Source organism: Nuphar pumila, chromosome 15, assembly GCF_984573655.1.
Source record: "Nuphar pumila chromosome 15, dmNupPumi1.hap1.1, whole genome shotgun sequence".
In the NCBI taxonomy this organism is placed as follows: Eukaryota; Viridiplantae; Streptophyta; class Magnoliopsida; order Nymphaeales; family Nymphaeaceae; genus Nuphar; species Nuphar pumila.
The window spans coordinates 75,149,228-75,210,241 of record NC_143263.1 but is presented as its reverse complement, the minus strand read 5'-3'; the positions used below and the strand labels follow the sequence as shown (position 1 = coordinate 75,210,241).

Genomic DNA, 61,014 nt, shown 5'->3' with positions numbered 1-61,014 from the left:
AACCAGAGATAATTTAACATTGTATCTTTGGGTACAAACATGCTTCATGGGCTGGTATACACATCTACTATTATACCTTAGGTGAATTTGGAACACAATGACCTACCTTTGGGGAGAATAATTTTTTCATAAAGTCACACACAATCATAATACTGAATCTTGACACGCTCCAAAGAATCCTCAATCAACACAACTAAAATCACTTTGATGAGTGTTGAGTCAATTAATCAAGATCTTTTACCATAAACATATTTGTATTATAAAGGATATCCAAGCACACATGATAATGCATGTATATTCATGACTTAGTATGTATTATATCATCAAAAAATATAATGTTCAAGACATTTATTCAATCTGAATTCAAATCCAAATCTGATCCAAATTCGAAATTTCAAATCAAAATTCGAATTGATAAAACTTAAGAAATTGAAATCAAAATTTAATAAGATTTCAAATTAAAATATACACTTAGTTTGAATCTTGGCTAATATTAAAACTCAAATTAAGTTTTTATTTAAGTTCAACTTAAATATAGATTAAATTTGATTAAAAATAAAACCTTTATTCAAGGTAAATTCTCAACTTGAAATTTATTTTGAATCCCCATTAATACTTGAATTATAAATAAATTTATAGCTTAATTTTGAATAATATTTTAGTCTCAATTTATTGTTATTTCCTGTAAAGTATAAAAAATTTATGGATTTTACAATTATTTTTCCGATTTTGAATTGGATATGAAGAGACCCATGATCATAATTATTTTAGATTTGACTTAGATTCAGATATATCATGTGCAGATTGATTCCAATATAATCTGGGTAGGAACTTTGACATATTAAATGATTGCTTCAAACAAAACCAAATTAACTACAATAAAAAGCTATATCACGAGATTTTTATAAATCTCGCGATATTTGTCAGAGAGCTTCTTCCTTCTAGAAATTTAAAAATTTTAATCCCTAGGGCCAGCCAGCTGCCCATCTTTACTTTAGCACCTGGATCTATTAATGTGAGAATGTCTGACCATCCACTATATTCTTTCTTTCCCAACTCTCCTTCCTTTGAGAAACAACCCGCGTGTTTGGAGCTACTAATGTGTTCATATGGTAAATCAAGGAACCAACGTTCCTGGTATACACTACAAGAAAAATGAGTATTAGTGACGGATGCTATCCATCGCAAACTCTGTCGCTAATGTGTTTAGCGACGGAAAGCGTCCGTCGCATAATCCTGGCCGCTAAAATGTGACAGAATTTATCTGTCGCCAATCCATCGCTAATTAGCGATGGATTATTTCTGTTGCTAAATACGAACTGATTTGGTTTGCGATGAAATTTAATCTATCGCTAATTTGTCGCTAAAATTTAACGACAAATATGTATCTGTCACTAATGTCTATCGCTAATTTAGCGACAGATTAATTTTCATCGCAAAATATCAACTGATTTAAATTGGCGACGGATATTAGTGATGTATATTATCCATCGCTAATCCATCACAAAATTTTTAAAAAAAAATTAAAAAAAAGAGCCCCGAGGCGTGCGCCTCATACGCCTTTAGGCGAGGCGTGCCTCAAGCCAAGGTGTACACGCCTTGAATTTTTTAGTCAAATGAGGGTCAAAGTCCGTATTTAACCAAAAATTAGGGTTTTTGTATGCAGTTTTAACTAAGCTACTAGTAAAAAATTGGGTCTGATCTATAAGACACCGGATCTCAAACATAAGCCTAAAAGCAAAATTCTTGCCCCCCCCCCCGAACCCCCGTCCGCTGAACGCGCAACGGGACCTGCGCCGGGGGGGGGAGCCCTCGGACCGCCCTTACTGCAAGGGAAAAAACTCTGAATCAGACTCCACAACTCATCAGTTGGACCTATGTTAAAATGAGTGGGTCCTCGTGAGGGATTCCAGCTCGGATCCTAAGTTGCAACTGAGAAGAGATCCAAGCTACAACATTAAAAGAGAAAATGCATACTGAAAAGATTTTTGTCACTTTTTTTCTTTTATTTTCTTAATGATTCTTTTCTCGTAGTGTTTTCTTGGGGTAATCAAATGTAGACAAGGTTCATAGATATCAAAATCAGTAAAGATGGTTCGTCATTGTATATAATATATTTGTTAAGAGCCTGGCAAATGAGATCTTTCATAACACTTGAAAAATCAATAATGGAAGAAGAGAGAGAGAGAGAGAACACATACATCGAATTAATACCAATATAAACCTAATGAATATGATGCTCAAATATCCAAATAGAAATAACAAGTGAAACATTGCGGGGGTGGGAGGAGCATACCTGCATGGCTCATAAGACGAACAAAAGATGCAATATCAATGCCAGCAAGGCTTTGTTGAGGTCATTTTATGAAACTTATCAACAGCACTAGCACTTTTTTGAGCAAAGGGTTAACATCAATTCTCAAATAAGCCTTCAAACCTATAATTGACAGAGTATTTGGAAAATATCATAACTCACAAAGCTCTCAACACAGTGAAAAAGAAAAAGTCAGCCTGAGAAAAGTATGAAGTGAACTAGTGAACATCAACAGTTGACGAGGATATCTTTTATGTTAAACTCAAGAGCAAAACAAGGCCCGATATCGATCTGCATAGATGTCAAACTTGTGCTATCAGAAAAACTATAACATATAGCCAAAACATAATCATCAAATGGGAAAACACTAGCTGAAAAAAATGTGTTCTAGCAGGCAAGCAATAGCAAGAAACCAGAAATACTCAGCAGAAAAAAGAGCCCATGCACTAGTATCATCTAAGGTAGAAGCATGCACTAGCAGGATGTAGCATAAAATTTCAATGTATATTAATCACTGAGAACTTCCCACACATATCGGCAATGCTATGCAGTTCTATGCATTTAGAATGATTATGCTAAGATGATGGTCTTTCTACATCGAGGAAGGAGTGAAGGAAAAACAATCAACAGAGCATAAATGATATCTCATGTTCAACTAAAGGTTGAAAGTATAAGACCATGAGATGTCACTCCCATGGCAACATAGACCCCCCTTGAAGATATCTACAAAGTGGCACACAGAATATGTGGAACTATAGAAAACAAGATTATTGAAAACAAGTTAAATATAGCAAAAACGAAATTAAGCACAAGAAAAATTCCACCTGTGAATTTTTTTTCACATAGTTCTCATTTTTATTTAATGATTGGAGATAACAGTCTCTAAATTCGCTAAAACATTCGATAGTTTGCAAATTGCAGTTTAAACCCTCAGACTGGTCATACAATGTGAAAATAAAATATCAGAAAGCAATAACATTAATGCCCTCCATTGGTCCAAGGGACATAAGTAGTAAAACTGATCAGAATGAAAGGACAATCTGGACCTAAAATCATGTTTATAGATATATAAAGGAAGATAGATAGCCATAGACATAACTCTTGGTGGGTACAAAAGACTTTCACATTTCCCATCCTTGGATTACTTTGTACAGAAATGATACATATGTATGTGGCCTCACTGGCAGAAACTGCACCACTATGTGCTTAACATAATCAAAGACAGTCTCGTGACTCTCATCCTTGTAGAACTGTAATTGAGCCTACATAGTACTTAAACAGCAGCTCAGATTGCACCAAGAAAGCAATTAGTTGTATTAGTGCTTCCTAAACATGGCATAAGAACAGTGATTCTGAAACAACATGCAAATCAGATGCAGCTGAACTGGGGTTCACTATAAAATTCAATGTTTTATATAGTGAGGCCAAAGTAGTTGGTCATTGAGATACAAGTTTCGGAATAATACTCAAGAGATGTACAAAAAGAAATATGTCTATCAATCAGATGCAATATATACTGCACTACTTTGAAATATTTTATTTACTTCTCATCTACAATGCAAGTTAATTGATTTCTTTTCCCACTTTAATTGCATTTATTTCTAGTTCCCATTTCAATCACCTTTTTTTAACCATTTCACCGATCATTGGACAAACAGTAATGAACCAGGTGCACTGGTTATAGGTCTGTGATATGTTTCCTTCGTGTGAAGCTCTGAGACAAGAATAACATTCATAAGAAATGAAATGACTTGACACTGAATAGATTGATAATCAGAAAATATTCAAATCAGATACAAATAATCTATATTTACAAAAAAACACATTTGAATTGGTTTTGGCAGAAAATGATTCCTTGAAAAATGACTTACCCCAGAAGTTGGAAACAATCAAATGCACAGATGAAATACAGAGTCAGACCCAATGTATGCATCCTTGAAGTGTTTGGGAAGCGGGTTTGCCAAAGCTTCCCTTACTTTCAGAGAAGGGGGAGTTTCTCACTTCCAAAGCGAGCTACTACATGTAGCAAGAAGGTTCCGATAACTATGCAATAAACACCCAAAAGGAATTTCTATCAGAGTAGTACAGGGGAATCATTGGTTTTAGTCCTTACATGTGCAGCAAGAGCGCAGAAGTCCCTACTGTTGTCACTCCAGCAACGCTGGAGAGGAAGCCCAGAATCGTTAGCGGGTTTCAACTGGACGTCGGGCTTCCCCACCGCCACCGGTACCGGCTTTCTCGGTGGACCAAGGAGTCCCACTCCCAGATTCTTTGCTCCCTAGCTCATCTTCATCCTCACCACCTGCCCCGTCGCGACGTACAACAACTCCCAAGCGTCGTCAGTCTGGTTCAGCGGCATCGATGGCGAGTCGGGAGGACACCTGAGACAGCCCATTCGAGCTCTCTCGACTGCCGTTCGAGTCCAGACTCCGGCCAGACCAGCTCCCCAATGTGTAGAGCGTCGATTGCAGCGACCCCACCTTCTCCAAACCCCCAAAAACCAATCAGCATCAAAATTCTGAAAACGCAGGAACTCAAATCACGGAATCCTGAAAACAAAGGTATCAATCACATAATCCTCAAGGGGGTAAAGTTAGAAAAGATTCGAAAACAACGAGTTTTACCTTCTGCACGACGTCCTTCTCGTCATCCTCCAGCGTCGAGCGAGCCACACGCTAGGTCAGTCCCGCCATGCATGTAGTCCTCCTCGTCACTCTCCGAGCTCACCACCGACTCGAGCATGTTGCTGAGGAGCAGCTTGGCGAGGTGGGTGAGGACGCCGCCCGGCTTGGTGCCGCCACCGGCGGAGGGGTCGTCATTGTCATCGTCGTCGCTAATGGAGGGGTCGTCGTTGTCGTCGTCATCGCCAGAGATGATGCAGTCGATGCGGATGATGACGGAGTTGACCTGGGGGAGGAGGGAGGCGAAGCGCCTAGAGACGGCGGAGCAGCGGCCGAGGGCCTTGAAGTTGCGTAGCTTGTTCAGGATAAGGAGCAGCACGGAGTCAGGAAGCCGATCGAAGTGGTCCACCACCACCATTGACATCCCAAGCCACCCACTCTGTAACGAGAGAGGGAGGGAGGGAGAATTTCTCACCCTAGTTTGACTGGTTTAAATAAAAAATTAGCTACGGCATTAGCGAGAAAAACTTTTTGTCTCAAAATCCGTCGCTAATTAGCGACAGATTCGAGCCAAAAAAAAAAATTTGCTTATCCGTCGCTAAGTTGCGATGGATCTTGAGACAAAAATTTTTCGTTGCGAATCCGTCACTAATTAGCGATGGATTTGCGACGGAATTTTTTTTGTCGCTAATTTTGTAAATATTTTGAATGTTAGCGACAGATAGTTTTAATTTTCTCGTTAATTGTATTGAGAATCCGGAGATAGTGACAATTCATGGTTTGGCTACTGTCAAGGCGATCTACTACTTTGGTGAATCTTAGGTCATGATACATGACTATATTTGGTATTATCGGAAAAAAAATTGATGAGAGGACCTTTAGAAGACCATGGGTCAAACCGAAACTCTACCCTTTCTCCCTCTGAAATTTCCCATCTCACCAAATCAATGATGCGTGCTGCACCCTATTTATTGCCTTAATTTCCAACCCAAAGGCCCTCTTATGTTATGAAGAGGGACCCAAATCGATACAAAGTATAGATATTCGATGTTAAGCTACCTTCCATGCTAGTTTAGCTAAACAAACTATGTTCATCTACTTCATGTTACGGATTCCCAGGCCTCCTTCTTCATGAACGATCGTGAAAATTGAATCTTGACTGCCCGTCTAGCGGGCCAAGGCCTCACCCCACTACAACACCCCTAGGGGTCTTTCTCTCTCTCTGTTCTCTCTTTTGGCAGTATCTTCAAAATATCATCAAAATTTGTGTACTTGACCATATACACCAACTTAGGTTTGTGTTAGATTGAGTCAACCAAATGAGTTCACGGGTCATGTTGGTTTTCTGTCAGCTCTCCCTGTAAACCTCACATAGAAGTTGGTGGATTGAATTGAATATGAAAGCAAAATATCAAGCAGCAATTTCTCCCTGACATCTGCACCAAAACTGTAAGAATTTATGAGAAAGGTACCCACCACAAGGAGACCCCTGACAGCTCCTACAAACCACGCGGCGCGCCCGTCGTTGGTCCATATTGACAACTTAACACGTTAGAAATCAAGCACCTATATTTTTTTTACATAAATCTTGGACTTCTGTTTGTCTGTTTGTGTTTTCTTTTTTAGCACGGTGGTGGCAATTGCGCATCATTCCCAAGGGATTCTTGCACTCATTGGTAGTTAACTAACGAGAACAAGAGTATTTAATATTTAAAACCCTAATCAACATCTGGGTATTTTTTATTTTAGTTAAGCCGCCTCATCAAGTAACTTGAGATAATTTCTTTTCAAAAGTTAGTAAAAGCAGAGAGAAATTATCAACTTATTAAGAAAAAAAAGGTTAGAATCTCCTTGACTCGAACCTTTATCCATTTTTTCCCCACGCATTAAACACGTCTTAGTTGAGAACTATGGGTGTGTACCGTGTTTGAAATTCAGGGGCAAAGTAATGTGGGGACAACTTTGTCCCGTGCCTTTGGTTTTAAAGGGACATGCCAGTCGCACCTAGGGCTGGTAAACGAGCTGAACGAGCCAAGCTTGAGCACATTTTTGTGGCGACCCCAGCCGAGTTCGACCTCATAATTAATGAACCTGAGAAGTTTGAGCTGACTTGTTTATTGAAAAAAATACAATGGTTTAGAGCTGGAAGAAATAGGATTATAAAAAAAATACATGTAAAAAACATATTACAGTAATACCTAACAAACTTATACCAGTCGGGCCGAGCCGAGCCAGAACCTATTGTTTGTATTCAGCTTGTTGAGCCTATTTTATGTGTTCCAACGAGCTGTTTGTGAGCCCAACATGAACCGAGCTGTTTCCCTGGCCTAGTGGCAACCCCTGGCGCGTTTCTGGAGGTTCAAGCAGCGTTTGTCAAGCGTGTCAAACGTCCCCATATGGACACAATAAAAATTTTAAAAAAAACATCGTGAGAAAACCCTATGGTTTCAATAGGTAAAATTTTCAAGTTTTAGACTTGAGTTCCAACAGAACTTACATTGGTCTAAGGTGACGACACCATCAAAGATTTGGTGATGTCAGCTTTGGAAAAAACTTCATGCTAGGTACGGTAATCTTTTATTGGTCTGCTGGTTAGGTTTTCATCTGGATAGACCAGGTTCTATCACCAGTGGAATACGACGTGTGTCGAAGTAAAGCAGCCATCCAAGCATTGACTAGGGGCGTCAACTGTTCGGGTTTACCCTAACCCGACCCGTCCAATTATGGGTCCGGACCCAAGTTTCCATTAAGACCCATAATTTATCAATGTAAAAATGATACAAATATTATTGGTCTGCTTCATGTAGTTCTTATGGGGTTCGGTTATTGTTTCTCTTATGGAGGGACCAATTATTCTCAGGTTCGGACCCCACACCATACCTCAAAATCAAGGCCTGGTCTGGTTCTACCTGGGTTCGAACCAAACCTGACCTATTGACACCCCTACTGATGACCCCCATTTTGCGAGGTTTCAAGAGGGGCGACTTTTTAAATCTTCTTTTTTTTATTGGCAAGCTGGGGTGAGGCAGAACCCGACATGTTACATCTTATCAATCTTACGGTCTCCTCAACCATCTTCAACCTGGCAAGTAGGGGGTGTCAATGAGTGGGGTTTAATTACCTGGACATGACCCGAACCAAACCTTATATGGTCCGGGTATTGTGATAAATAAGAAGACCTGAATAAGACCTGGGTATGGACCCCCATTAATACATGGACCCGGGTATAGTTTAAGAAATTTTATACCAGACTAGAGCCCAACCCGAGTTTCGATTAAGACCTGCAAATTTTTAATGTAAAAATGATAAAAAAATGTGGTTTTACCGGGTCTGGTTCATGTAGTTCTTATCAGGTTCGGGTATTGTTTTTTTTATAGTAGACCCAATTAGATTCGGGTCCAGACTCAATACCATACCCAAAAATCTGGTTTCGCCTGGGTCCGAACCAAACCTAACCGGTTGACACGCAAGGACCATAATTACGAGTATTTGGAAAATCTCACTATCACACAAAATCCACGTGCTAGTTAGATGCTTGTTCAGTCAACAGAAAATTTTAGAAATGGCAAAATCGTACATTCCGAGAAGGAGGCTGCCTGGAAGGAAAGGCTGTGAATAACGCTATAAATTGATGGAATTAGACACAAAGGAACCCAACTTGGTGATAGAAGATGGAAGCCATTACCAAGTTCAGCTATGGAGCTTTCCGCCCCTTCAACCCTTCCATTACCACAATGCCTGCATGCTCAGACTCAACCACTCTGCTTAGGGTTCCATCAACAACCAAGTTGCCATCTCAAAGAATGCTTAGTCTGACACCTCCTCGCAGCTTACTCCTTAACAAGGATCCTCTCACCCTCCTCCAAGACCAAGATGTGCAAAATGGATCATGGTACGTCCCTCTCACTACAACTATATATGACCCTGTAACAGGAGGATCAAAGAGTACTAATTTGGGATTTGACTTTTTCAGTGTGCAGGGCTGTCATGATGTTGAGCTTCAAGTTCGTGATTATGAATTGGACCAATATGGAGTTGTTAATAATGCCATATATTCCCATTACCTCGAACATGGTGAGACTGAAATGGTTTTGTTTTTGTTTCTAGTTTGGTTTTAGCCATTTTTCAGCTACAGTACTGATGGATTCACCAAAAATGTAACCCTGTATTTGGCTTCAGAAAAATGAGAATCAACGGAAGAATATAACCCAATCTTCATGATTTGATTTTATTCAGACGGCATTCATGGGTTTACATGTGACTGCACACAAACATCATGAATTTTGATTTTCAAGCGCATCACCGGCACTATTCTTCTTTAACATACTGTTTATCATTCTTTACCAGCTCTAATTATTTCATAATGCTGATGGAAATAAGAATTGCAGAATTAGTTCTTCTTGGCAGATTGCCTGCCAATTGTGAAACATGTGTTTCAAGATTGATTTCTCAAAATTTTGGTTTTTCTTTGATGGTTGAATGCATGCATTAGTTAATGGTTCCCTACATTCCCTATGTGTTTTAGGTTATACAGACGTGTTTGACAGAGTTGGTCTCGATATAAATGGATTGAAGTCTGAAGGCCATGCAGCTGCAACACACAAGCTGTCTCTCAAGTTTATCACTCCTTTACAGGTAAGTAGTTAGCCATTCAATTACTGTAGAAAGTAGACACAGTTTGTCGCCAAACAATTAACAAGGTGTTCAGCCCTATCGACTGGTACTAGGTAGCGGCTGCCCCTGAGGCGTGGTCCAGTGTTTTGGACGAACACTTATAAAGTGCTTGGCTCTTTTAAGAGAGAGAGCGGGGCAGAACACTCTGCTTCCCGCCTATCCTGCTAATAAAAAGGGACACACACTTATAAAGTGTTCTCCTGCATCACACCACAATTACTGTAGCATCTTCCGTGATTATCCATTTTATCATACGGAATTTTAGTGTGATTTGTACCATTACTATTTCAATATTTCCACTCAATGAAATAAGTAGGGGTCAATATCATTTTTGTTTATTTTTTTATGATGAACAATATATTACAAGTTTCAATTAATATAAGTAAGATAGATAGAGGGTTTCTCCAATGATGCTAAGAAGTTTGCACTTTGTAATTGTGGATGCAGCGTGGAGATAGGTTTGTCCTCAGACTGCAAATTTCAAAAATTTCTACCACACGTCTGTTTTTCGATTTCTTCATTTTCAAGCTTCCAAATCAAGAGGTAACTATCACAATTGACAGTAAGAAGAAATCATGTCAATTTGATGAAAGAAGAAGGAAAAACTGCTTAACTTTTTCTTGTTAATTTCTCAGCTAGTCTTGGAAGGAAGTTCAATAATTGCTTGGATTGACGGAAACAACCATCCTGCACGTATTCCATCGGAAGTAAAATTGAAGTTGCAATCCGTTTGATGCTACTCTTGTACACATTGTCGTGCATGGATACATGTTTCTGCTAGAGGTCATCAATACAACATCCACAATAGCAAAATTCCCTACAAAGAAAGGAGAAAAATGCTAGTGTTTGCTGCCTCCAAAAGGCTGCCCATAAATGTTGGTGTCGTTATGTAGTCATTCTAGTTCAAATAGATAAAAGAAATGGTGAGAGCTTTTAGTGTTGTTGGAATTCTAACATTAAATTGTCATACTATTGTCAATCATCAATGAATTAATTCTTGTGCACTCATTTTCATTCCTTATAATTCCTAGGGTAGTTCAATTAAACAGGGTATGTTTGTTTCATGTAATTTTCATTGGAAATTGCTAATCTGGCATCCATTTTCCTTCCTTTCCTATTATGAGTGAAACAAACATCAAATTATGTTGGTAGGAAAGCGGCGTGCTGACACAAGTGGGTCCTACCAGTTTTCTTGTGCAAATCCTTTTATACCTCTCCGCCGATGAAAGCATTCTCATGTGAAGGCTGCGCTAGCAGAATTTTTTTGAAATCTGTACCCATTTTTGTATAAGGTCTAAACGAAAGTGAGAAGAAGACGAAAAGGAAAGTAAACACACTCTATTTACGTTGTTTGAAAGGAGGGATAAGGCTTTTCTTATTTTACCATCCTTGGCTATTTACAATTGTATAGACTATTTCCCACATATCGGTGAGATCACTCGGTTACAATACAACAGTTGGTGGTTTTTTTCCTCCTCTTCGAGTTTCTTTCCCTTGTAGTTTGATTTGTTGAGATTAGAGAGTTGAAGACTTATCTTTTGATACTTCGTACTTATCCTTCAACCCTTCTAGAATACCAGTACCATTTTATCCTTCATTAGTTGGTATTTGGATCAATTTTGAGTCCAAACTAGTATCACTAATACTCCCCCACAAACCCAACATTGGAGATTTTCATAAGCCAAGTTTGAGACTTGAATTCTTGAACATGGATTTAGTTTTTTTTTTTTTTTAAAGAGTTTAAAATGACTTTTTGAAAGAGTGAAGGAGGGGTTTAGTTAATGGCTTGGTAAACACATTTGTAACTTTGAGGGGATGAACCATGTAACTAGTTGTTGTTGAGCCGTGTTCTCACCAACAAAATGATAATCGATCTCAAATGGAAAATGAGTTTCACTGTCATTTGAAGGACTCATAAATTGTCACAAAAAATAGTTGGAGCTTGGGAATATCGATGCCAAGATCCTAAAGAATTAAGTTAATCCATGTGATTTCTGCAGCCATTGATGAGAAAAAATGATACTCAGCTTCGGAACTTGAACGCTAACAGTTGGCTGTTTATTGGCACTCAAAGAAAGTAGTGAATATCTCATAAGTCCTTAAAGTGAATTCGCAATTTAATTTGGAAATGACATCAATGACAAATGTGTAATTACTTCCTGTAACTATAATGTCTTCAACATAGAGAAGCAACAGTCTACAACCTTGAGTATTTTGGCAAATTTAAAGAAAAATCTGCATCACTGCAATAGAAGCCCGCAACCAATAAGAAAATATTGAACCTATCAAACCATGTTCGAGACAACTGCTTAATTCCTTATAAAGCCCTTTTTAAATTCTAATCATAATTAGGTCTTTGAGAATCTTGGAATCCAAGCTATTGTTCCATTAATACAGGTTCAATTAAAAAAGCACACAAGAAAGTATTTGTTATATCCAATTGGCAAAATTTTCACCCATGAGCCAACACTACAAGAAATTATCTTTTTATTGGTGCTCCTCTTATGCGCGCCAATAATGAAGCATATTTACTGGCATAAAATATGATCGCGCCAATAAAGAAGTATTGGTACAACATACATTGTGCCATTATAACATCTTTGTTGGCATGATTATATTTAGCGCCAATGAAGTAAAAGTCATTACTGGCACGAAATGGTTACGATATTTTGTGTGGTGACAAGAGAAAATGTCTCAATAAAGTCAACTCTTGGCAATTGGGTGTACCCATTAGCAACTATGCAAGCTTTTAATCTATGAAAAGATCCATTTTCTTGGTAGTTGGTGGTCGGTGATGACAAGAGAAAATGTCTTAATAAAGTCAACTCTTGGTAGTTGGGTGTAACCATTATCAACTATGCAAGCTTTTAATCTATCAAGAGATCCATTTTCTTAGGGACAAGTTTCCAAGGGCTTCTGTTTCATCTGTCATAGCTTGATACCACCTAGGGTGGTTTAAAGCCAAAAATTTATGCGGGATTGGGATTCACATTCCCGTGTTTGGACAAAGTGATCATAATATGAGAATTTAAATCTGGAATGCTACTAATAACAATATCACCTTGATTTACATGTTGATGGTGTTGTTAATTGAGGTCATGTTTTTGTTGATTTCCATCTAATTGACCCATGATTTCATATATATCGGATCAGTGTGACTGCCATGATAGGATCCAGCTGTCTGGTAATCAGCAGTCGAGAGGTGCCTATGATCTAAGGTTGATGATGTCATAAAGTTGGTTTTCTGGTTTGATTCTTCCTCTTGCTCACAACTAGCAATCCACTCAAAAAATATAGAGATCTCATTCTGATTGTTAAAAGTGTTATGCCATTACCTCAAAAAAAGGTGTTTATTTTCATAAAAAATAACATGTATACCAATGTACACACGCTCTGGTTCAATGTGTTGACACCAACAACCCTGGTAGTTGTCTTTATAACCCACAAATACACGAGAAAGATATCTCAAATAATACTTGTACTTAACATAGTCTCAGATGAATGCTTTGTTTCAACATGTGATCTCGAAAATTTATCAAAAAAACATCTCATGCAGCAACTCCTTCGCTTCCTCTGTTACTCTTACGTACCACTGATGTGCTTGAAACTAGTAGAACCAATGAAAGTGGGATGATGGATCTTTTGAATCTTTTGGTTATTGAATCATAATTAATTTTTCTAGAATCAGTCAAATAAATCATTTTATGAAATATATATAGCAATTTACACATTGGACTACTAGAATCAAATTAGGTATCCGGACATGTTTCACATATACATGAATCAACGAGAAAATAATAGTTCATGATTTACACACACACATATATATATATATATATATGTGTGTGTGTAAATCATGAACTATTATTTTCTCGTTGATTCATGTATATGTGAAACATATATATCTATATCTATATATATATATATATATATTGACTTAATCGCATCTACCCTAAACGGATTCTTATTTTGACTCAGACTCGGAATAGGATGGTGCTATGCACTTGATGTACACAGCCCGGTACGGCTTGTCATCCAGGTAAATTGATTAGTGGGCCGGCTGGGCTGGGCTGGGCGGGCCCATTGCCAGGCCTAATAACAAACAACAGGAGGATCAAAGAGTACTAATCTGGGATTTGACTTCTTCAGTGTGCAGGGTTGTCATGATGTTGAGCTTCAAGTTCGTGATTATGAATTGGACCAATATGGAGTTGATAATAATGCCATATATTCCCATTACCTCGAACATGGTGAGACTGAAATGATTTTGTTTTTGTTTCTAGTTTGGTTTTAACCATTTTTGAGCTACAGTATTGATGGATTCACCAAAATGTAACCCTGTATTTGGCTTCAGAAAAATGAGAATCAATGGAAGAATATAACCCAATCATCATTATTTGATTTTTTTGAGACGGCATTCATAGGGTTATATGTGTCTACACACAAGCATCGTGATTTTGATTTTCAAGCGCACCACTGGCAATATTCTTCTTTAACATACCGTTTATCATTTTTGACCAGCTCTAATTATTTCATATTGCTGATGAAAATAAGAATTGCAAAATTAGTTCATTTGTGGTATTCCAAAACAAAGCTACAGTTTGTTCTGATGGTAGGGAGAAATTATTGCTTGATATTTTGCTTTGGAGGAGGTTTACATGGAGGGCTGGCAAAAAACAAAAAACCAACCCGACCCATCAACCCAATTGGTTGACTCAATTTAACACAACCTGAGTTGGTATATATATGGTCAAGTACAAGCTTAAAAGTTGGGTCATATTCATATCATCATATCATGGTGGCAAATTTTGAAGATACACCTGGGGGAGTTGTAGTTGGGTGAGGCCTTAGCCGCTAGACAGGCAGTCAAGATTCTATTTTCACGAGTGTTAAAAGAAAAAGTCTGCAAGCCACGAGAAGAAGGTGGCCTGGGAATCCTTAACATGAGTCAAACTTATCCAACCCAAATATTTAAACTTTGTATCAAATTGAGTTCCTCTTCAGAACGGCAGCAGCCATCATTGATTAGGTGAAATGGAAAATTTGAGAGGGGGAGAAAGGGTAGAGTTCGGGTTTAGCCCATGCTGTTCTCTCATCAATTTTTTTTTCAATAATACTAAGAAAGTCATGTATCATGACCTAAGATTCACCAAAGTATTAGATTATCAAGAAAGTCATGTATCATGATCTCGGGAAAACTTTAAGATTTTTATTTTTTTAATCTTAAATGTTTAACAACCAGAATTTGAAAATGAGGCATAACCAGCATTACTAAGTAACTAACTAACTAACTAACTAACTATATATATATATATATATATATATATATATATATATATATATATGAGAACTAAACATATGAGGCTCCTTTTTTGTTAGGGCTCATAGTTTAAAGTGTTTTATGATAAATCTAAATTGTTAGATGTGTTTTATCATGATTGATTTAGTAAGAATGGACTCTTAGATCATGTTATATATATATATATATATATATATATATATAATGAGCAAACCTAGCAAGACTGGACCTAGTTTAGGCCCATAGGCTAGGCAGTTCACAAAATTGAACATGCACTGATTGTTGCATTAGGGTCGAAAAAGAAAAAAAAAATCTCATTGCAACAGTAATAGATTTAATGGAACAATATAAACGAGTAGATGGTCTATCGTTAGAACAATTGTTTTGCTCAAAAAATGAGTTTAGGAAAGGTGGTGTCAGTTCTGCCAACTCCATTCCCAATGCAGTGTTTTGGCAACACCTTTGTTCTCAAACAGCAGAGCACTGGGAAAACCACACTACACCTCTGATTCACGACTCCCAAACAGAGCCTTGGTTTCTACTTAAATCATCAATAATAATAAGGAAGCCTGCTTAAACAACTAAACTAGTCAAAATCACAGACGAAGGTAAGATCAGTGTTGTCAGTATCGGTGGGTATCAACTGATATTTATAATCAATGTTGTCAGTATCGGTGGGTATTGGCCGATATTTATCTTATCGTCAAAAAATCGATATGACACTGACCTGAATCAGCTATATTTTTTTAAAAATGTAAAAATAGCTTAAAATTTAATATTATTTTAATAGTTTTAACACGTGTCATATTCTGATTGACACATACTACTTTTTAATTATTTTGGCCTATTCTAAACGATACATTTGTGTATCGGTATGGGCCACACCCGAATCATTGGCGAAACAATACATGTCTGATTTCCATAGTAAGATGCATACCTTGAAAACATGGACACCAACTACCATTTGTCAATTGTACTAAAAATTGGACAACTATATGCCTAAAAACCAGATGTTGGATGGTTGTTAAATGGGGGATCAAACCATGAACTTTAATTTTGACAATCATGAATAATATTAAAAGCATAAAACTTTCCAACTGTTGCTTGTTATAACTATAAAGATGCAAAACATTGGTCAATTATTAGGAACGACTCTAAGATTTTCTAGGCATACAAATCCACCGTAAAAAAAGGAAAGCTAAAATAAAGTAAACAAAGTCAAATAATTGTTTTTTTATGATGAGGAATCCGTGTAACCAAGATCGAGCCACATTGGACCCCACCCTGGGTGGCAAATCCTAAGAGGGAAATTGCCCCAATAATGCCCTCTGGTGGTTCGGCCTCAAGAGTCCTCGGGCCTTCAAACTCTCAACCTTTCACATAGCCTAGAGTACCTCAGCCAGAGGGCAGGTTGCACAAATCTAAGTCTGGTGAATACTAGGTTAACCAACACTACAAGAAAATACGTTGTTAGCGACGGACTTTAGCGACGAAAGTATTCTGCCGCTAGTTAGCGACAGATTAACGAGCGAAAACTATTGGTCGCTATAATGAATGAAATTTACGAAAATAGTGATGTAAGATATATCGTCGCAAAATCCGTCGCTACTTAGCGACGGATTTTGCGACATAGTGTTTTGTCATAACGGACACAACATTTGGCGACGGCCTTTGCGACAAAAGATTTTCCGTCGCTACTTAACGACGTAATTGGCGACGGAATATATTCTGTCGCTAGTTTCGTAAATTTGATTTACATCGGCTTAGCGACGAAATTAATCCATCACTAAGCCATGGCGAATTTTTGAATAACCCTAATCCCAGACAACTTTTCATTTTCTTCTTTCGCTGCTCCCGCTCCTGTCGTTCGCCCGTTCCCGTTGTTCGCCCGCTCCTGCCGTTCGCCCACTCCCGCCATTCGTCGGTCCCACCGTCCGCCGTCCGCAGGCCCCGTCATTCGCCGCCGCCCGAAGACAGGTAAACGAGGGGTCGACCCCCACGCATTTTCCGGGAGGGGGTCGACCCCCTGCTTTTTTCGACAGGGGGTCGACCCCCTGACCCCCTGCCTGTTCCGGCAGGGAGTTAACCCCTTGCCTGTTCTGGCAGGGGGTTAACCCTCTGCTTTTCCGGCAGGGAGAACAGGCAGGGGCATAACCCCTTGCCGAAACAGGCAGGGGGTTAACCCCCTGTCGGAACAGCAGGGGGTTAACCCCTTGCCTTTCAGGCAGGGGGTCGAGCCCCTGCCGGAATAGGGGGTCGGTTAACCCCCTATGTTCCGTAAGGGGGTCGACCCTCTGTCAAAACAGCAAGGAAGTCGACGCCCTGCCGAAACAGCCTCATTTTTTTTATGGTGACTTCATTTTAAAACAATATTTTTTTGTGTAGATTTTTCAACGAAACCTGCTTGTGCTCAGCCACCTGTGGTAAGTAAGTGACAAAAACAATGCAAATCGGGTAAATACCCGTGGTGAGTAAGTGATGCAAGCGTATCACATGTTATTTAATTTATTAGAAGTAGCATTTTATTGTTCACACACTCACTTAGTTGTTGATATTTAGGGTTGCTTTGTTGGAGTTCGGAGATCATGCTGAGCATGATTTTAATGTATGAATATGGAAGTGTTCTTATTTTTTGAGTACGGAGTCCATGCTAGGCATGGTAGTAGTTAGTGAAATATTGAAGTGTGTTTGCTGCAGGTACAAGTTTGACATTTGTTTGATATAAATAATTACGATGTATTGCAATGTTTGATGTAATTGTATCCATGCTTGCATGTAGTTACTTTCAATTTGATTATGACTTTCATGTGAAATTGTATAATGAAAGCATGTTTCAAATGATTGTATTGTGTCATTAATAGTTTGCACATGAAAATATTAAGTTATTAATGCATGCATCAAAATTCTTGTTATTGTATGACATCGTATATTGCATGATAAATTTGATATTTTCTTCATCGTAGCATTCTGATTGTTCTCTTTTAATTCGTTAGGTTATTATTCGTAACATCATAAGAAAATGACTGCAAATCGTGAATGGATGTACCGTAAGATAGTGGACAATGAGTTATCGCATGAATATATAGATGGTGTTGAAAGTTTTATTGAATTTGCAACGGCAAGTGTTAGTACAGTAGATCCCACAGGTCGGATTAGGTGTCCCTGCAAGATTTGTAAGAATAATCAATTTGTAGAGCTTCATGGCATTAGACATCACCTATACAGGAAGGGTTTTATTAGTGATTATCAGAACTGGACGTTTCATGGAGAAGAATTTAGAAATAATTTTGATACACGGGTGAATGTGGTGCACGATAATCCATATATGGATTTGATATTTGATGCCGCAGAAATAGAACTGGGTTCTGTTATGAGTTCTATTGATGTAAGAACTGTCGTAGATGAAGAATCATCAAACGATGCAGCTAGTAGATTTTATGATTTAGTTAGAGATACTGATGAGCCACTTTGGAACGGTTGCGAGAGTCACACTATCTTGTCTGCAATTCTTCAACTAATGAATTTGAAGTCCGAGTATAATTTGAGTCAATCATGTTTTGACCGTTTGTGCATGATTGTGAAGAGTATGTTGCCCAAATATGAGAAATTGCCACGAAATTTCTATCATGTGAAAGTTATCGTCAACGCTCTAGGTATGGGTTACAAAAAGATTGATGCTTGTCCAAATCACTGCATGTTGTATTTCAAGGAGAAAGAAAACAATATATCATGCCATCATGTGGGCATCCTCGGTTCAAGCCAAAGACAAGAGGCAATGATAGCACGAGATCAAAGGAAGTTTCATACAAGTCGCTCTGCTACTTTCTTATCACTCCTAGATTGCAACGATTGTATATGTCTTCAAGGACAGCTAAACACATGAGATGGCATGCAAATAAAGTTCGACACGATGAAAACACGATCACGCATCCTGTTGACGCTGAAGCTTGGAAGCACTTTCATCGTACTTATCAGAACTTTGCAACGATGAATAGTGGCGTGTGTGTCAAGGGTAGCAGCTACAAAATGAACATGATTACTACGGTGTTATAGAGGAAATAATGGAGTTGACTTACTTAGGCATAAATAACAGGGTAACTTTATTCAAGTATCATTGGTTTGATCCAACCGCAACAAGACTCTACAAAGCTTCAGGCATTGTGGAGGTGAATCATAAATCCAGGTTTAGAACATATGAACCATTCATATTAGTCTCGCAAGCTCAACAAGTTTATTATACTTCATATCCGAGAATAAAAAAGTCAGATAGAAATAAATGGTGGGCAGTTTGCAAGGTGAAGTCCAAACTATACCGTGAGTATGATCAGTTACAGGAAGATAAGTTAGCTGAAGACAACGATTACTATCAATCAGATGATATCTATGACTTCGCTTATGGTCACGATGTTGCGCATGATATGCATGTCATATCTCCATTGGCCGATGAAACATTCATAGAAGAATGTGATCCAAATAATATACCAAGTGGATGGGTAAACAATGAAGAAGAAGAAGAAGAAAGTCAAACAAGTGACGAGGAAGAATTCTCAAGCTAGTGAGCAAAATCTTGTAATACAGACCTCTATTTAAATGCGTTACAATACTTGATGTGAATGATTTGAATTATTTGAATGTATTGTAATACTTGATGCGAATGAATGAGTTGTATTGCAATACTTGATGTGAATGATTTGAATTATTTGAATATATTGTAATACTTGATACGAATGATTTGAATGCATTGCAATGAATGATGTGAATGATTTGAATTATTATAATACTTTATAATACTTGATGTGAATGAATGATTTGTATTGCAATACTTGATGTAAATGATTTGAATGCATTGTAATACTTGATGTGAATGATTTGAATTATTTGAATGTATTGTAATACTTGATACAAATGATTTGAATGCATCACAATACTTAATGTGAATGATTTGAATTATTTTAATGCATTGCAATACTTGATATGAATGATTTGAATTATTTGAATGCATTATAATACTTGATGCAAATGATTTGAATGCATTGCAATGCTTGATGTGAATGATTTGAATGCATTGCAGTACCTGATATGAATGATTTGAATGCATTGCAGTACCTGATATGAATGATTTGAATGTATTGTAATACTTGTTGCGAATCATTTGAATGTATTGCAATACTTGATGCGAATGATTTGAATTATTGTAATACTTAATGCGAATGACTTGAATGTATTGTAATACTTGATGCGAATTATTTGAATGTATTGTATAACATATGTTATTTGTTAGAATATGGTTCGTAGATGTTACAGTGGTCGCTCATCCAGTAGTAGCCAGGCCCAACCTTCATCTTCACGGGCTCCTGTGATAGGTATATCATTTAACTAATTGAATGCTCGATTAGTTCAAATGCGCATTCTGAGAATTTCTAACGTATTTTTTTACAGATGATATTTCGCCTGTACACGACCCACCTACACCAGTTGATCACACAAGTTAGCAGCCAACAGAGGAAGCAGGGTCTTCTCAGTCTAGCACAAGAAGACTCATTCGAATAGTGTATATCGATAATCGATCGTAAGTATTTCGTTTTCAATTATTGCATATCTTATAAATATTTTATATTGATATTTACTATATACCAATTCATGTGCATCATGAGGTTTGAGCCACAAGAAGTAGTACGTGAGATTAAGAATTCACTTCTTCAACATCTACCAAGACCGGTTGCTCAATGAAAAGAGTATCCAAATGAGGTATTAGACAGATTGTGGTCCTCATTCACGGCATACAGTTGTTTCTCATATTTAATGTATTTCATATTTAATTTTTTTTAGTCATGTCTACTAACTTTCTGAAAATATTTGTAGGCTTTAAATCGCTTCGCAACTACGGTGGAAGAAAATGATGCAAGGAAGGTGTGGCAGAAGGTGGCTGCAAATCGATTTGCAGACATGCTGCACAATATAAAGACTGCAGCAAAAAAAGCATCTGGCGGAATAGATGATCCACTACAGTGGAAGAGCCATGACCCTATTACTATCAGGAGAGATTATTGGGATGGAATGTGCGATAAGTGGGTGGGAGATGCATTTCGAAATCGCTCTGCGAAGGCTGCACAAAATCGAGCGAAAATGCCCGAAGCCCATCTACACACAGGTGAATCTAAGACATTTGGGAGTCACCTGAAGAAAATGGTAACTCATCAATATATAATATTAAGTTTAGAAGTATTGTTGCAAACTTGTTAACTAAATCTTTTATCATTTAACTTCGCAGGAAGCAAAAAAAAGAGGCATTGTACCATATAAGGATGTGTTTATTGAAACACATAAACAAAATACCACGGGAGACTTCGTATCAGAGAAGGCGAGAACAACAACGGTATGTATTTATTCTATTAATAATCATTGCAATATGCAAGTTATCATAATGTTATCATTAATTATTAATGTATACTTTAAACATTATTTTGTAAGAGGCATATGAGCAACAGATGGTAGAGCGATATGGTGATGACGCTACTCAACATCCATCATTTGATCCTGCAGCAGGTGAACCCAAAAAAGGTCGCGTGTTCGGGTTTGGGAGTAATATGAACACTTCACTTGTTATTACTTCTTCCACTTACGGCTCACAGACTTCTTCAGTCGACATAAGCTCCAAGCAACAGGCTATTCTTTTCGGTGAAGATGTACACCAGATCGTTAAGGACACACTGCGTGACTACTTCCATGAAACTGTCGTCGACGTTCTGCGAGATGAGTTCAACAGTTTTTTGCTGAACAAAGGATCTTCGATTGCAAGTCCCTCTCAGGTATAATCACATATTCAGTTTTTTGACTGCCTTAGAACACATATGAGCATAATCGAATCACATATATAATTTTTTGGCTGCCTTAGAGCACATATGAGCATGATGGAATCACATATAGAGTTTTTTGCCTGCCTTAGAGCACATATGAGCATGCTATAATCACATATAAAGTTTTTTGCCTGCTTTAGAGCACATATGAGCATGATAGAATCACATATAAAGTTTTTTTGACTGCCTTAGAACACATATGAGCATGCTATAATCACATATTCAGTTTTTTGACTGCCTTAGAACACATATGAGCATGTTATAATCACATATTCAGTTTTTTGACTACTTTAAAACACATATGAGCATGCCAAAATCACATATAAAGTTTTTTTACTGCCTTAGAACATATATCATTCATGATAGAATCACATATAAAGTTTTTTGCTTTGCCTGCCTTAGAGCACATATGAGCATGATAGAATCACATATAGAGTTTTTCTGACTGCCGTAGAACACATATGCACATGCTATAATCGCATATTCAATTTTTTGACTGCCTTATCACACATATAAGCATGATCGAATCACATATATAGCTTTGTTTTTGCCTTAGAGCACATATGAGCATTGTAGAATCACATATAGAGTTTTTCTAGTTGTCTTAGAACATATATGAGCATGATATAATCGCATATAAAGTTTACTGCCTTAAAACACATATCGTTCATGATAGAATCACATATAGAGTTTTTTGCCTGCCTTAGAGCACATATGAGCATGATAGAATCACATATAAAGTTTTTTTACTGCCTTAGAACACATATGAGCACATGATAGAATCACATATAGTGTATAATTTATTTCAATAATTTTGTTTATCAATACTGACTGTTCTTTTCTTATGTAGGTTGTTAGCGATAATCAGCGTAGCAGAGCTAAAGGGACAGATCAAGGCAATGAATAAGAAGATGCACAAAATCTTGGCGATGATTAGATTAATGTGTTGAAGAAGTTCTATTTTTTTTTTTGTTTCGAAATTGTAATTGTTGAATTGTAAATAATTAAACTTGTTAATTTTAAGGTGGAACGATTAATTGTTGTAGATTCCTTTTATATGAAATTTTATGTATACTTTGTTTTTTATTACAGGAAATATAAATTGTACCATTCTCGATATTTAATTTTCAAATAAATTTTTTTTTCGTGTTTGCGACGGATTAGCGATGGATTTTTCCATCGCTATGTATATAAATCTAGTGATGGCTTAGCAACAGATGTAAATCCGTCGCCAACCGAGGTCACCGTTAAGTGTTGGCGGATTGACGACGGAATACGTCGTTCGTTATTCCGTCGCAATTACCGACAGAACTGGCGACGGATGTATTCCGTCGCCAGTTAGCGTCAAAAAATTTGTGATGTAAGCTTTCCGTTGCCTCGTCGTCGCTAAGCCGGTTAGCGACGAAATGTGGTCATCGCTAATCCACTACTTTGTTGTGGTGCAACTCCTTTCCCTTAAACGATTTGGCAGTCCATAAAATATACATTAAATAAACTCTTAATTGTTTCATTCCTGTAAAAAGGAAAGACCTATTAGCAATACTAGAATTTGGACTCAAAACCAACCCAAATACCAGCTAACGAAGGATCAAATGGTATCACTATTCTAGAAGGGCCAAAGGATAAGTTTGTAGGATTAAAGAATAAGTCTGTCAGCTCTCTAAATCTCAGCGAATAGGACAAGGGAAGGATACTCAATGAGGACAGAAACGACCAACTGTTGTGTTGTAGCCAAGTGATCTCACCACTATTTATGGTAAATATCCTATAATTGTAAAAAACCAAGGATTGTAAACTATTCACATTTTCTTTTGGTAATTAATTAGTTTAAGGTGTTTCTTTCATTTGATCTTAGTTTGTTTCAGGAATTGTTTCTTGGGGGTTAGTTTGTTTGTTTTGTTAATTTGTCTTTTAGTCGTTAGTTGTCATAACTTAATTCTTGTTAGTTAGATAGTTAGTATTATTATTTTGTCTTGTAGTGGATTGTTATTTCATGTTAGTTTAATTCAAGTTTTTGTGATTTTTGCTTATAATAACCTTCGATGTTTTTATAGTTTTCTTTCTCATTTTCGTGTTTTGTCTTTGATTCTCGTAGGGAGACGTTTAGACGTGTAGTGAGCCCTCAAAAGTACCCCTGAAAAGCCCTCTGAAGTCCTTAAAAGGTCTCCTCAAAAAGCCCTTCAGGCCCTCAAGGAGCCCCTTCAGCAAATAGAAATAGAAAAGAGATTGGTGAAGAAAAAGAAGAGAGATCATAACCACTGAAGGACAACGAAGGAACAAGAAGCTCAAGAATTGAAGATCATTTTTTTCTTTTATTTCAGATTAGGATTTTTATTATTTTATTATTTAATTTACATATGTAATAAAACCATTTATTTTTATTTGTTTAAGCCCTCGACAAGGGGCCACACTCTTATTTAGTTAATTGTTTTTATTTTTAAGGCAATAAAGAGTAGTTTAGTTATTTATGGAATATAAAGTATTTTTCATGGTCCCTGAGTTCGACCCAGACTCCACCACTCGTGCGAGACAGTTTTTATTATTTGATGCACAATTTGCATAAACGTTTTTATTGAAAATATCATTTTAAAATACTCTACTGAAACAGTTGCATCAAATTTTTGGTGTCGTTGCCAGGGAACGACGATTAAAATATGAGTATTCACTTTATTGTTATTGTGTGTTCACGTTTATTTAGGTTGCTAGTTTTCTTTCTGTTCTTTACTTAGGGTTGCTAGTTTCTTTCTTTGTTTAATTGTTTAGGATTGCTAGTTTCTTTCAGTACTTAGGATCTAGAATCACGTGTTTGCAAATCCTAGATACCAACTTGCCTTTCTTGCACGACCCACCTATTAGGCTTTCCCTTAGGAGGTGATTGCACACGATTGGTATTATGCTCTTAGTTTATTTTCGCAAAATATTTGTTGGGTGCAAGTGTGTGGTGATGTGTTTACTACTTCTTAGTTTTCTTTTTCTTTACCTGCTTTGTGGTTTGGCCGCTCTGCACGTTAGGTATTTAGAAAATATATTCTTTAAGATGGTTGTTGCACCGGTCTACCCTTAGGTGCATGCAAGGGTGATGGTCACTTAACCCCGAGCTTGCTGAGTCAGTTGAGGACCCCGAGTCCCTTATTAGAAGAGCCCGCAGATCCGGCCCCATGGTTGATGATCAACATTTGACCCGTCCTCTCAGGGAGTACTTCATGCCCAATGTTTACACTCCTGCCTCCTGCATCACTAGACCTGATGTAGGAGCCAATCATTTTAAAATCAAGGCTAATGTCATCCAAATGTTACCATCCTTTTATGGCCTTAACAATGAAGACTCCTATTGTCATCTCGATGTGTTCCTCGAGATCTGCTCTACAGTGCGGATCAACAATTTTGGAGATACGCGTTAAGGTTAACGTTGTTTTTTTTCTGCCTCAAAGACAAAGCTAAGCACTGGCTGAAGGCTCTACACTATAAGAAAAATGCATATTAGCGGCGGACACTATCCATCGCTAATTCGCCGCTAACATGTTTAGCGATGGCTTAGCGACGAAAAGCTTTCGTCGTAAAATCCGTCACTATCTTCACCTTAAGAGAGGCTTTCCAAAGAACCAGGATGCCCTCAGCAAACCCAACGGCCGGTATAAAAGCATATGTCACACCTCTCCATAAGTAAGATACCACTGATAAGAGAATATCCTCTATTTTGGTTTCACAAATTATAGCGATATTCGAACTTTCATACCTAATCCAATTAACTAAAAACAAGTGCTTACGGGGGCAATTCATGCCCTTAATATTCCAAATACACATCTTCATGATAAATAATCAGGCAACACCCTAGTACGCCTTTGTCGGGCTGAGCGTCGAACTGAGTTGTACCCATCTTCTTGAAGCTGGGCTCGCAAACATGCCAATGATTTAGCTCTACGAAAACTATTTGTGACCCTAGCCGCCGATCGTGCTCGAGAAATAATCTATTGCTGGATCGAAGAAAGTTGTCCGGGTGAAATCTGCACTCCTAGCGCTCGCGTAGCCTCGACAAAGGACATACCCTATATGTCAAATATGTCATCGACCCCTTGTGACCCACCCTCCAGACCTAACAAATTTGGGCAAGGTTGTGGATGCACGGGTTGCAAGCGGGAGACCCCCGAGGCCCCCTGAACAGATGCTCTGAGAACCTCCATGGGACATCCCCCATCTTAATCGAGCAGGCAGTCCGCCGAACACATAAATTTGGTAGGTTGTGGCATGCAAGGTGACCACGAGGCCATGCCATTAAAACCCAAAAAAATGTTTGGGCGGACCCCATGCACACCAAGACGCCTTTGCACGGTAGGAATATCGTCAAAACATGAAGTATAGAAATGGCAGAACAAAATATCCCACGATCATCAAAAAATGAACGGGCCCAAGATCCATCATGGGCGATAAATGCAACACAACTCCCAGAAGCAAGATCGTGCTGGCGGCCCAATAGTCGAAGAGGCAAACTAGATAAACATATAGAGCCTGAATAATTCTCAATGCAAGTGGCCCCACACTCCATCTCAAGAACAGTCATACTCATTAACTCGTCAGGACGAATGTGACAACTTGCTGGCTTAGAAGGACGTTTTCCGATGGATGCTCTAGTAGACGAGCGGTAGAACTCTGGCGAACGTCCAGCCTCACTGAACGAATATACGGCTCTGGATACCTTCAACAGTACCCAGAGCGATCCTATCTTAACCGCCGAAAACTACGACGTACCTGCCTCCAAGGTACACACTTGCGCCACATCACAAAAAGATACAACAGATCGACGAGGAGTAGGAACCCGATGCCTGGCCTATGGTGAAGGTTCTGGCATATGATACTCGCTGGAGAGGCAAACAATACAACCAATTCTTGAATGATCTTAGCCACACCTGTGACAAAAAACTCTTGAACAGAAGTTGAGATTGAAACAGATAGTACACCACCAGTCCCCCGGCTTTGCCTGGCCCACATCTGCCCGTCGCCTAAGGTTGCAGAAAGAGGGTTGCCACGCCGGCCTAACTAGATTCCACCCCTCTAATACATCCTTGTTAGAGGATGACCTGAAAATAGGAGCATTGAGCGACCCTTGAATCTCGTTGTCTTCCAACGCTTCCCTTTGAACAGACTTGACAAACCACGAGACGTCCCCTAATACAAGCGCTCATCGACACAAGCCGCGGACCAGAAACCCAGACAATGAAGCAAAGAATCCCTGAGACAGCCTGAACGGGACCCTAACCAGAGCCCCCCACTTCCAGAGCGACATCGTGAAGGCCCAAGCATTAATCCCCTCCGCCAACTCCAGGAGAGCCTGTTTGTTGTGAGAAATCGATTGACTACATGAGAGACTCCAAAATTGATCGGAGCCCCGCGACTTGCCTCTCATAACCATCATCATCATTATCATGAGAGAGAGAGAGTTACCCTTGCAGTGCAGCAACGAGTCATTGGGGTTGTGGTCGAGGCAGTACACTCTCCTTAGCACGCAATAGCCCTTATTCTATAGCAATCTTCCCTCAAATCCCCGCCAGAGTTGCTGCATTCCATGGACACACACCATAGAGAGAGAGAGAGAAAGGAAGAGGTACCTTAGCATCGTTGGTTGTTTCTCTCGCCGGAACATCGCCGACTGGGTGCCGAAAGGCCGTCGTCGACTCGCACAATCTGCTCCTTTTACACACCGATGCAGCGGTGCTACTACCTGAGTGCTTTCGCTGGTCGGAGAGGTGAAGCAAAGTTGCAGCTGACGTGCAAGAGAAAACTTACAGGAGAGGTGGAGCAGATGTGCCAGACTACAGTGTAGGCTGTAGCAACAACCGTTCAGCTAAAGGGGGGGAGCAGCATCGGTCTGGTGTGCCGACTGCCTGAAAAAGGGAGAAGAGGGGGGAGAGTTGTGGGAAGTGAGGCGACGACAACAGGGCCGAGTAGGGCCTCCAGCGAAAAGGTTGAGCAGAGGCTCCGTGCTACAGGGGCTTAGGGAAAAGATCGAGGAGGGGTGAGGCATCGGGTGGTTCCAATGAGGGTTCGGCGAATGGATCGAACTAGGCTTCCGGGTAAATGGTTGAGTCGAGGCTCCGTGCTTCAGAGGCTCAGAGAAAGGGTCGAGGAGAGGTAAGGCTGAGAGAAAATCTTAAGATCGTCCATCTCGGATGGGGAAAGAGGAGGGTTGTTGGTGAGGGACCCACCGTTCAAGGGCCCGCTACTATGGGAGAGCCTCCCTAAGGTTCGAGGAGATATCTATAGACACCGATTGACCGGACGGAGGTCCAATGCCGATGCATCTTCACCGACCAAAACCTTTGAATGGTGTGTGCTTTTGGTGATGGGGAAAGAGGAGGGATGCTGGTGAAGGACCCACCGGTCAATGGCACGCTGCTGTGGGAGAACCTCCCTGAGGTTCGAGGGGATACGTCCTGCTGACAGTTTTCGGTGCTTCAGACACTGATTGACCGAACACAGGTCCAATGCCAATGCCTCTTCACCTGCCAAAACCTCTGAACGGTGTGTGCTAGTGTTCGAGAGAGGCAAAAGGCGACAGGGGAGGTGGAGGCATTTGGGGTTTGGGACCAGGCCAAGAGAGAGAGAGAGTCACCATAATATGAGAACTGAAATATGAAAACTAGAATATGAAAAATGGAAATGTGGGCATTTTCAATACTTTTTTTGCAAATCCAACCATGTGGATGTACTAAGCATGGTGAATTTACTAGGAATCAACCATTGGATCATGTATTTTTTATGAAAAAGTGCATGTTTTGAATGCTTGAACATTTATGAAAATTATGAGTCATTGATTTTAAAGCTTTAAAAAGATCTTGTTTATGCATCAAAATCAGATGATTCAAAAGCAAGTATATATATATATATATATATATATATAGTAGCCCCATTTTCTCATTCTGGTTGTGCCCCATTTTCTCATTCTGGTTGTTAAACATTTAAGATTAAAAAAATAAAAATCTTAAAGTTTTCCCGAGATCATGATACATGACTTTCTTAGTATTATTGACAAAACATTTGATGAGAGAACAGCTTGGGCTAAACCCGAACTCTACCCTTTCTCCCCCCTCAAATTTCCCATCTCACCTAATCAATGATGGCTGCTGCCGTTCTGAAGAGGAACCCAATTTGATACAAAGTTTAGATATTTGGGTTGGATAAGTTGGACTCATGTTACGGATTCCCAGGCCTCCTCCTTCTCGTGGCTTGCAGACTTTTTCTTTTAACAGTCGTGAAAATAGAATCTTGACTGCCTGTCTAGCGGCTAAGGCCTCACCCCACTACAACTCCCCTAGGTGTCTCTCTGTTTTTTTCTCAAGTATCTTCAAAATTTGCATGATATAATATGATATGAATATGACCCAACTTTTAAACTTGTACTAGACCATTTATACCAACTTAGGTTGTGTTAAATTGAGTGGGTTGATGGGTCAGGTTGGTTTTTTGTTTTTTGCCAGCCCTCCTTGTAAACCTCCAAAGCAAAATATCAAGCAACAATTTCTCCCTACCATCTGCACTAAATTCAGGTTTGTTTTGGAATACCAAGAATGAAAGCTTTTATCAGAAAGGTTCCCACCAAACGAGAATGAGACCCACTGATAGCTCCTACCAACCACGCGGAGCACCTATAATTTTTAACATAGATCTTTGGCTTTTGTTTGTCTGTTTGTGTTTTCTTTTTGGAATGGTGGTCATGCACTCATTGGATTCTTGCACTCATTGGTGGTAAACTAACGAGACCAAGAGTGTTTAATATTTAAAACATAAGGTTATTTTTTATTTTAGTTAAGCCGCCTCATCAAGTAACTTGAGATAATTTCTTTTTAAAAGTTGGGCAAAGCAGAGAGAAATTATCCTCTTATTAAGAAAAAAAAGATTTGGTGATGGCAGCTTTAGAAAAACTTCATGCTAGGGACGGCAATCTTCCGATGAAAGAGCATTTTTGTAAAATCTCAACATATTTTTTCTCTCGTCAACATTTTCCCGAGAACCAGGTTTCTGACTGTGCACATGCAAATGGCAAGTAAGCTGGAATTTCTGGTGGTTTTATTGGTCTACTGGTTAGGTTTTCATCTGGGTAGACCAGGTTCTCTCACACGATTGAGGATTCTTTAAGCTAAAGATAAAAAACCAGTGGAATACGAACCTGTTGGCTTTCCAACGTCTTTCAATCTTTTGGTGTCAAAGTAAAGCAGCCATCCAAGCATTGACTAGGGGCGTCAACTGTTCGGGTTTACCCTAACCCGACCCATTCAATTATGGGTCCAGACCCAAGTTTCAATTCAGACCCATAATTTGTCAATATAAAAATGATAAAAATATTATTGGTCTGGTTCTTATCCAGTATCATTTCTCTTATGGAGGGTCCAATTATTCTCACCTCCCAACCCAAATACCATACCCAAAAATCGAGGCCAGGTCTGGTTCTACCCGTGTTCGAACCAAATCCGACCTGTTAACACCCCTATTGATGACCCCCATTTTGCAAGGTACCAAGAGGGGCGACTTTTTAAATCTTCTTTTTTTTATTGGCTAGCTGTGGTCAGGCAAAACCCGAGCTGTTACATCTCATCAACCTTGCAAGTATGGGTGTCAACGGGTCGGGTTTACCCAAAAAAAACCTGAACCAAACCTTATAGGGTCTGGGTATTCAATAAGAAGACCAGATTAAGACCTGCCCGGGTATAGTTTATGAAATTTTATACGAGACTCGAGCCCAACCCGAGTTTGATTACGACCTGCAAATTTTTAATGTAAAAATGATAAAAAATATGATTTTACCGGGTATGGTTTGGGTCTGCTTCATGTTGTTCTTATCAGGTTTAGGTATGATTAATATTATAGTAGACCCAATTAGACTAAGGTCCACATTCAATACCAAACCCAAAAATCTGGTTCAAAGTCTGGTTTCACGTGGGTCCGAACCAAACCCGACCGGTTGACACCCAAGTTGTAAGGATCATAATTATAATTATGAGTACTTGGAAAAGACATGCAGAAAATCTCATTGAGAACCAAACTTGGATTTGCATTTAACACACAAAATCCACGTGCTAGTTAGATGCTTGTTCAGTCAACAAAAAATTTAGAAAATGGCAAAATTGTACATCCAGAGAAGGAGGCTGCCTGGAAGGAAAGGCTGTGAATAACGCTATAAATTGATGCAATTAGACACAAAGGAACCCAACTTGGTGATAGAAGATGGAAGCCATAACCAAGTTCAGATATGAAGCTTTCCCCCGCATCTACCCTTCCATTACCACACAGCCTGCAAGCTCAAACTCAACCACTCTGCTTAGGGTTCCATCAACAACCAAGTTGCCATCTCAAAGAATGCTTAGTCTGACACCTCCTCACAGCTTACTCCTTAACAAGGATCCTTGCAGCCTCCTCCAAAACAAAGATGAACAAAATGGATCATGGTACATCCCTCTCACTACAATTATGACCCTCGCTAAGGGATGTAAATGCATCGGAACCAGGTCGGATCTAGGCATTACTGAGTCTGACTTAATCGCATCTGCCCTAATCGGATTCTGAATTTGACTCAGACTCGGAATAGGATGGTGGTATGCACTTGATGTACACAGGCCCCATACGGCTTGTCATCCAGGCAAATTGACGAGTTGACCGGCTGGGCTGTCCCATTGCCAGGCCTAATAACAGGAGTATCAAAGAGTACTAATTTGGGATTTGACTTCTTCAGTTTGCAGGGCTGTCATGATGTTGAACTTCAAGTTCGTGATTATGAATTGGACCAATATGGAGTTGTTAATAATGCCATATATTCCCATTACCTCGAACATGGTGAGACTGCAATGGTTTTGTTTTTGTTTCTAGTTTAGTTTTAACCATTTTTGAGCTATAGTACTGATGGATTCACCAAAATGTTACCCTGTATTTGGCTTCAGAAAAATGAGAATCAAAAGAAGAATATAACCCAATCATCATGATTTGATTTTATTGAGACGGCATTCATAGGTTTACATGTGTCTACACACAAGCATCATGATTTTGATTTTCAAGCTCACCACTGGCAATATTCTTCTTTAACATACTGTTTATCATTTTTTACCAGCTCTAATTATTTCATATTGCTGATGGAAATAAGAGTTGCGGAATTAGTTCTTCTCGGTTGATTGCCTGCCAATTGTGAAACATGTGTTTCAAGATTGATTTCTCTGTATTTTTTGTTTTTCTTTGATGGTTGAATGCATACATTAGTTAAAGGTTTCCTACATTCCCTATGTGTTTTAGGTTATACAGATTTGTTTGTCAGAGTTGGTATCGATATCGATGGATTGAAGTCTGAAGGCCATGCAGCTGCAACACACAAGCTGTCTCTCAAGTTTATCTCTCCTTTACAGGTAAGTAGTTAGCCATTCAATTATTGTAAAGCAGACACAGAGTTCGTCACCAAACAATTAACAAGGTGTTCAGCCCTATCGACTGGTGCTAGGTAGCAGCTGCCCGCGGGGCGTGGTCCAGTGTTCTGGAAGAACACTTATAAAGTGCTTGGCCCTTTTAAGAGAGAGGGGGCCACAACACTCTGCTTCCTGCCTATCCCCCTAATGAAAAGGGCACACACTTATAAAGTGTTCTTCTGGATCACATCACAATTACTGTAGCATCTTTGGTAATTATCCATTTTATCATACAAAATTTTAGCGTGATTTGGACCACTACTATTTCAGTATTTCCATTCAATGAAATAAGTAGGGGTCAATATCATTTTTGTTTATTTTGTATGATGAACAATATATTACAAGTTTCAATTTATATAAGATAGATAGATAGAGGGTTTCTTCCATGATGCTAAGAAGTTTGCACTTTCTAATTGTGGATGCAGCGTGGAGATAAGTTTGTCCTGAGACTGAAAATTTCAAAAGTTTCTACCACACGTCTGTTTTTTGATTTCTTCATTTTCAAGCTTCCAAATCAAGAGGTGACTATCACAATTGACAGTAAGAAGAAATCATGTCAATTCAATGAAAGAAAAAAGAAAAACTGCTGACTTTTTGCTTGTTAAATTCTCAGCTAGTCTTGGAAGGAAGTTCAATAATTGCTTGGATTGACAGAAACAACCATCCTGCACGTATTCCATCGGAAGTAAAATTGAAGTTGCAGTCCATTTGATGCTACTTTTGTACACATTGCCACACATAGATACATGTTTCGGCTAGAGGTCATCAGTACAACTTTCACAAAAGCAAAATTCCCTACAAAGAAGGGAGAAAAAGGCTAGTGTTTGCTACCTCAAGAAGGCTGCCATAAAATGTTGGTGTCTTTATGTAGTAATCCTAGTTCAAATAGATAGAAGAAATGGTGAAAGCTTTTATTGCTATTGTAACTCTGTCATTAAATTGTCATACTATTATCAATCATCAATAAATTAATTCTTGTGTACTCATTTCCATTCCTTACAATTCCTAGCATAGTTCAAAGTAAGCAGGGTTTGTTTGTTTCATGTAATTTTTATGGAAAATTGCTGAGCTGCCATCTCTTTTTCCTTTCTTTCCTATAATAAGTGAAACATTGGGTCCTGCCAGTTTTCTTGTTCCAATCCTTTCATACCTCCCCGCCTATGAAAGCATTCTCATGCGGAGGCTGAGCTAATAGGATTTTTTTTAAAAATTTGTATCCATTTTTCATGAAAGGTCTAAACGAAAGGGAGAAGAAGAAAATTTAAATAAACACATTGTATTTACGTCATTCAATAGGAGGGATAATGCTTTTATTATTTTATCATCCTTGGCTTTTTACAACTGAATATGCTTTTTCTCATATATCATGGTGAGATCCTTGGGTTACAATACAAGTAGTGGCTTTTTTTCTCCTCATTGAGTTTCCTTCCTTTGTAGTCTAATTTGCTAAGATTGGAGAGTTGCAGACTTACCCTTTGATACTTCATACTTATCCTTCAAGCCTTCTAAAATACCAATATCATTTTATCTTTCGTTTGATGGATGACTCGGCACAGGAGCCGATTCATGATCCGAGATCCAAATGAATCGCCATGCGCAGAAGCTAAGTTAAGCAGATGAATCCGAACAAGACTTAAACAATCTGTGATTCGAAGCCTGAATGCTCTGGTTTGACTAAGGTGGCCAACACGAAAACGTTGTGCGACGCGCACACCTTTCAAACATATCTAAAAATGTCAAATTCGGATTTGTGTAAGCAGAGTTATGACAGATTCTATGGGACAAATAGACAAGACACCCAAAACAGGTAGGTGACCGGTCCGACTACTTGAAGAGAGATTTTGGTCCCTCTGTCGATGGAGAGATTTTGGTCCCTCACCCAAAACATGAGGATTCTTAATCTGAATATTATTTTTTTAGATCATGCTTTAATTCAATAAACAAAGCAGAGATGACAAAGATACACTGCAAATACGAGATGCTATTAGGAATATAGCAAAGAGTCCAGATCTAAATTTTTTTTTTATTAACAGAGATTGGTGGTTATTTTAACTAATGTCCAAATCGAAGGGAAAATTATAAACATGAAAGTTAAAGCTCTAGGTGTCAGCTTTCCAACAAGTTATAATTTGCAAATTTTTGTTTAGTAAACAAAAATATATGATGAAAACACGAAATAGTAGTAGTGATGTGATGCATAGGACATAACTCTAGTCTTGTTCGATTGATTGAAACTTATCAGAGATTTTAGAGGCCTAACAATGATGCTTCAAGAAAAACAATAAACAACAAACTTGAAGGGGAGAATTTTAGCTTTCCAACCAATCAAATATCATTTGATTTGGACCAATATCCAAAGAGATACAATCAATATACCAGGACAGTGTCTAACAATCCTGAATACAGAAACTACTTTCCTTAGCAGAAAACGAGTTTCAGTAAAACCCAAACATACATCAACAAAATGAGTTTCTGGACAACCAAAATCACATAAACGATTTCATTAACACTTTATAAATAGACTCACAATCTTTAACAAGGAATCTAGCAGTCGATGATAACAATTATACAAAGAACACAAGATAATGGTAACAAGTTCAAAAAAATTGTTATCTTGTTTGCAGTAACAAGATCTTAAAATACTTTAACAACTTTCTCAAATGTAGAACAACACCAACACAAGATTCATCCATACAAGCACAAGAAGTATTCTTCTTGAATCAGCACCCTCACACGAGTTTCTCTAACCTTTCTCAAAGGATTTCTTTCAAAACCAAATGATAGCCAAGCTCTCATTCATGATTTTTTTTCTTCCAAATTTCAAATCAATCTCCTCTTGGTTGACCCCCTCCTTGGGCTATTAAACACCCAAAATAGAGCTTCATAAAGTGGGTCAAGACTTCTCAAGGCAGACTCTTTCCAAGGCATTAAATAAGTCATTTTTAGAATTAGAGCTTTAAAGCCCTTTCAATAACTCAATTGACTTCAAAGTCAAATGAGAATTCAAATTGGGGACTATGGATGTCCACACTAAGTGGCATCACCCATATGAGTCCAACGAGGTTTGGATCTCAGGCAAGATCCAAACAATGTTAGGATCCGGACCCACAAGCAAAAAGGCATTAAAATTAAATGCAATAAAAAATAAAAACTACCCTTAATCCCCATATACCCTCTAGTACCACAAAAAGATTCTGAAGAGCACTAGAACTATTCAGATTCGTAGAATTTGGCACCTAAAAAAACCAAAAATAAAAATAAAAATAAAATAAGAGAAATGTTTAATATGATTTCTACTTGCCAAAATTGAATAAAAAATAAAATGCAATTTCAGTAATTGAAATGAAGACCCCTGCATGTCATTGGATCTACATGGTAATGCATCTCGGATCAAGTCCGGTGAGTTGGATTTGGATCCAACTCATCTGCATTGGATTGATGAGTTGAATGCTCTGCATCATCATTAATTGGTATTTGGATCAGTTTTGACTCCAAACTATTATCACTAATACTCCCCCACAAACCCAACATTGGAAATTGTCATAAGCTAAGTTTGGGCCTTGAATTCTAAAACATGGATTTAGTTTTTTTTTTAAAGAGTCTAAAATGCTTTCTTGAAAGAGTGAAAGATGAGTTTAGTTAATGGCTCGGTAAACACATCTTCTACTTGTAACTGTTAGAGGATGAACCATGTAACTAGTTGTTGCTTAGCCACATTCTCGTGAACAAAGTGATAATCGATCTCAAATGAAAAACAAGATTCATTGTCATTTGAACGACTTATAAATTGTCACAAAAGATGGATGGAGCTTGGGAATATCGATGCCAAGATCTTGAAGAATTAAGTTAATCCATGTGATTTTTGCAGCCATTGATGAGAAAAAAATGTTACTCATCTTTATAACTTAAACAAAAATGGCAAACTTTTATTGACACTTAAGGAAAGTGGTGAATATCTCATTTGTCCTTCATAGTGAATTCACAATTTAATTTGAAAATGTCCTCAATGACAAATATGTAATTACTTTTCGTAATTATAATGTCATCAACATAGAGAAGCAAGTGTATACAAACTTGAGTATTTTGGAAAATTTAAAAAGAAAAATCTGCATCACTGCAATAGAATCCCATGTCCAATAAGAAAATGTTGAACCTATCAAACTATGTTCGAGACAACTGCTTAGGTCCTTATAAAGCCCTTTTTGAATTATAATCATAATTAGGTCTTTGAAAATCTTGAAATCCAAGCTATTGTTCCATTACTATAGGTTCAATTAAAAAACCACATAGGAAAGTATTTTTAATATCCAATTGGTGAATTTTTCACCTATGAGCCAACACTATAAGAAATTACCTTTTTACTGGTGCACTTTTATGTGCACCAATAATGCAGCATATTTACTAGCACAAAATATGTTTGCGCCAGTAAAGAAGTACGTTATATGGGCGACATCTTTATTGGCGACAACTACAATGCTATAGTGAAACTCGACCCCTCACCTCCTTGAAATGCATTTTTTTAAGTGTTTTGGCCCCCCTCCTCCTTCATCCATCGCTGCTAGTGGCCGCCACTGTCAGCCGGCCTCCGGCAACCAGACACTATCAGCATCGATTGTTCGTTGGCGAGGGTAGCCAACTGAATGGCCTAGTTGAGGAACGACTTTGGCTTTTATAGCTACAGTCTTGACCTGCTGCCCAACAGTTACCACTGGCGGACGACCTAAGTGCCAACATCAATAGCCAGCCGACATCATCCTCAGTCATCCATCAACGATGAACAACTAGTAACCGCCTATGGCTGCCAAGGAAAGTTGGCCTCAGGCAGCTATGGACGATGACGGACCTCATGTGGGCAGCTGTCGTCCGGCAGGGCCTGACCTAACCTCTAGGCATCTGCAGAACCTGACTAATGGCGGTAGGAGGGATGCGGTTACCCAGGAGAGACTTAGTTTTTGATGACCTTGCTCACTAGTGGTGACCACCACCAACCTACACAGGGCTTGGACAGCGACTGTTGCCGACCCGCAGGTGGTGGGTCACCGGTCAACACCTCCCCCTTTGTCGCCCACATCCCAACAACCAAAATGGGAGTTTGTTGAGGGAGAAGAGAAAATGTTGATGTATTTTTTGGCAAGCATTGCATGGATGCCGACGCACCTGTAACTGTAACACGTGCAACAGAAGCGTAGTGAGTGGGCCTATAACTCAATGTTAGCATAAAAGGTCAAGGTGAACAATACTTACCTGAAGAGGCCATGGGCAAATCGAACGAAGCTTCTTATCTTTTGCATATAGTGTCTTCTTATCTTTTCTTGATTTTTAATTCAGTTTAGGTTAGATCTAGGTTAGAGTTATTCTGCATTATAATTTTAATACATGGTGTTTCATAGATTACTTAAATAAAAAATTTCTTTTCTAGTCGATTTAGCGTTTCTTGCATAGTTTTTCTGAAATCTCTTTTTTATGGCATCAAATAGATCGTAGTTTCATTGTTTTGTCTACTATTCAATATCTGCCAGTAAGCTTTTATGAAATATTAGATTAGTTTTTAGTTAGTTAGATTAACTATTAGAAAAATAAAAAAGAAGAAAAAATTGTAATTAGTTTTTTTGTTAGAATAGCATGAACAAGCGGTTCACTCTTTTTGACGTGAATCACGCACTAGAGTGAATGACATCAAAATCGTGATCTGAATTTTTCTTTGGTTCATAATTTCAATTTTAGTTTATGCAATATTATTTTGGGTGTGTTAGTCTAATATCTTGCCACAATAGCGTTTGGTTTTCTTAGTCGTACAGTGTAGCGTTTTTACACAATTCATGTGTTCTTTCTTATAGTTAATTTAAATTTAAATTTCTGCAGTAGTTTATGACATTAGAATCAAGTTTGTTTATTTTAGATTATAGCAGCATCATTAGGTGGTGAATATTGAGTTTTGCTTTAGGTGTAATGTTTTGTTAATTGAGTTAGGATATTTGATGTTTAGTATAGCTAAGTCATTGAATAGTTTAGCACACATTTTTTTTAGCAGCTGTATTTTTTATTTATAGCATTAGGCTACTTCTTGAATTACCTATATTGGTAATTTAGTTTACTAAGATTGTTTCATGTTCTTGTTTTCTTGATTAGTTACTTTACAATTTAATTACTTTGATACTTGTCATTCTTTAAGAGTTAGTTAGCATTGATCCAATTAGTTAGTTTATTTCATGCTTAGATAGTAGTCACGTTTTCTTTTGGTAATTAATTAGTTTAGGGTGTTTCTTTCATTTGATCTTAGTTTGTTTCAGAAACTATTTCTTTGGGGTTAGTTTGTTTGTTTTGTGAATTTGTCTTTTAGTAGTTAGTTGTCATAACTTAATTCTTGTTAGTTAGATAGTTAATTTTACTATTTTGTCTTATAGTGGCTTGTTATTTCATGTTAGTTTAATTCATGCTTTTGTATTTTTTGCTCATACTAACCTTCAATTTTTGTGTAGTTTTCTTTTCATTTTCGTGTTTTGTCTTTTGATTCTTGCGGAAAAGCGTTTAGACGTGGAGTGAGCCCTCGAAAGTACCCCCAAAAAGTACTCTAAGGTCCATTCAAAAGGCCCTTCAGGTCCTCAAGGAGGCCCTCAAGAAGCCCCTTCAGGAAATAGAAATAGAAAAAAGATTGGTGAAGAAAAAAAAGAGAGATCATAACCACTAATGGACAACGAAGGGATAAGAAGCTCAGGCAATGAAAACCATTTTTTTATTTATTTCATATTAGGATTTTTATTATTTTATTATTTAATTTAGGTCTGTAATAAAACCATTTATTTTTATTTGTTTAAGCCCTCTGCAGGGGGCACAGTCTTATTTAGTTAATTATTTTTATTTTCAAGGTAATAAAGAGTAGTTTAGTTATTTGTTGAATGCAAAGTATTTTTCCTGTTCTCTGAGTTTGACCCGGACTCCATCACTCATGCGAGCCAGTTTTTATTATTTGATGCATGGTTTGCACAAACATTTTTATTGAAAATATCTTTTTAAAATACTCTATTGAAAAAGTTGCATATACCTAGAGGAATGTCAAGGTCATGGCTTCTTCTCATATTGACAAAAGTTAAAAATGACAAAATATGGGTAGTCAAAAACTCAAGAGATTTTAAAAAATTTCAAAAATATATATATAACACATTTAAAAATAAAAATATGGGGGGGGGTCATGATAAATATCTATCACGGTTTGAAAATCTTGCGAGAAATTGCCTTTTTAAGCTTTTAGGAAATTTCTCGTGATATTATCACAAGTTTTTTTATAAATCTCACGATATTTGTCAAAGAGCTTCTTCCTTCTAAAAATTTAAATATTTTAATCCCTAGGGTCAGCCGGCTGCCCCGTCTCTAGTTTGACTTTAGCACCTAGATCTATTAATGTGAGAATGTCTGGTTGTTCGCTCCATTCTCTCTCTCCCAGCTCTCCTTCCTTTGAGAAACAACCTTCATGTTTGAAGCTACCACTGTCTGTTCGTATGGTAAATCCAAGGAACCAATGTTCCTCGTATAGCCCACTGATATTTACATTGAGCCAGTCCAGTTTAGAAATTATCTTCTTATTAAGAAAAAAATGTTGGAATCTCCAAGACCCGACCTTTTATCCATTTTTTGCCTCACATTAAACACGTCTTAATTGAGAACTATGGGTGTGTACTGCGTTTGAAATGCAGGGGCAAAGTATTGTGTGGACAACTTTGTCCCCTGCCTTTGGTTTTAAAGGGACATGCCAGTCGCACCAAGGGCTGGTAAACGAGCTGAACGAGCCAAGCTTGAGCACATTCTTATGGCGACCCTAGCCGACTTCAACCTCATAATGAGCCCGAGTTAAACATACCGTGTTTGATCTGACTTGTTTATAGAAAAATACAATGGTTTAGAGCTGAAAAAAATAGGATTATAAAAAAATACATGTAAAAAACATATTACAGTAATACCTAACGAACTTGTACCAGTCGAGGCGAGCCAAGAACCTATTGTTTGTATTCAGATTGTTGAGCCTATTTTAGGACTTCGAACAAGCTGTTTATGAGCCCAACAAGAACCGAGTTGTTTCCCTTCTCTAGTGGCAACCCCTGGCGCGTGCCCGATGTTAAGGCAGCGTTTGTCCAGCGGGTCAAACGTCCCTATATGGACACAATAAAAAATTTAAAAACACATCATGAGAAAACCCTATGGTTTCAATAGGTAAAATTTTCAAGTTTTAGACATTGTTTTAAAGGAATATCGTTTATAACAGTCACGCCAAACTTGACTTCCGACGTGTTGTCCCAGTTTCGCTTTTTTTGTGTCAAAGTAAAGCATTGATTAGGGGCGTCGACTGTTCGGGTTTACCCTAACCTGACCCGTATAGTTTTGCATGCCAACCAAACCTGATCGGTTGACACCCCCAGCTGCAAGTTGCAAGACAACAAGGAACATAATTATGAGCGAGTTAATTACTTGGAAAAGACATGCAGAAAATCTCATTGAGATCCATGTACTACTTAGATGTTTGTTTAGTCAACAGAAATTGGAAACAGCAAAATCGTGCATGTAGAGAAGGAGGCTGCTTGGAAGGGAAGGCTGTGAATAAGGCTATAAATCGATGCAATTAGACACAAAGCAACCCAACTTGGTGATAGAAGATGGAAGCCATAACCAAGTTCAGATATGAAGCTTTCCGCCCCTTCTACCCTTCCATTACCACAATGCCTGCATGCTCAAACTCAACCACTCTGCTTAGGGTTCCATCAACAACCAACCAAGTTGCCAATTCAAAGAATGCTTAGTCTGACACCTCCTCACAACTTACTCCTTAACAAGGATCCTTGCAGCCTCCTCCAAAACAAAGATGAAACAAAATGGATCATGGTACATCCCTCTCACTACAACTATGACCCTCGCTAAGGGATGTAAATGCGTGGGAACCAGGTCAGATCTAGGCATTACTAAGTCTGACTTAATCACATCTACCCTAATCGGATTCTGAATTTGACTCAGACTCGGAATAGGCTGGTGGTATTCACTTGATGTACACAGCCCGATACGGCTTGTCATCCAGGCAAATTGACGAGTTGACCGGCTGAGTTGTCCCATTGCCAGGCCTAATAACAGAAGGATCAAAGAGTACTAATTTGGGATTTGACTCTTTTACAGGTAAGTAGTTAGCCATTCAATTAGTGTAGAATGTAGAAAGTAGACGCATAGTTCGTCACCAAAGTGTTCTGGACAAACACTTATAAAGTGCTTGGCCCTTTTAAGAGAGAGAGGGGGGCAGAACACTCTGCTTCCCACCTATCCCCCAAATAAAAAGGGGCACACACTTATAAAGTGTTCGTCGTGATTATCCATTTTATCATACAGAATTTTAGCGTGATTTGCACCATTATTATTTCAATATTTCTACTCAATGAAATAAGTAGGGGTCAATATCATTTTTGTTTATTTTGAATGATGAACAATATATTACGAGTTTCAATTTATATAAGATAGATAGAGGGTTTGTCCAATGATGCTAAGAAGTTTGCACTTTATAATTGTGGATGCAGCGTGGAGATACACTACAAGGGAAATGCGTATTGGCGATGGATGCAATCCATTGCTATTTCGTCGCTAAATAAGTTAGCGACGTATTTTGCGACGAAATAGTGACGGATTGCATCAGACGCATAACCCTAGTTGCTAAAGTGTGACAGTATTTATATGTCGCCAAACCGTCGCTAAGTGGCGACAACTTAGCGATGGATCTTGTACGTCGTGAATGCATCGCTAAATAGAGACTGATTCGGATATGCAACGGAATTTAATTCGTCGCTAATGTTCATCGCCAATTTGGCGACGGACATTAGCGACGGCTTAAATTCCATTGCAAACCGACGACTGCTTCAAATTGGTGACGTAGTAGCGATGGATAATATCACGGCTTAGAATTCCATTGCCAATTTATTATTTTTTTTTGCAATATTTTGAAAGTCGAGAAAAATTTCTCGTACAATTCATATATCATGCTTATAAAAAAAATAGTACACATAAAAAATACATACAAATTAAACACAAATTCTAAGCTAAACAAACTTTAACAACCAAATATAGTCCTTGCGAAGTTATAATTAGTTACAAGTTTGTCAAACAAATTAAACAAACAAATCTAATCCTCGCCAAGATTTTGGGCATCATCCTCTTCATTTTCTCGATCTGCACCTCACTCTATGCCTCCATCAGCTCCTCTACATTGATCATCTCCAGCATCCTACAAAAGAGAACCAAAATGTTAGTATTTATAAACAAAATTTAATGAAATAAATTATATGCAATCCACCTAATCTAATGCAACAAAGTAAATAGTTGAATGACACATAGACTAGTAATAAACTGAAGAGCATTAACAGAATTATAAGGAAAAATTTATAGTAATTCAATCATGCATACCTGACGGGCACATGAGCTTATGTTGAATGCAGATGAAGTTCCTCTGTCTTGAAAAAAGTTGCATAACTCATTACGGACAATGTTGGGAATTGCTTCATTTAAAAAGTATTGCATTTTGTCCTCAAGACGCTGACAGACACCATCCCAAGACATAGCAGGGTCAATCGGACGTTGGGAGTTGATGCTAGCGGGAGAACTCTGTGAGCCATGGCTGCAAAAGGCAATGATTGGTGTGGTGTTCATGTTACTCCCAAACCCGAATACACGACCCTTTTTGGGTTCACCTGTACCAGTCACCCATACTGCAGGATTAAAAGGCGGATGCTGAGTGGAGTCATCGCCATATTGTTGTACCATTTGCTACTCGTATGACTCCTACAAAGTAATAATTTGAATATGAATTAATAATTAAGAATTACAATATTTATGATAACATAATTCAAAGTAACTTGTATATTACAATATTTATTAATACAATAAATACATACAAATGTCTCTCTCGCCTGCTCTAATACAAAATCTCCTGTGCTCTTACGTTTATGTGTTTCAACAAACACATCCTTGTAAGGCACAATGCCTCTTTTTTCTGCTTCCTGCAATGTTACATGATAAAAAAAATCGATTAATAAGTATGCAAAAATACTTACAAATTTGACAATATATATATATATATTGATGAGTTACCATTTTCTTTTGGTGGCTCCCAAAAGTCCTAGATCCACCTGTGTTTAGTTGGGCATCGGGCATCGCTGCTCGGTTTTGTGCAGCCTTTGCTGAGCGGTTTCAAAAATCATTGCTCGCCCACTGTGAACACCCCAAATTTTCCAAAAATTTAAAAAAAATTCCGTTTGCCCCTCGATCCATCTTTGAATAATCAGGTCAATTTTTGATAAAATTTCCATTCATTTCTCGGATTCGCTGGAATCCAAACTCATTTTTTATTCCTAACCCATTTTCTGAAGGATTTTTCAAGGAGCAATGTTAAAATTCTCAGAAAACCCCTCTTTTGTAAATATTTCTCGAAAAAATCCAAAAATAGTTTAATCTCTCATTTTCCCTAGTTCTAGAGTTTTTATTTTAAAAAATACAAAAAATGTAGAAAATTTCAAGAAAAGAACAAAAAAATAGGAAAATAAAAAAGAAAATACAAAAAAAAAAGCTCTTAAAAACCACCCTTTTGAAAAATCATCCCTTTGAAAGAACCTCGTTTTTGGAAAATTCGATAAAATTGAAGGGTGTGTTTGAAAAAAGGAAAAAAAAAAGAAGAAAAGAAAACCATAAATCGTGTTTTTCAAGAGAGACGATGTCTCCCTCGAAACCCTCTCTCTTTCGCACACTCTCGGCCTTCCTTCACGAAGCTTCCTCCATCGCCCTCCGAACCACCCATCGTGCAACCATCACACCTTCTTCTACCTCTCCCGTCGATCTCCAACAACCTTTCCCTCTCGATGGATGATTCTCGATCTCCTCCTTTCCTATTTAACAAACCTCTCTTCCTCCTTCACCTTCACCCGTTTTCACCTCTCCATCGTTCTTCTCTTCTCAAATCCCCTTTCTTCTTCATTTCAGTTTTGAAGGGGGCCTGACAGCAGATCTGCCTTCACCTCCCCATGTCTGAAGGAAACCGACCCTTCCTGCAGCAATAGGAGAGCAAAAAGACTTGATTGAGTCTGCAACACCATAACGAGAAGTCTCTCCTCTCTCCTTCAGAGTTCCTGCACAACCGAAGAACTCCAAACGAATACGTCCTTTTTGGAGTTGCTACAGGAAGATCTCCCCTCCCCCTTCTAAAACTCTACAGAACGACGGTAAGTCACCTATTCACCTTCTCCTCCTCCCGTTTGATTTATGTTTCCCTTTTTCTTCCCTTCATTTTAATTCCCTGATTTTCTTATTTCTTTTACATTTCCTTATCGTACTTCTCTTAATTCTTCATTTTTCTTTTCCTTAACTGCACTTTCCCGGTTTTTCTTTGTTTTCTTCCCTTGATTTTAATTATTTTCACTGAAGCGTCTCTGTAACATCGGCTTGCTCATTAACAAAAACCGATTTACAGATACACAATATCAATGGGATGAGAGATCCCAACATTTACTTATAGTTTTATAATTTATTTCACTGAGTTTCCTTAGTTTAGGCAAGTATACATCTCAATTCATGTCGTTTAGATTTAATATCTCTTTACAGTCCATTTTGTCATACTGATCTTGCTTGCCCTGTGTATTTGCTCTCTTTTGGCTATGTTTCTCTCTGATATCTATGTATTTTGAGTACAAAAATCGTCCGAGCTATATCTCGGTTAAAAATTCCCGGCGAATGGCTTGTTACTGTGTTGTCATTGGTTGCAATACAATGTTCGTCTACCTCTCAAGTTTTTTTTTCTTTTTTTCAAATAGTCGTGGGTCCTGTTACATTACTATTTTAATTGATTGCCCTGATGATGATAAATCACTGGCATCAATGATGTACCACAATGCTTAGCCATTTGCTCCATCCCAACAATCAGAAAAAGCCATCCATTGCAAGATCAAATTGTTGGCATATTGACAAGAGGACTCGATTGGGTCATGTCATGGGGTTTCATCGTCTAGCTGCTTGGAGAAACTGGTTAGTTCATGTTTTCTTCCTACTGAATATATGCTCACTCATATTTCAGTAGCAATCCCCTGCTCACTGTGAAAATGTACAATCATTTCTTCCTATCAGTTAGTTCTATTACCTGATTTTTATGCATTTTTACTTCAATTTCTGTGCTACCATTGTTTTCCATTACATTAAGTGGGCTCGTAGCTTTCTTTGTATAATCTGATTCGCCCCTTTTCGTTTGTTGTATAGTTAATATCATACATCATTGTTTCTTGTTTAGATTATGTCAAATGCATGTCACATATATCAGATGCAGCAGAACATCTTGATTTACACTAGTTGATGTTCCTGTTAATCATATTTGTGAGGCTACCTCAATCGGGGAGGTCCTGTTTAAACCATGAAATAATCTTATTTTTGGCATCTCGTGTCATTGTAATTTCATAACCCATTTCCTACATCACATTACTCCAGTTAAGTTCAGTTTCACATTCACTACCTAAATTTCATTTCCCATTCACCTCCATTTCCTTTGACAACATTCTTGTTCTTTTTGCAAGCCTTTGAATATTTCAATTTCCCATTATATTTTGAGTTCCTATTCATGCTTTCCCGTTTTGGGTTGCCTTCGCACTCATCCCCTTTACATTAAACATTTACATCCTGTATAATTGAGCCCATCACAGCCTCACCATCAATAGTATTTATGTGCACACCTGAGCACAACAGCCTAATAGCTGTTGTAGCTCACAATGTTTCCATTTACCAATGCCTTATTCAACTTCCCATCAATCCATTAGCACGGCTACAACACACCCACTTGTTGATATCCCTCATGGCATTCACGTGTATGCACCCCTGTTCCTACAAGAGGCACTGTTCACCTCTTGCCATTTTACACTTACCACATACAACCATGATACCATTGATAAATCTTGCAACTTGCACAACAATCATTGCATGGCCCAAAAACCACTTACCACTATTGTAGTGTCGGCCTAGCAACACTCTCGTTTGTCTCACACTCATTTGCTGCATGACCAGCCACAACCCACTATGGGCCGTGACTTCCACCTTCTTCACAGCCCCTATGTTGATTCAGTACGGCTCCACTGGAATATATCACCTACACGTCAACATTTTCTTGTTGCATACCTTGCAGCAATACTTTCACTACACCTCATTCACTATGCACTGCCCAAAGCCCTTGCACCTTCGCATCCATGTATTCCAGGCATCTGTAGCATTTGTATTAAGCATTATCTGTTTTCACCATCATGCTGATGAAGTCACTTACAACGTTAACACACCATCAGCCATGTTGCCTTCCACACCTGTTGTTGCCACTTCCACAAACAACACTTTCAGCATGTATTCTCTCTTGGTAAAATGATTGGGATAGCCCTAGTTTGGAAGATTATCTTCAGCAGAAATTCAGTTTTTTTTTTCTCTGAACTCAAGCTTCAATGCATATAAGCTGGGTGACACTATTTATGGTGCTCAGTTTCCCCTGCAAATCTACCACCCCCCCCCCCTGTGTATATTGTAACATAACAGTTGCCCTAGATTAGAAGTGGAGTTAGGCTTGGTTTGCTAAAAGCAAGGACCAAGTTCTATTTTATCTTAATCAATCAGACTTAATGATTTTGTTTAGATGTTTATGACTATACTTAATTTAGTGATTTGAGATGCTTCAGCTGGGTGAAGTTTCAAAACTTGAATTCTCTGTTGAACATTGATCTAACATAGTTTTACTTAATTTTGCAGAATAGGATCGCAAAAAGGGAAGGGATAAATGCTCCTTGTATTCTCATTGAAATATGGATATCAATGCCTATATTGATTAGCTATTCCTTTTGTTACAGTATACTCGAGTTCCAAGCCTGAATATCTAGAAATGAACAACTTTAATTATGTTTTTCTCGATCGTGACTATCATAATGGGTTGATATTAAACTTAAATAGATTGATTTAATCATTACTTTTCATGTTCTGTTGTGCTAAATTGACAGTTATTGATCTAACTGCTGGACTGATTGGATGTGGTATCCTAGAACAGTTTGCTAGACATTGGAGCACAGTTTCTGCTCTCTTGTAAAATTCCAACCCACCATGATATCCATAGTAATGTATTGTCCTATCCATACTCATGTGCACAACATCCACTGCATACCTTCACTTGCATACATTTCCTTCACAAATCCACTTCATTACAGTATCCACTTCATAACCTTTATTCCCCCACACTGTTATAACATTCACATGTTTTACCTGGACCCACACCTTGGTATTTCCAAGTATACTCAATACCCCCACCTGTGGTCTCTCTGTCTCCCAGGGTTAACTAAGGGAGTTTGGCATGCATGTAGCTGCAGTTTTTTGTGGATAGATAGCAAAAAATGAGAGAAGGGCTCTCTCTCAGGCTCGAGCTCCTGCGAGCACTGATCTTACCTAACTGTTTATATGGCTACCAGAGTAAACCATGGGAAAATGTCTTTCAAAAACCACAGCCTTCCTGTAAGATACACATCTGCATATTAGATAGATGTTGTTAGTAAAACAAAAAAAAAAAGAAAAAAGAAAGGGGAGAGAGAGAGAAATCGATTTGCACACTGCAAAACCCCTTGCTGCTGCAGAAAAGGAAATCTAGTGGTACTGCTATTGTAAATCCTTTTCGATCTGCTGTCTGGATGCCAGGTAAAGCCCCTTTTCACTACCTTCATCTCTTCACCCCAACATGGTGTAGGTGTCGTTCATTATTTCTGCTATGTAACATCTGTCTCGCCACTTGCTCACTTAGCAGTACATGCCACCATTTTCACTACCTTCATTACATCTAATCACAACACTTATGTTTCTGTATTCACTTCCTGCTATAGCTACCTATATATATCCCATACCCCATGACATTGTTGTATACCATCAGCATCACTCTCATCCATCTATGTTGCATACATGTGATATATATATATATATATATATATATATATATATATATATATATATAGGTATGCATGTATACATATGTGTGTATATATGTATATATAGCTTCTCACACCTTGGATCATAAATATCGTGGCACATGAGCATCTCACCATCTGTATTTTGAAGTCAATGTGATATGTGCAATTCTCTTCTACTTTCATACTAGCCAAGTGTTTTGCAGGAATCTCTAGAAAATGTTGATTTCCCTCTTAGATTAGGATTCTATCTTGTCAATTTTCATTGTAATAGCTAGATTACAAATAAGAAATTTTTAAATTTGAATGGATGAGCATGTAAATATCATTTGTTCCAGCATTTTCCTTTATTTCTGAAAATTCACAAAATGGGAACATGAATGGCACGTGCACCATTTTGTAAAAGGTGATTAATCCTAAGTTGATGATTTACATCAATGGCCATAGTGAGGATGTAAACAAAACTTAGGATTTTCATCTTTTATAGAATAACACTGGATCCACACTGAATCCTCTTCAAAAATCATCATATTTTCAAATATTTTCTTCTTTTATTAGAGTTTAATTTAAAATTGGCTCAAAACATATATCAATGGCCATAGTCAAGATATATTGAGAGTAAATTTCATTTTAAACTCTATAAAAGCACCAAAATATATTTTATTCTTCACTTGAATTCAAATATGATTGTTATATGATATATTCAATGACCATAGTCAGGGATATATTATATCTTCAATCTTATTTGCATTCATTTAAAGAATGAAATATAATTTTTAAAATCCAATTTTACATTCTTTTAGATTCATTCATCATATAGGATAGAATTGCATCATATTTTCAAAATTCTCTTTCAAAACTCCAAGTGGTTCTTGAGTATCGTCTTCAAATCAATCATTATTTATAGATTCAGATTCAAATTCTATCTCATTTTCAAGACTCAAAATTCGATTTCAAAATCCAAATTGACTTTGAAATTTCAAAATTCATTTTGTATTCAAAACTTCAATTTCCAATTCAAATCCAATTTCAAAGTTCAAATCAACTTTGAAATCCCAAATTCATTTTTTTTTAAATTCATATTTAAGTTCAAATCAATCAATTTCAAAGTTCAAATTTAAAACTTTCAAATTTCTGATTCATCTTCTGATTTCAAATTCAAAATCAAGTTTGTTCCTTATCTTCAAATTCAAAAATCAAAGTTTGATATCGATTTTGAATCTCAACATTCAATTCTTTTTAAATTTAATCTGGGTTTTCAAAACCCAGATCCATCTTCTAAAGTCTCATTTTTGGATCTTCAAAAGATCCAAACTCCCCCTTTAGTTCCAAATTTAGAACCCAATTCCATATTAGATTAGGATCTTCAAAAAACAATCTCATTTTGGATTCCATACTTCGGATCCAGCTCCATTTTTGGATTCCAGATTTCGGATCCAATTCCATTTCGGATCCAGAATTCAACTTCATTTTAGATCTCAGACTTCGGATCCAAATTCCATTTAGTATTCCAGATTTCGGATCCAACTCCATCTTGGATCTCAAACTTCGGATCCAAATTTCGTTTAGCATTCAGACTCTGGATTTAAATTCTATCTTGATTTCTAGATTTCAAAACCAATTCCATTTTCAAAACACATATGGCCTTATTAAACCCAATCTTATCTTCAAATTCCATTTGGATTTCTCAAATCCAAATTCCATCCTGATTTCAAACTTCGAATCTAGAATTCAATTCCATTTCAAATTTCATTTCCTCTCCTAAATTCAGGTTCAAAAATTCAAATCCAAAATCCATTTCTGACTATGAAACTTCCTTTCTTTTCCTTTTATCTCAACTTTAAATCATTCTTTTCAAGATCAAGATTTATCTTCCCCAAACTCTGATTACTTCAAAGACTTAAAACTTCAAAATATTTTTTCCTGATCTATCTCAAGTTCTAAGTTAGATTCAACTATTCAGAAATCATATCTCCATTCCATCATCATATTTTCACTTGGAAAATCTTAGATTTCCAAAATCATTCTTTTCAAACGAGCATACATCCTTGCATTGCACAAGCATGATTCTTTGTGCATTTAGATTTAGGATAAATTCTTAGATAATCTTTTAGCAAAGCAAAGAGGCATAAATTCGACCCTTGGTTCGATTACCCCTGGTAAAGGTGCCAGGAACGATTGAACCTCGTACCGACGAGCGAATCCCGTCTCCCAATTTTCCCGCAAATATTTCAAAAACGGAGGGAAGTTATTTTCCTAAATATTTTCAAAATTAAGGTCAAGTGAGATTTTGCAAAAGAGTTCCTCTCTCTTCTTACTTTTCTTATTCTCTCTTCTTTTCTATCTTTCATTTCCCCTTCAAAAAGGGAATAGAGGTTAGAAAGGCGAAGAGAAAGGAAAAGAGGAATGAGAGGAAAAAATTTGCGATGATCACAGGTTTGATGACCGAGATGGGAACCGTCTCCGTCCGGTCGAATTTTTGCCTTTTTGCTTTGCTTTAATCTTATCTAAGTCTTTATTCTACAAATGTCAACTTCATTTCCATGCAAAACTTAGGAGCCTAGACTCTATCCTAAGCTGACATCATTGCATATAGGAATTTAAATATGGTTTGGTAGGACCATATTGAGGAGATTATTTCATGCTCACATTAGACTTAGGTCTGAAATACAACTCTCATAAATTCTAGAGATTGAATAGAAACAATGTGTGCAAGTGTATGCTTCTTATGATTTCAAAAATCTATCTCTTATTAGGACTTGCATTAGAGTCATATGATTTCTTGCATGTTGAACATATTTTTTAAAACATCCCTACCTATATTGTCCCGGTCTTCATGTTGCTGGGCTGTCTCACTGAACAATAGTTCGGGAGAGAGCCTCACAACTGGACCACCTATTTGGGTTCGCTCCCCCCTACCACGTACCTAAGGGCCATAGTTTGAGGTATATCGGTAGGTGCTCAAGGATGTTGGGAAGCCATAACCTTAGAACAAAAGAAATATTTTTATGCCATGTACTTCGAGCTTTGGCTTGGGTATATCAGCGTATCTTGATTAGAATCAGATGATCTAAACCTTAGAGTTAGGATTAAGGTCCTACCAGCCTTTTCAAATATTGCATTTAGAGTCAACTTCTAGGGAGTGTTATTTTGTGCATCATTGCTTGTATAATTTGATTCTTTTGTAGATATTATCTTATAAAATCCTATTACAAAACCCTGGATATTTGTTTCAAAATTTCTTCTATTTTCCAAAATCCAGGATTGTATATTTCTCATTCTTTATTCTTTCATAAATTTTTAAAACCCTGGATATTCTTTTAAGTCTTCCTCTATCTTTTAAAAGGTCCAAGTGTATTTTTCTCTTTTCTTTTCTGATTTATTCAATTTTCTTTGATCCTGCCTGCAATTTTTCAAAATAGTCAGGTCTTGTCATCCATCTTCAAAAATATATCTTTAAAATTCTATCTCCCCATCCAAGATCCCTTTTTATCAAGAGATCTCTCTTAAAATCTTTTAGTATCCCTTTCTTAGTCTCTCTTTTTTTCCAAAATTTCCCGAATTTAAATCCTTCCTTTACTCTACAGAAAACATCAACATTTCATCATGGTTCAAACGAGAGCAGGAAGAAGGGCAGCTCAGCAGCACAATGACAGTGAAGTGGAGGAAGTAAACTCTCCCCGACTATCCCGAAAATATGATTCAGATGAGGATGATGTCAATCCAGCAATGTACAAGATCTTTCAAAAGATGATGGCAAAATTAATGTCCGAACAAGCTGGGGCAGGTTCAAAGAAAACATCCTCTAAGAACAAGATCAAGAGAAAGTCAGTAAAGAAGCATGTCAGGATCAACAAGAAGAGAGTCCAGCAGGACAACACATTTGAGAGTACAGAATCGACAGACGAGGACTCCGAAGAAGAGCAGTTTGTATTCATCCCAAAACATCTACGACAGCCCAAGAAGATGACAGGAGAGCCTGAATCAGTCAACAAGCCTAAAGATGGAGTCCCGGCAGAAGATTCAATTCAAGTATTGACGAAGATAGTCAAAGATCTGCAGATTCGAGATAAGGGAAAGAAGGTATATACCAGACAAGATTTCTACCTCGGTCTAGATGGGGACAACATCCTAGAAGATCTCCTCCGAAAGTTTATTAAGTTCGATGGGTCCGGCAACCCAAAGGCTCATCTTGCAATGTTTTTCGTAGAATATGCCAGATTCAGTGAAGACAATCAGGCCCTCTTCTTGTGCTTTCCTCGCAGTTTAGAAGGCGTAGCAGCAAAATGGCACACAGAGCATATCAACCCCATCGAGCTGCAAGATTTTGATAAAGTTGTTAATTTGTTCGTGGAACGGTTCATGTTCAACACTGAGGCACTATCAACCCTCAATCACTTATATAATCTGAAACAAGAAGATAAGGAAAAGGTCGTAGACTTCATTCAGAGGTGGAGAGATACCTGCAACAAGATGAGAACCCCATTTCAGAAGAGCACGCGCTCCAAGTTATCTTGAACAATTTTTCTCAGCCTCTCAGAAGCCTTATTTCCACCTACCCATCAAAATCATTTATAGAGCTTATTGAACGAGCTGAGTGGCTCAAGATGGGGATGGACAATGGGAATTATGAGGGCATCACTCTCATCAAGAGCAATCAGGACCTCAAAAAGAAGGCGAATTATACCTTCTCAGCTAACTCTGGGGGCAGTAGCAACAAGGAAAACAAGAACAAGCAGACAGGTCACCGAGAGGAACCCTTCAAACAGAATGACAAGCCAGTTCTGGCCAAGTAGAAGAAGAAGATAAAACGTGAAGGGTGGGGTTATGACCGCCAATTCACTGCTCTAAAATAGTCCCTCAAGCAAGTTCTAGAGTATATGTTGAGCAAAGATATGATTAAACTTCCGAGAGTTGTTGATCCTTCGCTCTCCCTGGAAAAATGGAAAGACAAATTTTGCAAGTTTCACCGAGCAGTGGGGCACGATACCGAGCACTGCTTCGTCCTAAAGAACATCATCCAGAATTACATTGATAAAAATCTTCTGATAGAGGATGAAGATGAAGAGCAACTCGCCGTTCTGACCAAGCCTTTCTCAGATCATTCGAAAAACTGATGATACTAGAGTCTTTCTGCTTTCCTCCATTTTCTTTACCAAACCATCTTGTAAGGGCAAGTCAACCCGAGTCTTTTTGTGACCATTTGTGGTCGAGATGCTTGTGAATATTTCAAGTCTTTGTTATCGGTTTTTGCTTATAAATAAAATGTTAAATCTTTCTTCCTATCTTTTGATCCTTATTTCTTTCGCAATATTGGGGCTTTAAAAAATTATTAAAATTACATTTATACTTCAAAATATTCTTCTGTCATCAAATTTCCATTCTTTTTTTGGGTGAGGGACAATCCCGACATCATCCATGAGAGAAATGATATTGCCTATAAGGGTTTTTCAAAATCATAAAAATCTGAAAAAAAAAAATTCTGCAAAATTTTCATCATAATCACCAAAAATTCAAAAATTTGACCCAATCTTCTTCCAAATCAACCAGTGTGTTGATCTTCTCTTTCCAAAATGGTTTTTAACCATCATCTTCCAAAAATTAACCCTTGTGTTGATATCTTTTTCTAAAAATGGTTTTGAACCACCATCTTAAATCAACCCTGGTGTTGATCTTTTCCTTTCAAAATTAGTTTTAAACCATCATCTCCCAAAATCAACCCTTGTGTTGATATACTTTTTCTAAAAATGGTTTTGAACCACCCTTTTAAATCAACCCTGGTGTTGATCTTTTCTTTTCAAAATTAGTTTTGAATCGTCATCTTCAAAAATAAACCCTTGTGTTGATCTTCTCTTGCCAAAATCAGTTTCGAACCATTACCTTCAAAAAGCAGCCCTTGTGTTGATATCTTTTTCAAAATCGGTTTTAAAACCACTATTTTCAAAGGATCAACCCTCATGATGATCTCTCTTCAAAATCAATCCTCGTATTGATTCTTCTTCTTCAAAGATCAACTCTCGTGTTGATCATTCTTCAAAATCAACCTCATGGTTGTTCCTCTTTCCAAAAATGATTTTTCTCATAAACATTTTCATCTCATTTTAAAAGATCCCACGTGCAGGCAGGATCAAACAAATTCTTTTCCTCAATTAACTCTTTTCATTTGTCAATTTTTATCAGTCTTATCAATTTTTATTCATCTTTATCAATTTTGCCAATTTTATTGATTCTTCATTGATTTTATTAATTTTCTTGTCAATTCTTATTTTCAAGTACCCTTTCAGGTTAAGGGATAAACCTGATGCCTCTTTCCCATGAGGTATTCCTTTTTCCTTCTAAATTTCTCGCTCAGGTTAAGGGATAAACCTAAACCTCGTCCTGCGAGGTCCTTCTTCCTTCAGGATAAGGGATAATCCTGAAGTCTTTTTATCATCTTCCAAAGTATCCTCAATTTTTCCACCAAATTTTACCAATTTTTACTAGAACTTCGTCATTCTTTGTCAATTCTTTATTAATCCTTATTCTTTATCAATTTTATCAATCTTATTGATTCTTTATCATTTTATTATCAATTCTTTTAATTCTTTATCAATCTTTTTATCAATTTTTTCAAATTTGTCAATCTATTCTCTTTCTCTTTCAGGTTAAGGGATAAACCTGAATCATCTTCCACAATTTCTTTAATTTTCATCAATTCTTAATTTTCTTTTTATCTTTTCTTTCAAAGATTCGGGTTCCGACTCGGGTCTTCCTTTTTATCTTTTCTTTTGAAGTTTCGAGTTCCGACTTGGACTTTCCTTTGATTCTAATGCTCGCATTGGACCGATCGTTTTCTTTTATCTTTTATTTTTTCCTTTTAAAGATTCGTGTTCCGACTCGGGTCTTCCTTTTATCTTTTCTTTTGAAGTTTTGAGTTCTGACTCGGGCTTCCCTTTGGTTCTAATACTCGCATTGGACCAATCGTTTCTTTTAAAAATTTGAGTTCCAAAACTCGGGTTTTCTTTTATCTTTTCCTTTTAAGATTCGGGTTCCGACTCGGACTTCCTTTTGGATCCAATGCTCGTGTTGGAACCAATCATTGCATCGAAAATTCGAGTTTTCAAACTCAATTTTCTCTTTTATCTTTTATCTTGAAGATCCGAGTTCTGACTCGGATTTTCCCCCCTTTTCTTTCGTTTGAAGTTCCGAGTTCCGACTCGGACTTCCTTTTGGATCCAATGCTCGTGTTGGAACCAATCGTTGCTTCAAAAATTTGAGTTTGCAAAACTCAATTTTCCCTTTTATCATTTATTTTGAAGATCCGGGTTTCGACTCGGGTTTTCCCACCTTTTATGTTTCATCTTCTTTTTAATATCCGAGTTCCGACTCAGACTCTTCTCTTTTTCAAAAACCCAACTCTCAGGTTGGTCCATCTTTCTTTTCAAATATCCGAGTTCCGACTCCGACACCTCTTTTAAGCTTCAGGTCTATTCTCTTTAAAAATTCCTTCATTCCCCTTCAGGTTAAGGGATAAACCTGAGCTTCACATTCAGGATAAGGGATAATCTTGAAACCATTCATAGAAGCAGCACAACCTTCTATAATGGTCCTTCCAAATCCAGTCTCACACTGGTCCTTCATCAAATCCAATTCTCACGTTGGTCTTTCAAAATCCGGTTCAACTGGTCCTTCCAAATCCAATTCTCACATTGGTCCTTCCAAATCCAGTCTAACACTGGTCCTCCATTAAAATCCTTCATCAAATCCAATTCTCACATTGGTCCTTCGTTGGTCCTTCCAAATCCAGTCCAACACTGGTCCTTCATCAAAATCCTTCAAAATTTCCAATTTTCACGAATTGGTTCTTCAAAATTCCAGTTTTACACTGGTCCTTTAAAATTCCAATGTTTACATTGGTCCTTCAAAATTCCAATTTCTCAAGTTGGTCCTTCAAAATTCCAGTTTTACACTGGTCCTTCAAAATTCCAATGTTTACATTGGTCCTTCAAAATTCCAATTTTCTCAAATTGGTTCTTCAAAATTTTAGTTTTACACTGGTCCTTCAAAATTCTAATGTTTTACATTGGTCCTTTCAAAGTCCAATTGCTCAAATTGGTCCTTCAAAATTCCAGTTTTACAACTGGACCTTCAAAATTCCAATGTTTTATATTGGTTCTTCCAAATTCCAATTCCTCAAATTGGTCCTTTAAAAATCCAGTTTTTACACTGGTCCTTTAAAATTCTAGTTTTTACACTGGTCCTTCCAAATTCCAATTTCTCAAATTGGTCCTTCAAAATCCTAGTTTACATTGCTCCTTCGAAAATTCCAATTTTCACAAATTGGTCCTTCAAATTACAGTTTCTACACTGGTCCTTCCAAATTCCAATTTCTCAAATTGGTCCTTCAAAATCCTAGTTTTACATTACCCCTTCAAAAATTCCAGTTTTCACGAAGTGGTCCTTCAAATTCCAGTTTCTACACTGGTTATTCAAAATCCCAATGTTTTCACTGGTCCTTCCAAATTCCAATTTCTCAAATTGGTCCTTCAAATTCCAGTTTTACATTGGTCCTTCAAAATTCCAATGTTTACATTGGTCCTTCCGAATTCCAATTGCTCAAATTGGTCCTTCAAAATTCCAGTTTTACACTGGTTCTTCAAAATTCCAATGTTTTACATTGGTCCTTCCAAACTCCGATTTCTATCAAATTGGTCTTTCAAAAATCCCAGTTTTACACTGGTCCTTCAAAATTCCAATGTTTACATTGGTCCTTCCAAATTCCAATTTCTCTCAAGTTGGTCCTTCAAAATTCCAGTTTTACATTGGTCCTTCAAAATTTTAATGTTTACATTGGTCCTTCAAAAATTACAATTTTCACAAATTGATCCTTCAAATTCCAGTTTTTACACTAGTCCTTCAAAATTCCAATGTTTTCGTTGGTCCTTCCAAATTCCAATTTCTCAAATTGGTCCTTCAAAATCCTAATTTACATTGCTCCTTCAAAAATTCCAATTTTTACAAATTGGTCCTTCAAATTCCAGTTTCTACACTGGTCCTTCAAAATCCCAATGTTATCGTTGGTCTTTCTAAATTCCAATTTCTCAAATTGGTCCTTCAAAATCCTAGTTTTACATTACTCCAAAAATTCCAAATTTTCTCTAAATTGATCCTTCAAAACTCCAAATCCTTCAAAAATTCCAATGTGTACATTGATCCTTCAAATTTCCAATTTTCTCAAAATTGACCCTTCAAATTTCCAATTTTTCAAATTCGTCCTTCAAATTCCAGTTTAACACTAGTCCTTTACCAAAATCTTTTTACCAAAAATTCCTTTACCAAAATCCTTCTCAAATTCCAGTCTAACACTGGTCCTTTAGCAAATTCTTTTACCGAGGTCCTTTTCCAAAATTCCTTACTTAACCCCATTTTTAAGATTGGTCCTGCCAAATTCAGTTCTTATTGGTCGAATTTTCCAATCCTCACATTATTTCTCCAAAACTTCAGCTAAAGGTCCTATCAAAATCCATATTGAGTGATTATTTCACAAAGGACTCTCGAAAACTTTGCCAATTTGCTAAAAATATGTGTTGATTCCAATATCTTATTGCACAAAAGAATCACCTCGGATTACCTCTAGTATTCTTTTCAAAAGGGTGAAGCTTTTTGCGAAAAAGAGTAAAATTCAAAATCTTCTCTCTGTTGATCAACCAAGAGGATGTAAGAAATATCCTTGGTATGATTAGCGAAAGAAATATTCAATGATGTTGAAAAGCTAGAAGCGAATCGATATTGATCATAGCTATGGTGCATGTTTAAAGTTGATTTTTTGGCAATCAGGCAGTAGAAATATCCTGAGCAATAAAAAGAATCCACTCAATCCATATCTCTTCATTCATTCATATAAGCTACAATCAAATATTCGCAAAGGGGATCTCTCAATTGCTGTCAAGTTGAAGACGAATATGCGAGTTCGACCCCCGGGGCCAAAGAAGATTTAGATCATCTCCGAGATGAAGGAGTTTGTGACGGATCCTTCCAGGGAACGTTCAGATCACCGTCAAGATGAAGGCGACTGCGCTGAGCCTCCCAACAAACCCTAAAAGATATTTGATTGTTGCCATCATCTAGAGATTTTTTACCAATAAAGTCAATATCACCAGTATAATTCCTAAGAAAAAGAAGGATCGGAGCATCTCCAAGATGAAGGAGTTTGTGACGTACCCTTCCCCAAAGAAAAAGAGAAAAACCAGGACATCTCTAGAATGAAGGATGATGTAATAAACTTCCTTGAAACCCAAAAAGCTTAATATCTCAAAAAGAGTGCCAGAAAAATCATTATGGAAAAAGCCTCAAGATATCAAACTGCCAAAATTGCCAAAGATCATCTTTTCTTATGCGAAATCCTTTCATCAATGTCTTTTCACTACTCGCTTTTATGAAATTAAGAGTACTTCTTCTCTATTCATATCAAGAAAATGGATAACTTCCTTGAAGAAACTCAATAGTTTTAAAATTTGAATATGACTTTGGAATCTGGGGAGTTAACCTCGTTTTGGAAGAAATACTCTAGGTAAAAAGAGGGAATATCTTTCGCACATACATGCACACTTTCAAGCATTTGAATCAACTACAATTTCATCTTATTGGCAAAATTTTTTGGTTATCCAAGAATGAAATAAATGCTCCATATCTATTTTTGATGCAACATAGCATTGTTTGTAGTTTTCAAAGAGAGTTGCATCGATGAGGTATTTCTCCCAGTCCCATCATGATTTTTTCCATCAAGGAATCCATGCTTTGTATATCCATTCAAATAAAAGAATCATACCTGAACCTTGTCTCACGAGGTATTTTTCAAAAATGTCCCATCCAGGTTAAGGGCTAAGCCTGTGTCTTTTCAAAATTTCTTATCTTTGTCACATCCATAAAACTTCTTTTTCCCATTTCGGGATATTCATCCCAAAGTCCCATCACGCTTTCCTCATCTTCTTCTGTCCAAATTACTTTCTTCTCGAGGATTTCGATTCTTCCCAAAACCTTTCAGGATAAGGTGCCAAACCTGAAAAATAATGTTTTGCAAAGCCAATTCTTCAACACCCAGTTCATGCATTCTGACTGAGGCATTTTTAAAGAAAATTTGGAGTGTCTTCTTTGCCGCTAAGCTCAGCTTACAACCGGCTTAGCAGCAAAGAGGGGCATCTGTGAACACCCCAAATTTTCCAAAAATCCTAAAAATTTCCCTTTTTGCCCCTGGATCCATCTTTGAATAATCAGGTCAATTTTTGATAAAATTTCCATTCATTTCTCGGATTCGCTGGAATCCAAACTCATTTTTTATTTCTAACCCATTTTTCTGAAGGATTTTTCAAGGAGCAACGTTAAAATTCTCAGAAAACCCCTCTTTTGTAAATATTTCTCAAAAATTTTTAAAAATAGTTCAAACTCTCATTTTCCCTAGTTCTAGAGTTTTTATTTTAAAAAATACAAAAAATGTAGAAAATTTCAAGAAAAGAACAAAAAAATAGGAAAATAAAAAAGAAATTACAAAAAAATAAAGCTCTTAAAAACCACCCTTTTGAAAAATCATCCCTTTGAAAGAACCTCGTTTTTGGAAAATTCGATAAAATAGAAGGGTGTGTTTGAAAAAAGGAAAAAAAAAAGAAGAAAAGAAAACCATAAATCGTGTTTTTCAAGAGAGACGATGTCTCTCTCGAAACCCTCTCTCTTTCGCACACTCTCGGCCTTCCTTCACGAAGCTTCCTCCATCGCCCTCCGAACCACCCATCATGCAACCATCACACCTTCTTCTACCTCTCCCGTCGATCTCCAACAACCTTTCCCTCTCAATGGATGATTCTAGATCTCCTCCTTTCCTATTTAACAAACCTCTCTTCCTCCTTCACCTTCACCTTCACCTGTTTTCACCTCTCCATCGTTCTTCTCTTCTCAAATCCCCTTTCTTCTTCATTTCAGTTTTGAAGGGGGCCTGACAGCAGATCCGCCTTCACCTCCCCATGTCTGAAGGAAACCGACCCTTCCTGCAGCAATAGGAGAGCAAAAAGACTTGATTGAGTCTGCAACACCATAACGAGAAATCTCTCCTCTCTCCTTCAGAGTTCCTGCACAACCGAAGAACTCCAAACGAATACGTCCTTTTTGGAGTTGCTACAGGAAGATCTCCCCTCCCCCTTCTAAAACTCTGCAGAACGGCGGTAAGTCACCTATTCACCTTCTCCTCCTCCCGTTTGATTTCTGTTTCCCTTTTTCTTCCCTTCATTTTAATTCCCTGATTTTCTTATTTCTTTTACATTTCCTTATCGTACTTCTCTTAATTCTTCATTTTTCTTTTCCTTAACTGCACTTTCCCGGTTTTTCTTTGTTTTCTTCCCTTGATTTTAATTATTTTCACTGAAGCGTCTCTGTAATATCGGCTTGCTCATTAACAAAAACCGATTTACAGATACACAATATCAATGGGATGAGAGATCCCAACATTTACTTATAGTTTTATAATTTATTTCACTAAGTTTCCTTAGTTTAGGCAAGTATACATCTCAATTCATGTCGTTTAGATTTAATATCTCTTTACAGTCCATTTTGTCATACTGATCTTGCTTGCCCTGTGTATTTGCTATCTCTTTTGGCTATGTTTCTCTCTGATATCTATGTATTTTGAGTACAAAAATCGTCTGAGCTATATCTCGGTTAAAAATTCCCGGCGAATGGCTTGTTACTGTGTTGTCATTGGCTGCAATACAATGTTCGTCTACCTCTCAAGTTTTTTTTCTTTTTTTCAAATAGTCGTGGGTCCTGTTACATTACTATTTTAATTGATTGCCCTGATGGCGATAAATCAC

The 61,014-nt window shown here is 37.6% G+C and overlaps 1 protein-coding gene across 2 annotated transcripts; it reads left to right on the top strand.

Annotated features, from left to right (window-relative positions):
* The first annotated feature begins 8,645 nt into the window (after nucleotides 1-8,645).
* On the top strand, nucleotides 8,646-32,953 carry LOC149815635 (acyl-acyl carrier protein thioesterase ATL3, chloroplastic-like). Of its 2 annotated transcripts, none has more exons than XM_089989951.1 (5): nucleotides 8,646-8,827; nucleotides 8,909-9,009; nucleotides 9,461-9,570; nucleotides 32,630-32,725; nucleotides 32,818-32,953. In XM_089989951.1, exons 1-5 carry the CDS (start codon nucleotides 8,670-8,672, stop codon nucleotides 32,914-32,916), a joined length of 564 nt encoding a protein of 187 aa, XP_089846077.1. In that variant the 5' UTR covers nucleotides 8,646-8,669; the 3' UTR covers nucleotides 32,917-32,953. The 2 variants fall into 2 exon arrangements, with proteins under 2 accessions (XP_089846077.1, XP_089846076.1); XM_089989950.1 differs by lacking the exons at nucleotides 32,630-32,725; nucleotides 32,818-32,953 and adding exons at nucleotides 10,057-10,152; nucleotides 10,245-10,557.
* The last annotated feature ends 28,061 nt before the right edge of the window (nucleotides 32,954-61,014 follow it).

Bases quoted from the DNA above. Each gene is read 5' to 3' on its own strand.
- LOC149815635 (XM_089989951.1), top strand. From the start codon at position 8,670: ATGCCTGCATGCTCAGACTCAACCACTCTGCTTAGGGTTCCATCAACA. The intron at 8,828-8,908 runs GTACGTCCCTCT...TGACTTTTTCAG, and splicing joins GATGTGCAAAATGGATCATG to TGTGCAGGGCTGTCATGATG. The intron at 9,571-32,629 runs GTAAGTAGTTAG...TTGTGGATGCAG, and splicing joins AGTTTATCACTCCTTTACAG to CGTGGAGATAAGTTTGTCCT.